Genomic DNA, 54,529 nt, shown 5'->3' with positions numbered 1-54,529 from the left:
CACTTTGGTTTGGTTTGGTTCACTATTTCAGCTTCAGCGGTGATGATGTCATGTTATTTGTGTGTTAACATGTTAAAAACTTGACCTAAAGTGGCCAAAAAAAATCAGTAATGGCTGTTTTAAAAGACAAACACTGAGTTTTAACATGTGTGTTTGTTTCACAGCAGCGTAGAAGCTGATGTGTGGTCTGACGTGTGGCGAGAGAAAACCCACAAACCTTTTTCAATTTCGTTTTTCTTAAAGCAAACATTAATTTGCATCCGAACGGGAGAGTTCACTGTGATGGGGGAAATTAGAGCTAATTTGCCAGGAGCACTTACTCTGGCATGAATATGAGGGAAGGTCATGCACTAACAAGTACAGCCAGGCACTGATTAGTGGGTAATGCACTTACTCCAGTAAGTGGAATAAAGCGCTCCGCTGTATAATTGGGATAGACTGGATTTGCCTCACTTGGTTGCTCTGCCAGCATGGCACAGTCTTAACAGTTACAGGAACACTTCGCCTACAGCTGCTCGTTTCATCAACCCGGGGCGTGAAGGAATCAGCGGAACAAAGGACTTCTGTTGAGGAAACCTGGACAGAGAGAGAGGGAGAGCAAATGAAACACCTTCACATGATTTTCTTTTTTATCAAGCGTGTGTGCATTTATCATATACTGTTGGACTGTGTGTTACGTTGGGAGATAATGAGACAGTAAACACGGCTTCCTCTAATGGATTTTGTTCTCCTGGCTCAGTCGATTTGGCCCCATTTTCTGTTTTGCTTTGGCCGCCCGTCAAACAGCGTTTGTAGACACTGAAACAGAGACTTCAAAACTCTGACGTCTCTGAAAACGGCGTGTCTGGAAATCAGTGGTGTCAGTATCTCAATTTCCGCTCGCACAGTGTTGCTGTGTGTGACGTGCACGCGCCTAAATGCGGCAGCAGCGGTCAGGCGTGAAACAAAGGTTCAGAAACAGGCTACAAATAACAATGAATGAATAACTAAATAGCTTCTATCGTTACTACCACCAAAGATAGATGAGCTCGATACACATGCTCAGAATGCATCAGTTGACTTGATCACCGCCGACTGGTCCGAGCGTTTGCAATCGTGCTTGTGTGTTTGAAGATATTTTGCAAAATGAAGGTCGTGTGGACAGGATTCCTTTTTCTTTTTTTTTCCTTTTTATAATGAGGACATTCACGAAAATATCTCTCTGTATCAGGGTGTCATCACCTTCAAACTTATTCTCATTTCTCGTGGGCTGATAGCTGCGGTTCAGCTGCTAATTCAAGGCCGGTGTGTCCGACTGTGCCTCAGTACAAAGGCAGAGCTCGGCTGAGGTGATCAGGCCTCGGACCGTCCTTCCCCTCCCTCTCCTGTGAGAAGGACGCTGACTGTTTACTTCAACATTTCTTGATAGTTGAGGAATTTGAGTGTCACCACGAGTACTGAGTGTTCCCTCTGATTTTAGTATTTAGGACTAAGCTTTAGATGTCACCTAAATGAAAAGTTCTGTGTCTGTGTCCCAAAACTGAGCAAGACTGTGTTTGCGTCCAAACTGAGGTAAGTCTGTCTCTCTAACGTGAGCGGACAAATCTGCCGTTGGCGGCTTTTCTTACACTCTGCAGACCAGCGGCGACGGACTAGTGAGGCTGCAGATGTTCACAGATTATAGGCTCGGGCAATAATCAGCTTGGTGGAGCTTGGTGTTCACTCTCTCATTACATGAGTCCCGGCGTGACAGACAAAGAGGCAGAAATAGGCGTCCTCCTTCTTCGGAAAGTGAGCAAGTGCAAGTTTGTCTTTTAAAAAAAAAAAAAGTGGAAAAAGTAAATAAATCAGGAGAAAAATGCGTGCAACTGTAAACGCACCGCTAAAAGCTGTCATACTGTAGCTACTGGGCTCATAGAATCACCAGAGACCAGCCAGTCACAAGTGAGAGCCACATGAATCATTCACCTACTCGATAGGAGGGAACCTTATTCTCGGAATAAGGACCCTGAAGGCCATCTCTGACGGCACATATTGGAGTAGTCCTCCCAGGAAGCGTCTGGTGCTCGGTGGGTGCTCAATAATTCAACTGGACACGACCTGTAAAAGCACTGCTGGGCCCGGCGGTGCAGGAGGAAGGCTAAAGGAGACGATCCGGTGCACCACAGAATAAAAACAACACCGCCTGCATGAAGACGAAGCTTCGCATGTGTTTTAAGAAAGACTAACATGTCACATGTTTGACCGACTTGACAGAGGCTGACCTTCACTCACAATGTCTCCTGTGATTGTATTATGCTGTAAAACAAACTGTTTTTGCACGCTAAAGGAACAGAACGTTTTCTTTCCGCTTTTTCCGTCAGGGTCGCGGGGATGTTACCGCTTTATCGCCCCTTTTTCAAGGTCGTTGCGGGGTTAATGAGGCCAAATCCAGTTACTTGATGGGCGAAGGAACAGTTCACCCGAAAATGAAAGTTCAGTCATTCAGTTATCTGCTCACCCTCGTTCGGATGGAACGTCAAGGTGATGTCTTAAAGTCCGCAGGTCATTTCTGGAGTTTCAAAGCAAAACTGTGTTACAGAATTCAAACTTTTAAGCCACCCTTAACTGTAGCTGCTGGGCTAAAAGTGTCAGCGCACATCCCGTCTGAGGCGGGAGCGTTTCGAGCGTGTAAATAACATCTTTTCAAGTCAACCAGGGGTCGTGGGGCTTCCAGAGACTTGGATTTTGACAGCAGGCTGCATGGAGCCGTTTTATGCTTCATTTTCGGTCACTTTATTTCACGTTTCAAAACAAGTCCCTATCATCTCCAGCTGTTTAGGAGAACACTGTCATGCTGTTTTGCCGCGAAGCTCATATTTAAACTGCGAAACTTCACCTGACTTTCCATCCTGATATGAAGCGAGGGGATAGTTTTCCTTTTTGGGGGTGCGTTGTTCCTTTAAAAAAGCAAGATGAATAAATGGAGCATTGATGACTAAACATTATGAAAAAAGCATGTGACGACCCAAACTTGCTGGAAGCATGTCTAAATATTTAATGCTATTCGCCTCCCTGAGCTATTAGTGGAGAGCAGGAAATGTGTGATTTTACAGAGAATGTTTGGACGTGACTTCTCTGAACACATATGTCACTTCTCTCATTCCAGCTTGTTGCATCTGGCCACAAACTCCCCAGCGGCGACGCGAGCGGGGTTCGTCTTTTAGAGGAAAGAGAAACTAATGTACGGCACATATTAAGTACATGTTGAGGCGGTGAGTTACGTGTTCTGAACTCGCATTAAAAGGCTCTGAACGAATAGCGAGGCGGACATCTTTAATGATACAGTCTATTTTAGACTCTCCCTCAGATCGCAGGAAGCACTTCTCTTTAATGGATGACTCATGCTGCGACTTGTTGACAAGAACACGGTCCGATGTTCCCACAGGAGTTGTACTGAAAAGCCTCCGACTCACATTACCCGCGTTAGGGTTCAGTCAAAGACCCGATAATCAAATGAGGCAAACGGCGAGCTTACCTTCCAGTGTTCTCGTCTTTTCTCCTCTGTTTTCAGTGGAAGGGGTTTTTCACAAAGCATTGCATTTAAACGCTGCTGTCTGAGAAAACGGCACAGTGGAAATATATAAGGATTGATTTGTGCTCTCGGAGCTAATCAGATTTTACGTGGAGGCATCACTCAGTGCCGCACTGATTTTCTAGGATAATTACATTTCCTGTGGCGTAAAGGCAGCCTGTGCTTAAAAGGGGCTGAAAAATGCAACGCTGTAAAGACAGAAACACTCAACCATAATGCACAGATTAGTGCGTGAAGTCAGTAACAATGAATTGATTATATCGAGATGCATTCCGAGCAGCTGAAAAAGAAGTCGCCGTTTTGTTTCAGTCTGAAACAACAAAGGGCGACTGTCCAGATTTAAAGTCCTCGGCTCCGTCCAGAGTCACACTCACTTATTTATGTAACCCCTTTATAATGAACAAGACTCAGAGAGATGGAAAGACAAATCTGGAAGAGTTGAGAGATTTCCCCCAAAAACAAAAATGTGGTTTTACTGTGATTAATAACGAGTCCGGAAGGCTTCAAAGATGCGATGTGTGAGTTTTAGTCTCGGCTGAATCTATTTCTTTGCAATAATAAGAGCAAAATCATCAAATGTCTGGTGAAATGTAACTGTCACATTGCATTGTGGGTAATGTCCACTGTTGGAGCATTGCACCCCTCTGACATCGTTGGACTCGTCATAGACAGATAACCAAAATCAATCGAGCAGAATCACAGATATCACCTTTCTTTATTCCACGCATTCTTCTTCCTTTTCAAAACCTGGCGCCTATATTACCCACAATGCATCCCGGCCACTGAGTGACATCACTGGAGGCATTTTATCCGACTACATGCAGCTTCTTCTGGAGCCACAAAAGGCATCATACTACTTTTTTTCCCAAACTCCCAAGCTGGTGGAGTTGCCCTTTAAGCTGCTCGGGGTAAAAGTACAGCCAGGGAAAAAAAATCAAACTTGTAAATAATGAAATGTGAATGCAAACACAGCGTATTATCGAATATTATTGAAGTGCACTCAGCGAGGTTGTCGAGTACGTTCTGGTGAGTAACGGTGACTGTGCTGTAAACAGGACTTTCTCAAGTGTTTGCATACACAGAGGAACATTGTCATTCATCTGGTGTTGCGTAAGTCTGTTGTTTGTGCTCCACTGAGCTCTGGTTCTGTCTTCACCTCCTCCTGAGGCAGATATCGGGCCCGTTAGCTGCTAAACGCTCATCTATCTCGACCGGCCAGTCGTTAACTTCGCCTGTCTGCCTCACCTGGAAAGGACACCGATGAGAGCGTTTGGAGTAAATCAGTTAAGGTTGCAAGACAGAAAACCGGAGCAAGCGGTCGTTCTCTGTGGGCTCATCACTTCGATCTTTAGGGAGTGAAAACATAACCCCTTTTGTATACAAGCTTCTGAAAAAGCTTCTGGCCGGGTTATGCTCAAAACACGTCTCGTCAGACGTCATCAGAGGTCAGAAGTGTTTATGTGAACGTAGTGGTTTGCAGAAACGTTGACTGCCAGCATTTTTTTCTGGCCACTGTGCTGGTTTTCCTCCATTTTCAGTCTTTGATGCTAAGCTAAGATAGCTAAACTAAACTAAAAGTTTTTGCCGCTTGCAATTTCTTAATGTGTATTTTCCTCAAGAATAAAACCCTTTTTATTTACCCTCAAACAGCTGTTATATTGCTGCCTTAAAAACCACCAAACTCCACTGACAAAAACAGTGATTTTACTTCTTGTTCATGACTGATCTGAGCGGGCACTCTTGAAGACGAGGTGAAAAGCCGGCCATCATTAATATTTTCCAGAAAGCATGTGGAGTGTTTTACTTGAGACGAAAAGGGACATTGTGTACAGTAAATTTTCTCTACTTCCTGCCTCTTTCATCTTCAGGCAACCATTGCCCCTATTTTTACAGACTAACCAAACATGAAGGCGACGTCAACGTGGACGTTCGGAAAGCCGTACGGTTCAAAGGTTTTATCGTGCTGACTGTTCTGCTGAGCTCAAATAACAGAGTCGAGAGAAGCTGTAATCATATTCTAATATTAGAAAGGAGTTTCTTAATGAGTTTGGCATCGAGAGGGTTGGACAGACAGGATGTCTGATTCTAAACAGGGACTGGAACCCTCTCACATACCCTCGACACACTTAATCAGATATGGTGCTTTCCCAAGAGACAACCCAATCACGGATATTAACATCGCTATGCGCCTCCGTAAGCACAAGATCCAAATGCGCTCGTGAACGACTGAGACGGCCTCAGTGTGCCTTCACGTGCTCCTCGGACAGTCCCAAGTTGGGAAGTCGCTCTTAGGACTCTGATGTGTTCTTAAATTGTCATTTAAAAACAATATGAATACGACAAATGTGCTGTATTTATCACGGTTAATAAAGCAAGTTCTTAAAAGTGTGTTTGATTAAATGTGCTTATTATACTTCTATGATTATACACCTATACAATATAATGCTTTCCAACAGAGTTCTGCTACACATTTACATACTTTGTAAAGCTTGAAATGACCAGTTTTGTTAATAAGTCAAAGTTATTGGTAGTGTCAATAATAATTATGTAGTGAAACATTTCTCATATAATATCTTATCGTAAATGTAGAAACTATGACCGAGCTGTAGAATTGTATTTGTTTATTGCATTAGATTCTACATATGTGCCTAATGAAGTGGCCATTGAGTGTTGATGGACTTTTTCTGACTACTAAACGGGGATTAAGACGTACAAAGGGTTTGTTTTGTCGCCCTGCGGCGGTCTCACAGGCCTAAACTCCTCCTGGGGAGGTGCGAGATCATGTCACGTTCAGACTGGGAGCGCCGGCTGCAGTATTTTTTATATCGCTTTCGTCAAGTGATAAAATGCCCCGGAGCGATGTTCATAAATGTCAGTCATGCCTCAGCAGAGGATATCGTGGCTGAATTAATATTACATGTCGAACAATGCCCGATCCAATTTTATGAGTCTATTTCGGTTGCACACACACGCCGAGCCTCCGGTCGTGTAGTCCTGTTCCGACCTGCATGGTGAAGCCAGACTTCCTAGTCGTTAAGATTAAGTCCAATTACTGTAGCAGCTAAGAAATGTTAATGATCAGCATGACTAGAGATGTAATTGTGTCCAAAGGGGAGCAGAATGATTCTGCAAACCTGAAAAAATCCTAGTTTTTCATTTTCATTTTCATTTTTTCATCAGCTCTGGGCAACTGTTCCTGTCACAGTTTGTCTAAAAACGTACCTGTTTTTGCCACTGACAGGCTCAGATTGTACTTCTAAGTGTCTCGCAACGTTATTGAAGGAATCCTGTTTTTTTGAAGAGTAAAACACTTTTTGTTTGTCCAGAAACAGCCGTGTTGTCGTCCTCTTGAAAACCACCAAACTCCACTGACAAAAAGGGCAATTTTACCTCACAGGAAACAGAAGTTGCTGGTCAACCCCTGCTTTGGTTGTGTTTATGTCACTGTTATTTTAAAGGGTTAGTTCTGATCTGAACTAATGTTTCATTTAGTCAACACAAAAAAAACATAAAAATGGGGTCCAGATTTAAAAAAAATACAGGAATTAAAGTAACCTTTAAAGTTTTGGGGGATGGTTAAGAGTGAGTGAGTGTTTGGCCATTCAACCTTCAAATAAGCACCTGCGCATATCAACAAGTCCTTGAAATGTTAATATATGTAAATAAAAAGCTAATATTTCATGCATTTATGCTTCTTCTGACAGCAAATGCTGTTGAAACAAACACACAAGTCAGTCTTGACATCTTCCATTGAGCGTAGCTTGTGTTTGTGTGCTGTGATGGACACTCTGTGGGGCCTCCCCGTTCCCAGCTTCTTCTTTTTTTTTTATGATGCCAGATGGTCGGCCTTATGCACAATGCAGTGCCCTCTCCATCATGTCCTGCACACTGGTACCTACGTAAGCCCGCTGTGGGAACTGGATGTGTAGTCCAGATGAAAGTATCAGGTCCTCGCTTGTTGTTTTAACTGCTCTCTAGAGTCCGGACCCCCCTCTCTCTTTCAGCGCTGCATTCAAAGCCTCGCTCCTTTTCTTCGGCTGGTCTTCCTTCTGCCATCTTCTCGAGGTGTTTTGATTCTCTAACCATCTGCTGTCAGAGCGAGAACAAGTGTACATTATCAGGCAAAGGGGGCTCTACCTTCTAGAAGCGATATAAAAACAGAGGACGTTACGGGGTTGACAGTTGGTAGAACATTATCTCAGACCTTGGACTCGAACCATATCGCTGCACTTGTTCCCACAAGCAGGAATTTAACAATACGTCTACCCACACACATTCCTTTTTCTTTATTTCCAGACACTCTCAGATCAAGCAGCAACTTGAAATCCTACCTGCCGTGTGTTCATCATGTTACAAGGACCGCATGTCAGGTTAAATTGGATTATTACACTTTTCATTATCAGATGCAAACGTGTGCTTTAATTAGATTGTGTGACTCGAAAGTCGATTAAAATCTGACTGTAAATATATAGATGGTGTTTAGGGACGGGCTGTTTCGTAGACTGTTGATTGTGTTGATCGTGTGCTCCGGAGAGATTTGCACATTCGCAATTTCTCTCTCTGCGTTTTTCCTCATTTTAAAGGAACAGTTCACTCAAAAGTTCAAACTCAGTCATTATCTTCTCACCGCCATGTCTTCCATGTTTTGCCGTGAAGCTCCAGAAATGTTATGTTCACTTTGAAACTTCACCTGACCTTCAGTCAGCAAGAGGGTAAGAAGATGATGACTGACTTTTCATTTTTTGGGGGAACTACACCGTTTTTTTTAAGCTATAAAACCTCCATGACGACGACCTGAGGTGATAAACGTCACAACAACAGAGATGTACAAGCGAAAAAGTCTCAATCAGTACAACTGTATTTTGCTATCAAGGGTCCCATTTTACAGGAGATGTAAGATGCTTTGATTTTGTTGCACATTATTACATCTCTCGCGTGGAGTAATCACAGAACTCAACTTGTTTATTTATGCAGGGAAGACGCGGAATAAGTCAAGGAGACTGGATCACGGCGTCCCTCCAACAATGTATCTTACTGTGTGACTGAAAATGTAACACTGGACCAGTGACATGGAAAGATGAGCATCTACCAGGAAATTCAATTTGCAGCGGGATCATACAGCCGCCTCATGTCATTTAAATTGACTCTCTGAAACCGCTTGCTGTGTGCCGATGACGAATTTAAAAGGCAGGTGGGAAATAGCTGGACAGTACTTTGGTGTCGGAGCGGGGAGAAGAACAGGACAGTCTGTGTTCAGTGCTGAGCGCTGAGGACATCCTGGGACTATCATGTGGCTGCGTTAATTAGGACTGATGATCTTACCTATGAGATATCACATGCAGCACATACCGTCCACGTTTTAACCTCCTGCTGCTGCTGCTGCTGACAACTTCATTCACATTGTTCCAGCATGGTCACGCTGCTTACACATGTCCCACGACTAACAAGCAATCGCAGAAAACAAATATAGCTTTCAAAGATATTTATAGACGAGATGAGAAATTAGCGTGCAGCCATTCTAGCAGCTCTACGGGGCTGTACTCAGCACTGTTTATCCAAATTCTGCACCTGGCTCACTTTTCACTGTGTACTTTCTTTGCCATTAGCTAGTTAGCTCCCTTAGCTGTGCAGCTAGAGGGCATAATCTGCCATGAGATTTAGCTGTGGTTTGCACCACATGATGTTGTAATGACACTTTTTGGCCACTCGGAACGATGGCTTCAAAGTAACCCAGTCAGCAGGATAAAATAGCTGTACGTTAATTTCTGTAGTGCCTGTTAAAAGTGAACGTTTCTTGACGTTGCAACTTTATGTTTGTTTGGGTTAAAATTTTAGGGGAGCGTGCCTATGTGCCCACATATCCTTAGGGTTAGGGTTAGGGTGTGGGCTAGCCTGACCCTAACCCTAACCCTTAAATGAAAATGTCCAAGAAATGTGGGAACATAGGGCCTAATTTTAAGAAAAATCTTAGAAATGTGGGACCACTGTGCTGCCCCCGAATTGGGTGTAGTGCTGTGCTTTTTGCTCTGGTTACGTCTACCAACTAAAAACACATCGTCAGGGTGAGGAAAAAAATCAAAGATTGACTCAAAATACTTTTATTTCAGATGCGCGCTGACTTGCCCTGAAAAACTGACATTTTTCGTCGCCGCAGAAACGGCTGGAAATACCCATTGGTGAACGCCTCTGAAGAAAAAACTGTTAATATCAAATAGTCATGACCGTGAGAGTTCATTGTGTCGGGCATTTTTTTTTTTATGGCAGCGAACAGATTACAACCCTGCCTTCGCTGGCCAGATAAATCCCTGCTGAACGGAGAAAATAGCAGTGGAAACTGATCTGGAGGCCAAGTCAACCATATGAAATTATCATCCGTTGTGGTTGTGTCACTGTATTATTAATGTCAAACGCGAAAAAAAGCTCATACTGGGACAAAACGTCTTTCCCATTCGCTGACTGATGTTATGACAGGGTAACACAGTGGGCTCGCTCTCCTCTGCCCTTTATCCAGCCAATCTCCGTGAATTATTTCCTGCCTCACAGGGAGAGCGTCGTGGCAAACACATCAAACACGATTACACTTATAGAGCAAGGGTATGTTTACTCCCCACTGGGACATATTTAATTTGCCTGTTGCCCTGGTAACATGAATCTCACAAAGAGTGGCTGTGGTGTTGCCTGTAATTATAGAACAGGCCTCTTCATCAGAGGCTTTAATCTGAAAAATGAATACACCCGGGCTGTCAGGCGAGGCCCTGCAGCGGCTCACACATGGCCTCGGACACCCTGAAATAGCAGCCATAGGGGGAAGGACTCATTATGTATGGCTCTTGATCCCGTGAACTTGTGGAATGAGCATTAAGTGTCATTTTGTAATAACGGGGGAGTGGGGCAATTGATGTCATTACTCTCCTGAAGTGTAATAGAAAAGCAAAACATATATTTTGACAAGAGAAAGAACACGGGTCGCTGAGAGGTCGCTGGGTTTACTGGTCAAGTGCTGGATGACTTAGCGAAGCAGCCGAATGCATTTGCATCACGTTGAGGAGTGTGTGTGTGTGTGTGGGGGGGGGGGGGGATAAATAATTCAGGCCAGGAGAGGCATTCGCTGTACAGGCACTTAGGAAAGCTACCACAAAGAAACTGTGAGGACTGAGCCTGAACTTAGAGACAAACATCTGAGAGTATCGTTATAAAAGTCTGTGAAATTAATAACCTAAACACGCTAAAAATTACGGAGAGAGTCTACAGCCATGCTAGTGAGTCTGTGAGGTGATGCTCATGGAACAGTAGTGCTGAGAGGTAAATTGTTTAAATTGACGTACTTGTACTTTACTTGAGTAGTTTCACTTGTACTTCCACTCATCTACATTTTTGAGGCAAATATCGTACTTTTGAATCCACCAAATGTATTTGATGTTTTGCGCTTTGAAGATGCTGCATCGGAGCAAAAGTAGCACATTTTTAAACAGATTTATTTGGTTGGCAATCGGATTAAAAAAACTGATTCAGGTAATCAATAAAAATGTTGAATATCAGATCCAATAATGAGCCAGGCGGGTAATCAGTGAAGACACAGTATACAGTACATACATATATGTAAATGTATATTTAGTTTACTATTATACATACCTTGGATACTTACGTTTATTTGATGATGGATGTCATTAGTGTTAATACACCAGAGTAACGGAGGATTCTGACCCGATGATGATGCTGCAAGTTGTGAAATGGCTTTTTTTTTCTCCAGTGTAGATGAAAAGTTAGGGATCATTAGAGTCGCTGCAGTTCATCCTGAGGGGAATATGAATGTGTTTACCAAATGTCATATCAATCTATCCAATAGTCAAGTCAGAACCTGCTGCTGGCACTGGAGGAAAAGTCAGTGAATCATCAAAATCCACCAGATACATGGAGCAAGAAGCTAAAGCAGTTTTAGCGAGCCATGAATGATAAGAACCACCCGTGAAATCTGTTAAAATCACTTTTTAAAAATATGGTTACATTGCCCCAAGTAAAGTTTTAAATGCTCGTTACCTTGCAGGTTATATTTCTACTGTGCATGCTCATAGTTTCACAACCCCAGCTCCTTTCTGGCTCGATCTAAAGTGTCATGACATGTCGCCAATGAGCTCATCTTACCAGAGCACTTAACCAAATGTGAGAGTTTAATGTCTTTTTTAGAATGTCTTTTTATGTGTTCCTGAATCCAATATTGGTTTGAACACTCGTGAACCTCAGCTGTACGCTCACATCAGTGCAGCAACATGTCTGGTAGATGTTTCCTGGGTTCATCTGTTTTAAAGCAGATGATTTGGCTTCTGTGGGTCAGTGGTGGGATGATAATTTGCCCTTCTCTTCTTATAACGCCTTTGACTCTGCGTCTGTACAAGGAGTAGATGCTGAGATATCTCCTGAGTAAGTGAAAACTTTGAATTGTCAGGGGTTCACCAGAGTCATCAGGATTCATCCTGTCAGCACCGTGGATATCTGTGGCGAATACTCAACCAGGAGAATTCATCCTCCGGAGACTGTGAGGAAATCCATATCCGCTCAGACCGAAGTGGCGGGCAGACAAACAGATCGAGCGTGGCCATCCCGAGAGTCACGCTGCGAGCACGGCTAAAATTGTAGGAGATGTAATAACAGAGACATAAAGCTGAAGAAGGGCTGGCATGACGGAGGAGTGTTCAGGTTCCACCCAGCAAGAATCGTGTCTCTCGTCTGCTGGAGTGGTTTCAAGCCCAAGTGCTCCAAATGAGAGGCCCCCGGAGCAAGGGTGCAATCTCTGCCTCGCGAAATCACTGGCCTGTGCTCATCAGCCATAAACATGTCAGTGCCAAACTAGGTCACCGTTCTCAGTGTGCGCGCACATCAAACGGGGGCCTCCAGTGCGCTGGTAGCTGCTGGCACCGCGACTCTCTGTGGCTGCACCTCTACATGATGTGGCCCATTTTTTTCCCCCCTCCTTTGTTTACGTGACATGTCACCGCCACTCGGCTCCTTCAGCACGCCGCGGAGAAGCGGGACACTAACAGGCGGCCCAGACAGGCAAGCGTTAACAAGGGAGGGGAGGCAAAAACCAGAGAGAGTGACAGAGAGAGAGAGAGAGAGAGAGGAAGTCCATGTGTATGAATATAAAAAGAGAAGTAACGTGGAACTGCAGCGGGAGGTCTGGAGGTCTTAAAGGTGTCTGTACCCACTGAAAAGTCATGTTTCTGCGCCTGAAAGACTTTTAGATGGTCGACATTAATCTGTAAACAGAAGGCGACCCTGCAGCTGAGGAAAGAAAGACAGGCCTAGAGAGGGAAACTATCTAAACATTCACTTCAGTTGACAGTTCAGGTTTGTATCTGTGTCAATGATTTCCCAGAAGTCTCCAGTGCAGCTTGCCAACATTATTCATTAATCACCTCTCAGTGCTTTGTGCCAAGACGTCTTGTTAATGCAAGGCAGAAGTTACCGGATTTTTAGAGCAGTGCTCAGCTGACATGTGCTGCATGCGAGCCCCCTGTTTGTCTTCGTTCTCCTCCCTGGTTTGCTTCTGTCAGCTTTTTGTTGATTCTTTGAGATAATATTGAACATTTTGGGAGTTATTTTCATCCTTTCCAATGATCGTGATCGATCTCACGTCATTTTAAATCTCGTAATTTTTGCATTTCATCAAAAATCAATCAAAAACAAGCACATTTTCCAAACGATGCACTTCTCCCTCAGGCTTGCTCACATTCAAATTGTCATACACAATAACACATTACTGCAACGCAATCATTATAGCACATTTACTGCGTGCTGAGCGAGGCTGTCGTGCAGTATTGTCTTCACATCCTCAGTGTAACATTATCATGTTCTTCATCCTGAGTGTCCCATTGCTCAGATCTTTCACCAGGTCAAAATAATGTGTTTCACACGTAGCCACAGAAAAGCCTGCTCCCGTCCACACATGCAGAAAAACACCAGCGGCTTTATGATTAAAAACAACAAGGCACAGAACATCAAATATAGGTACAGAGTTGATGTTTTGTAACGGAAATCATGCAGATTAATGAGTTTTAACTGGTTATGAAACAGTCTTAATGTTCTCTCTAATGACCTACATAAGTAAACCTGGCCTGTTATGTTATCCTTAATGCATGTCAGTGGGTCATAAACCCAACCTTTCCGGGTTGGATAACTGATAAGTCTATAAGTTTAAACTATTTTTATGGTGCAGTGCTGTGGATTAATTGATGAATTTCGCAGCCGGAGGAAAGAAGCTGCTCTGTCGCCTGGTGGTACGCCGCAAAAGTTTACTATGTTTCCCCATCGTCGCACAGAGCGGTGTAGCAACGATTGCTAGTTTTATTACAGAGTTTATTACATTGTTTTGTTGAGCAAGATAATCCTCACAGATGGATACCAGTTTTGTGATTTTTCAAAAAGTTAATTAAATCACGAGCAGTAAAAAGCTACACGTTACACACGTTTTCTGTAAATGGCTCGTCAGTTTTAAAGTTCAAGTTTCAATAGTTTCTCAGACGGACCAGTGAGCGGAGGAATCTTGATGTTTGCTGTGATGGCTTTTAATGTCCCGGACAACCTCTGTGGTCTCATTTAGCCACTTTTCCGCCAGTTTTCTAGACACAGAAGTGCTTTATAATTAAATTGTGGGACATTAAATGATGTATTTAAATGACGTTCCCTGTTGAGCAGAATGTGTAAATATATTAAGCCCGTGGTAACCACAGACATTATTTCAGACGTTTAACTGAAAACCAGTTAAAAATAACTCACAGCCGTTGAGACGAAGTTCCTCAAAGATATTTCGACTACAAATTGGTGCATGAAAAAAAAACAACCAGAATGCACTAAAGTTAAATCAATATCTCCTGCCCCGCTAAGTTTATTTCAGTCAGTTATGACTAGTTGATGAACATATTGGAGCATTTAGGTGCTAACGAGCCAGGTGATTTCCTCTGAGAGGAACTGAATCCTGTTGTTTATCATAAGCTGCATGTGTGATCGGCAAGTGTTTATTTATATTAACTTGAAAGGTTAGGTCACTTCAGTTTTGTGTTTCGCCCCGCCAAGAAAGACGTTTAAAATTGAGGAAATACAGATTTGCCAGTTAAGAATGCGCTATAAATATATACTACTTCCTACATATCATTAACACTTTATGTGTTTGTGTTAACCTCGGCAGCAGGCACATTATTTGAATAATCTAGTTCCTGATTCGCAGGAACATGCAGCTCCATAACCCTTCGCCACGCCTGTATGTTCCTCACAGCATACAGGCGCTCTTGAGCTTGTGGCGCATATTGAACATGAATGATTTATGGAGTAGTTCAGTGAAGAAGGTTATTGTTTGCTACGTCTGACAAGTTGATGGTTGGGAAGAGAGAAGTGCTCCTTCACATGCCAGAGGAATGTTGTTACTGACGAGCAAACAGGCAAGTATGTCCCTGCAGAGGATCCTCTGAATTGCAGGGTGTGAAATTAGCAGAAAATCATCAAAGAGAGAGACTTTGCACTAATGAAAACTCGTTCCAGACTGCGTGATTTACATTTTGCCAGAAAGGAGGGGCCGAGACCTCAGAGTGCCAGAAATGTTTTTAAGTTGGAATCATCCGTATAATTAACTTTCTTTTCTTCGCGAAGTTTGACGAGCAAAGAAAGTAGAGGAGTTTCATAACTGTGACACCGAAACCTATAAACATGTCAGCACTCTCTGTGGAGTTGATATCATGATGCATATGATAATTTGGCTGTAAAAGCCTGTGAGTGGTGCTGATTAAAGGAACCCGATGAATATTCAGGCCGCATCTACTCACTCTCATGCGGATGGAAAGTCGGGTGAAGTTTTGTAGTCCGCATTACATTTCTGGAGCTTCACAGCAAAACAGCGTTAAAGCGTTCTCCTAAACAACTGAAGCTGTTTTCATAAATTGGCTCCGATTTGGCAGAATCAAAGACCCAAATTGACTCGGAAAATTAATTCATTAGACACCTTCTGCTCCCGCCTCAGACGGGATGTGAGCTAATAAGCTTAGCAGCTACAGTGAAGAGTTCGTCTTTAAACAGGGTCTGAATAAGGACATTAAAGGTCATTTTTTTGCGTTTCAAAAAACATAATCCAAGCCTCAGAAAGCCCAGAGATCTCAATTTCTCTATAAAAGCAAGGAATCTCTGTCTGTGTGTGTGTGTGTGTGTGTGTGTGTGTGTGTGTGTATTCCTCAAATATCTCTGCGGATCAGGATCAGACTGACCTGAGAGTTTCAACATGGCTGCTGCGTGGTTCAAGGGTGTGCGACTTCGCATTTGTTTGGACTGCAATGATTCCGTTAATAAATTATTTCATAAATGCTTTACAAATTCCACAAGCATTGTCCACCGGAGCAACCACAATCACGTGCGCACCAGAGCCAATCACTGCAGAGCCCACTGCGACCCCCCACCTTAAGAAACAAGCAGATTGATACCTGCAGCGGTGCGAGCTGGACCGGGATTTTGCTGGCGGTTCGGTCCCGTTCTGTTCTGTTCATCTAAACTGACTGTTGTGGATTAATGAGACTAAACGAGTCCGGACCGAGTCTGTTCAGGTCTGAGGAGATCCGGAGACGCGCGGACAACAAAGTGGAATCGGAATCTGTGGATGTTCGTGTGTAGCTAGCTGCTAGCCGCTAGCCAACCTACACGGCCCACCTTCCGAGTCGACGGACCGGACACACCGGCACGTCCAAAACCGGACTTAGGGTAAATAATGTCCGCCACGCTTTTTCGCGAACATTGCCGTCACGTTTGCTTTGTGTCTGGTGCAGAAGAAACGGTAAAAATGGGCTTTTGTCACAAAAGTGTCCAAGCGGCAAGTTTGGTTGTTGAGGAACAGGAAGTTGTGGGAGGGACGGAGGCGGATGATTGACAGGCAACGACGGTCGGTGTACAGACAGCGATATTGAGAGTTGAGAGATTTGTGACATTTAGCGTGTTTGGAGTGTATAGTTAGTGTTTGGTGTAGTGTGTTTAGTGTGTAGTGGAGTCGGTTTTTTGTTTAATGAGTCAGAATAATGAGGAGAAGCTGAATGTGGAGCAGGCAGTGCAGCTCTTCATTCAGCTGGAAGGAGCTCAGGCAGACCTGAGCATTGCCTGCATTTAAATGTAAATAGTTACATATAACTTCGTACATTTTTAAAATGTATGCACATATTTAGCAAACAACAATTTATATTTGCATTATAAGTAATAAAAAATGTTTTTTTAAACATATTTGTGGTTTTCACAGTAAAAAAATCTAACTTTTTCCCACTCGGATTTTATGGTTTTTTTGATGATTTTAGGTCCATTGTGTTAATACAGTATGTCAAAATGAAAAAATAACTGTACAGTCAACTGTACAGTACAGTCATGTGAGGTTGTGCTGAAAATAATGACACCAAGTAAATAGTTTTTAGGGTGAAATATAATGGCAAAATCAAAAATAGTCAAAAACGGCCAATTATACCCTGGAATATTGGATTTCACAACAAACCTAAATATCCCTGACGTCCCACCTTCAAACACAGCCTCATTTGGCCATCCATGAAAAAGCTTCTTAACCTCCCACTTTTAGGAACACATATTTCCAACGGGCAATGCACTAGTTTATTAAAAAACACATAATTTACACCTGTTTTAAGCCAAAAACTTCACTGTAGCTGCTACACTAAAAGTGTAAGGGATGCACAAGCTCGACCACGCGCTGATGGTGTTGACCAAACAACAATAATACACATTTTTCAGTTGTTTTTTATGTTATATGTATGTAAAAAGTCTCCTACCAGCCTACGTCACAAGTTTAGAAGAATGCTACGACGCTGTTATGACTCCTTCAATCGCTACGAAAGTGAGTAGATAATCCCTGAGTTTCATTATTGGGTGAAGTGTCCCTTTAATGTCTTCATAGCACATGAACATAAAGACACGATCACTAATTATTATACATGATTCAGCCCGCTGGGTTGCGATGAGATGTCTGTTTTTCATGGTAATACCTAGATGGGATTGGGGATGTTTTCATTACACTCCTCTCAGTGCATAATGGGCACTTCAGAAATATAATGAAACGCTGAACGTGTAAATGTGCCAATGCAGCGGAAAGATGACTGGGTTCATAGTCTAAAGTGTTCCTGTGGTGACGGAGAAGCAAAGCATAAGGAGGAAGTATCGTTTCTTTTCCTTATTTTTCCTTTTTTCTCTTTTGGTTTGCTTTAAGTAAGCATCGGTGGGTGAAGCATTTCACAAGTTCATCTCATGTTGGAGAGCATTACAGGGGTTTACCCACGTGAGAATTCTCAGCTTGCTCACAAAAGTAAGAGAAGCAGTGAATAGAGGAGCGGGGAGGGAGGGATAAAACTCTAGGAGCCTGAGAGCCCTACACACTAAAGTTTGCCTTTATTAAAACCCTGAAAACACTGCATAGATTAATGGTTTAAGGGGCCCAATCCACGCAGAATGAATTCTTTAAAAGTGCAGGTCCCACTGCTACAACATGAAAGGAAGGCGCTGCCATGTACCTGCAGCTTTAATCCAGCGCCTGAGAGCCCAGACAACGCTCAGCTCCCCGCGGCAAAACCATTCTGACAGATTCAGGATGGGAGGGAGAGAAAAAAAAAAAAAAACCTGGTCGCATGTTTTTAACATGAGGGTGAATTCTCGTATTTCATTTTCCTGAGTCGCAGAGAAATGTACACACATACACATCATCTCGAGACGTCCTGCTCGCATTCAAATCCAGTGACATTTAGATTTTGCATATCGTACAGGACACCGTTTAGCCTTCGGGCTGCGCATGAAACACATTTGCAATATTATTCTGCGTCGTGTGGTTGACCTACTTCAGACTGTTTTGGAATGCTGTGGCCTCGTAGGTGGTCCGAGAGCGCTTCACACTTCACACTTTGGGAATTACCATGATAAAAGCTGAAGAGGTCTCACAGTGTGACGGACCGCGAGTACCCTTCAGCGAAATGCATGTCAACTTGAAAACTGCTTATCCAGAGAAATGTTCAACATGCTAAACCGGCTCAAGGATAGTTACTCAATCTGCAGTATGGATCTTTGTGAAAACAGGGTTCTTACAAATGACTGTTGAAGTTGTATATTCAGCAGCTAGTTAGTTAGCTTAGCACAATGACTGGAAACAGAGGGAAACGGTTAGCCAGACAGGACCTCAACATCTCACTTGTTAAACTGGCAATAGTCTTCAAGGCTTCAGCGTATCGCGATGACACAGACTCGGCTTTCTTAATAAGTTTGTGTTGATTGCACAACGTAATGGATACAGAGTGATGAAACCCTTCGCTGTCTGCGTTGGTTCCCTATAAATTTTGCTGTCGCTCTATAATTTGTCTGAGCCGCAGATCCTTTTTTCTATTATAGTTTAAATGGTTGAATAAACCAGTGTTTCGTCCTGTGTTGCTGCCATTTTGCGACAGAAACCATCCAGTCGTCTTTGCAACAGTGGCGCCAACGATAAGACCGCATGGAATCGCTAGGGAGGAAATTTTGTTGATATTGTATGTCATGAATGTCAAAAATATTCCTTTAAAAGTCAACTTTGCCAGAAAGTTGATTTCAGAGTTGAGTCTCATTCCTCTCAGAACAGGTCCCAGGACTAAAATGTTACGTGTGATCAGATGACGAGCCCCCAGAATGCTGATTTCAGGCATAATTTAACTGTAATTTCTATTCTGGAGAAGTTTCCTGATTGGACCTTAAATGACACAGTACAGCAGATGAGAGCCTTTAAATTGCAGGTTTTACTGGGAGCTCAAGCTAACATCAGAATTGAGCAGTTACAGTAGGAAGCTAGCTTAAGCACACGTTTCCTCTCAAAATGTGGGATGCTGAGGAGTAGAATGGAAATGTCACGACCACAAAATATTGTCAGCATGGAAACATCCAGTGTCCACTAACATATATTCAGAATGAGAAGGAGCAGTACGTCTAAATGCAAACTAAACTGGTATGGACACGGGTTGTATGCAAATCTTCTTAGCTATTTATAAAACATGCAAACAACTTCTTAGCTAGAACAGAATGCAAACAATGAGTCTGAGTGTTCTGATATGCACTGGACTACTGATTCAAAATAATTGAAATGGCGTTCTGTAAATGCCTAATGGGTCCGCAGCTGCAACCACAAAGCTGCCTCCAATTTAGACTCCGGGTTTCACCAGAACACGGGTGCTAAATTTACACCTGAAGTTACACTCAAACACATAATGAGTAACTCTCTGATTGAAGAATAACCTCCACTTTAAAACTTCACCAAGTAAAAAACACAACTTGCTTGCTTCAACAATGTTCTACCGTGGGAACGAGCAAGATAAACTTTACGTACAGTGTGATCCACTCTTGTTTTATGTCTCTCCGTGAAAATATGAACAAAGTCCAGTCCAATAAATGTTGAGTGTGTTAACAGGGGAGAGATCCTACCAGAGGTGTAGTTTGGGTATCTGCAGGGCAGCAGATGGGTCACCAGAGTCTGACTATTTAATCAGGGGGGCGAGGTGTGCTGCTGGGACACTCGGGGATTAAACGGTCTGGTGATTTGAATATTAATTTCCATCATCTACAGCAGAAACATAAACCCTGACTCTATTAGTAAGTGGGTTTTTTTTTCTAGATCTGAGGGTGGACACAGCTTGGTCTCCCATTTGAGAAGGAGAATAAATAGATCTTCTTCGTCACACACGTGGTTATGATTGCAAGAAACGCAGGCATGAGTAACTGTGAGGTCACAGCGCTGGAGGAAATCATGCAAAGTTTAGGGTTTATTTGGTAAAAATGATTAATGTGACTGACTCTGACGTTGGTTTAAGTTTCCCAATAAGCTGCAGCAGCAGTTTGAAGTTCCTACTATTAATTTCAACACAACCAATACTCCTGTTGTGAACACTGCTTCCTCTTTTCTCAGTGGTGATGGCCTGTGTGACTGCAGTGCACTCAAAGGGGCCTACCCTGCTACAAAGCTGCTTACGGCCTCTTTTTAGCAGAGCCGGGACAGTAGGGTTTATACTTGATAGGGGATTTTCTGCAAGCCAGCCCTCTTTCCTTACCATAATTAGGCCACCCACATTCACAGTCATGTGCTTTAGATGGTGACAGTAAGATATTTGGGACCTTCCATATAATGATTTATAAGGAAAAAAAAAAAACTACCTAGAACCGGGGTGGTGAACTCCTCTAATGTGTAATTTCCTGCTGTGTTCTGTAACAAATATTCTTTTATTTCATATAATTCCCTCCATCAGTTAAAGTTAATGCTATTAACTTAATAAAAACAAAACAATGAAGACTATTCCATAACAGTCTCTGCTCTCCAGATGTCCTCTGGAGCGTTTTTTTTCTGGTGCATCACACATAAAGTAGCGTGATATCTTCACATTGTCCTTATTACTTTGCATGATAATGCTGAGAAAATAATCCCCCTTCAAGTTCCTAAAAACAGATGTTAATAAAAACCGCAAGAATCCTGGATAACATTAGTTTTTGGCGTGCAGTCGTTATGTAATTTCCATAGGTGTTGCACGTTGCGTGCAAGAGTACAGGAAAGGGGTGGGGGGAGTGTCAGCCGCAAGCGTGTATCCGATTGGTCAGATCGAGCGATGTTGATGAGTGACAGCGATGCCGGCCAATCAGCGGCCGTGCTTTGTCTGGCCCCTTGCTGGCCGCAGAGGCGACGTCCAAGGGAGCGTTTGTTCTGGACGGGGAAGACGTGCCGTTATGTGGACGGGCTCGTAACAGTTTGTACAATTCGTGAAAGCGGATTTAAACCCAAGTAGAGGATTTTTTTGGTTTTATCCGTGCTCGTACGGGACATGTGCCGGGTTGCGTCTCGTTAACAATACCCCCGCAACTGTGAAGTTTAACGAAGTGGAAGCGTTTCGTGTGGGAGGAGGAGGACTCGTTGGATTCGCCTGTGGATCCATGCAGCAGACTCGGTATGTGACTGCTGCTGCTGCGGCGGCTACTCGCTCACTTCGCTGGCAAAACGTTAACGATTAAATCACTTTGTCAAGTCGTTATCATGTAAGAAGCTGCCTGTAAGACATCTAAAGTGTCCTGACTGTTAGTTAAGTTAAACTTTAATTACTTTTTAACCGTTGTGTTAACTTACGTTTCTTTTCTTTCTCGTCTATTCTGCTGTATCTTAACTCGACTGTTAGACGTTTTTATTCTACTTTACTCCTGGTTGTTTGTCTCTGTTAACAAAAAGCTAACTATTGAGTAAACTTAAACATAACTACGTCCAACATAGCTGGACGGCTCGTCAGTTGACGCTAGCTAACTAGCTAACTTAGCAAACTGTTAACCCTCCAGCTCCCCCGACATTTTTTCGCTCACTGTAACTGTACAGGGCTGGACTCTAAAACTTCACTGCAGCCGCTTGCAAGCATGCACACGCTTTTTTTTTAAATCGACATGTTAGCTGCAAACACTTATTTCCAAATGTTAACATACCGAAAAGGTGACTTTTAAAGTTGTATAAGTGAGACAGCGTTGTTAATGTAAAGCTGTCACGGACGATGCTAATGTTAGCAGCCATATGTTGGTCTGAACAGAGACAGAGGAACTGTGAAATGTTTATTAAAAAGCTGCTAATCGGGAAAATACTTCAGTCATTTTGAGCCCAGTTGATAAAAATAGGAGGAGCAATGGTAGTGCAATGGGACCACAAACTATCAAATGATAAAGATGAAGATAAATAATTAATAAAGGACTTGATGTAAAAGTTGATTTTAAAAAATGTGTCTCCTTCAGAGAAAATGTTTATGTGTCATAGCAGAGTAACAAAGGTGGTATGATGGGATAATATAATGCAAAATACATTTCTCAAAATAAGTTAGTGATATTTTAATGATTGTTTATTCTGTAACGTATGTGAATCTTGTGTTTTGTGAATATTTTTGTTCACCAAAATAATCTGTCACATTTCATTTGTGCACAAATCCCGATATTCGTAACTCATTTTGAGCAGTGTTTGTGTTTTAAATATTGAAAATGTTGAAAAAAATTCCCCATTATGTTTGTTTGCTGGAAATAACTTCAGTATTACATAGGATTGCATAAGATTTTCACTGTAAGATAACCATCTCAGAAAACGTCTCAGTTTCAGAGTCCCACCTAATTCGTATTATCAGTAGAGCACGACCGATATATTGGTTGGCTGATGTCATTAGCTGGTATTGGCCTTTCACAGATATATATCGATATCAACTTATATGTTGCTTTATTTGCCCTGGTATGAAATCTTCAAAGAATTGAAAGCAAATACTTGCAAAAATGCTCCTAAAGTAGATTTAATAAAGACATGAAATCTCATATGAACCAGATATATATGTATTTGTAATACACTAATGTAGTTGATTTCAATACTGTATGTAAGCAAACATACACAGTCTGATTTTCTGCAGACCTATCAGTGTACGCCCTTATTTTGCACATTTAGTCCACAGTATAGGCTGTTTTATGTGATATAAACTATACTGTAATCTTCTTATGCAATGTGTTGCAATTGGCCTCTCTGCTCATCTTACAGGTCTGGACCGCATTCTCAAGATCACAGCTGCAGGCCATTTATTGATGGGTGCATACTGTGAGGCAACACACCAAGAGAACTGGAAATCTTTCAGAAGAGACAGGAACTGTGAAAGAATGAAGACAGGCTAGATACTGGTGTCTCCAAAGAACTGTTTTACTGGAATTGTAAAACCTACAATCATTTGAACTTAGCAAATGTGTACCTGGACTGAACACATAATCAGAGAAGCCTGAAAAGTAACTTTCTTGGTTGCAGCTCAACTTCGAAAGAACACGCAAGTGATCAACATGAGTGCCGAAGGATATCAGTATAGAGCGCTTTATGACTACAAGAAAGAGAGGGAGGAGGACATTGATCTGCATGTGGGGGATATACTGTTGGTAAGCAAAGGAGCTCTGGTGGCTCTTGGGTACACTGATGGGCTGGAACAGAGGCCGGACGAGATCGGCTGGCTGCCAGGCTACAACGAAACCACTCAGGAAAAAGGGGACTTCCCCGGGACGTATGTCGAGTTCATCGGGAAGAAATGGATCTCTCCGCCCACACCCAAGCCAAGGCCCCTCAGACCTTTACCTGTAGCTCCAGGTGTCTACAAGGCGGAGACAGACTCTGACTCGGAGCAAGGTGAGTTTGACACAAGAATTGTGTAACAAGAAGTGATGTAACCAAGATTGTTTTCATTTACTATCAGTCTGACGATAACTTTCTTTATAACCGTTTGGTCAGCAAATTCCATCACGTTCCCATATCAACAATTTCAGTTGTCTGAACAATGGTTAAAAAAAAAGAAATATATTCAGTTCACGTTCACAGGCATGCAGGAAAAGCAGAAGATATCACCGTTTGAGAGGCTATCCAAACACTCATGTGACCAGTTTTTTACACCTACAAGTGAATATCTTCATAGGTATTAACGATGTACCCAACTTTTGTAAACTTGATCCATAATGAAACGGTTTTGATGCAGAAATTTAATCAATTACATGACTTCCGCAAGTAATTTTGCACAGAAAAAGCTATAGTTTCACATGTTTCGATATTGTGACAAATTCTTCATTGTTCAGCTCTGGCGCCAGTGAAAGCTACAGGATGTGAACTCGGCCATATTGTAGAAATCTTGTTTACATTTATCTGGTACCATGAATAGCTCGTAGCTGAATGAAGTCATACTGATTTGTAACTGTTTGGATTTCATTTTGATCCAGTTTGCTGGTTTGATAAAGATAACTCATTAACATGTACTTTTAAGTAGAACAAGTCTCAGTTTCTGACATTAGTGGGGATTTATGTTGCGGGCTTGCTCAGTTGTCATGGAGATAATTTGTTTTTTAATCGCATGACTTAAGAGATTTTGACCATGTGATAACAGTATGTAGGGGGAGTTTCTTTTGCTTCCTCCTTCTTTCTCCTGTCGCCCGCTGAGTCCCTGCTGATGAGTTGTTGGTTATCAAGCTAAAAAAAACTTGTGGATTATGAGTCAGCTTAGCAAAGTGTGAGAAAGATGCTGATTTTGCAGAGCAGTTGCTGTCTTTGGCAACAAGTGGCTCTGCCCTGTGAAGTACAGCTGCACTCAATGTGAAGCTCAGTCCCAGAGGACAATGGAGCTGGCTTGGATCCAGGCTATCTTACACCGCAACATCTTGTGCCAGCCATATGTTACCAGTGGGTATCATGTGTGTTTCTCCACAAAGCCACATCTTAGGGGAATATAATACCCTTATCAGTGTTGAGAAAGATGACTAGATCACTTTAAACTGATGAGTAAGCCACATTGCCCCCTTCCTCAGTGGGCCTGAGGAGCTTTTGTTCATGATAAGGTTACGACTTAGCAACAGGGAACGTTTCAAATGCATGTAGTGGTTCTTGGTAAAGAGGAACAGTTGCTCAAAAATTCCCTAACTTTGTCTTAATCGTTTCTATATGTTAAATCATTTACGCTTTTAAGTTTTTTTAAGACAAAGGTAGCGGTGTTGCCCCATTTTTGTGCAAAGCTAGGGCTAACACACATCTTCAAGACAGACTTAAAAAAAAAGCCTTACTGTAGTCATAGTTAAAACATTTAAGCATGTTTTTTGACTCCATTACATTGAAGTTCTGGGAAATTTTAGATGGTTGTGCATAAAAATCCCCCTTTGAAATCTGAATAAGTGTTACCGCTCAGGCCACAACTATGAGCTGCAGTTAAAACTCTTTTTTTAAAGACACTGTGGCCGGCGTGAATGTATACTTAAAGCTTCCTGCTCACCTAAAGAGCAGCTGCAGTTGCCAGGTTTCTACTTTCTGCCCTTTTGTGGTGCGATTGTGAAATTCTTTGCTGTGGTTTGCAGAGGGCGAGCGAGGAGCTGTATGAAGGGAGCATGTGTTGAATGGCTGTGTTGTGGTTGAGTGGCAGTGCTGAGCCCGGAGCGAGTGTGAATGTAGCACCAGGAGAAGAAAAGTCTCTGTGTCCTGGTGCTGTAGGAGACTCGGAGAGGAGTGGGAGGAGGGATGGGGCCCGGAGGTTGTGGGTTAGGGAGATTGCTAAAGGGTCGGTGTGCAAAAGGATCAGGACCGGAGCGGAGCTGGGGGTTTGGTGCTGGGGTACAGGGTGGGGGCCTTTGGGAGGGACTTGGCTTTGAAGAGCGCCTCTGTGATGGAGGCTGGGCTCTTGTTGCTCCCAGAGTGTTTGTGATTTATTGCCCACCACCACCACCAAGGGATCTCACTCCCTTCCTCCTACTCCTCAGCTTTTTTTTTCTTCTCCTCCCTTCCCTCATCCCCCCCGTTTTAATGTTTTGATAGTTCCTACAGTCAGCTCTGGTAGGGGGAAAAGAGGTGGAGAATAGAGGCTTTGGAAAGGGGGCCTCTCCTCTCTGAGCCACAGGGGTTTACATGAGTGCAGCAGATGTGGAGAGGGTAAAGAGAGAAAGAGAAGAGGGCTAGGCTGGGAAACTGTTCCGCCTCATTCCAGCGCTCAGCCGTTTTTCTTTCTTTTTTTTTTTTAAACATTAAAGTGTTGCTCCTTCTCTGGGCCTCTCAGTTGAGAGAATATACATGTGTCCGGGCCCGCCAAGGGAAAGGAACTTGGAGATTGAAACCCACAGAAAGAAGCCCTTCTATAGCTCCAGTTTCCCATTTAATTTCATGCAGCAGTGCAGAACTGATTGAAGAACTTTTTTAAAGGTTTCAAAGCAAACTTTTCATGCTTTTGTTTCATCTAAGTAACAAAGAAAGAAAAGATACATTTCAAAGTGTGTTTCATCTTCACAAACACATACTGCTCAACAAAGTAAATGCATACCATCAGTTCAGGCAGTGTGCTGACTTGGAACTGATTGACTGTATCACTCAGTGTAGCTGAAAGTACACAAAAATCATACTTAAAGTAAAGATATCACTTTGGAATATCATTTCACCCATACAAATGTATTTTAGTATCAAACGTAAGAGTAAATTACACTGATATTGTTACATACTGTATACGATGTCTCGACCATTTACCCATCTGGCTGATTATCAGATCCGGTGTTCAACATGCTCCTGATATTGTAATCAGTTTTTTATCTGATTTCCGACAATATAGATTAATTCATATAAGTGCTACTTTAGCTGTGATGCAGCACGAAAATCCTCAGAGCAATGAGTAACTTTGCATTGGTGTAAAAAGTACATGTTGAAAGGGAACGACTGTACTTTTACCCTACTTAATGTGATCATGTTAGTTACTAGTTACTTTGCAGATTACAGCACAGTACTTGACCAATTGTACCTGGAATATGAAACCATTTATAGTGGTATTGAAGTTCAGTGACTGTGTCAGATATTAACATTACTGAGGTGATGGCATTACATGGTTAAATGTTCTCTGTTTTTGTGTGTATATGTTCTTTCTCTCCCAACAGCCAATCTGAGTGAACATTCCTCCAAATGTTCGAGATAAAGGTGTGAATAACCGGTTGTTACTCTATGTGCTCTCACACAGTTCAGCCTACGTGCTCAGTCTTGTTTCGGAAAATATTTGATGCCAGCGGGCATCTTGTCCTGCACATCTGAGGCTTATCCAAGGTTTTGTACAAAGTCTTGAAAGTTTAGATAACGCTTACTGTCAACTGTTATGTTTTTGGAAAGTGCTTTAAATTAGGTATACTTTAGAGTAGTTTGTAAGTCATGCACCCTAATCAACCTTTTCTGGTTCTGATGAATCAAAGCCATTTAATGTCACATGAACATCACAGCTTCTGACATCTATAGTAGCTGGGCAGGAGACGGAGATAACATCTCCATGAAGAAAGCTAAAGCAACAGTTTAAAAACCAAGGGCACAAGACAAAACATATCCGCTATCTAACCCCAACAACAACAAAAACAATAAAATGTTATGTTTTAGGAATATGCTTGAAAAGGGCTTGATTTTTCAACATAATCTGGCGTTTTATCTAGAGTGGATCTTTTGACTAGTAATGGACCTATCATACAGTATATTTGCACAGTAAACTTTAGTAGGTGGAACTTTTGGGTTTTGTAGAAATAGAAGTTTTGTAAAGGGGTTACTGAAAGAAGGAGAGCAGGCCGTAGAGAGGAGACGCTTGCAGGCAGAGTGCTGTGCATAGCTGCAGATTGAGATAATGTTGCTCTCCTTCTCTGGGCCTCTTTCGTACTCAGGCTGACATCTGCTGTATTGAACACTGTCAGTACTGTCATTTTTTTCTCTGCCAAGAATTCACTTCTCTCTTATGTTGTGCATGCAGCAACTTCAGTTTTGGTTTCAGATTGGTAGATATATTTCCCCTTTTTCCCCAGAAAGGACAGCGACAGATCAGTAAGTCCTCTGAGTCGGTTGCAGAAGTTGGTATACTGTGATAGTTTGCCCTGATGGGTTCCTCTGTGGGGCTAAAGGCAGCTGAGGCCAGGAATGTGTTGGCGCTTCTTTGGTGGAGGGCTGCACAGACTGCATGGTAGACTGATTTGTAGCTTTGTGATGAATCAGTATTGTGCTAAGTGCTGATTGCAGTAACTTGGTGCACAATGCAACTGGACAATAAATGGTAGCACGCTGAATAGGACCCCGGCGATTGCTGTTTTACACTGTCATTGTTATCAGCGTACATGCTGCTGGCGTGAGGCTTTAAATTTAGGTTTTTCTTTTACTTTTGAATGCAAATATTCCTACGTCTAGTGTCAGTTTTGTTTATTTTGAGCCGCTTAATATCAGTCTGTAATGTTGTCTACATTAATCGGGGTTGAGGAGAGTGCCAACTGCAAATCCTCTGCCTGCAAACGTCAGACTCAAGCTGGATTTAGATATATTTTTGGCTTGTCATAGTTTCCAACATCAGAGTGTGTCACAGAGGAGCTACTAAATGTCAACTTTACGTTATGCCAAGGCATGTTTCACTTGATAATGACGGGATTTGCTTATTTGTCTTTCACTGTAAGCGACGTCGCTAATACGACAACACAGACTCATCCACCCTTTATAATCCAAGCAAGTGTATGTTTAAAGTTTTTTTTACCTTGATTGGAGATGTTGAGGTTATGTTGTTCAGCCAAGTGCAAAGTGCTTATGATTATTACATCTGCAGAGAGGGTTAGGTTTTTCCTTATCCAACCAGTTCTCTGTAAAAACTAATCAAGGAAAAACTAAATTTAATCCGAATATAGACTGAAACCACATTGTGACCTGGGTTCAAACTCAACCAACCCACACTAAGCCAGTTTGAGTGAATATATCTCTTAGGCCCTCTTGTGTAAAATAGCAAACTCGTGAAAAAGTGACAGATCCTCTGCTATAATTAAAAATATGTTGCTCTTCAGTAATATGAAAAAGGAAAAAGAGAGGTAATGTAATTTCAGAGCTCAATAAAATCAACTCTGTAATTAGATTTTTTTCTCCAGACTGCATTAGTGTATGAGTCCAGTGAGACTCGTTTGGGAACTGTGTGCATGAAAGCGTGTATAACTGTGTCATTACTTGATTGTGTGCAGAGACTGAGAAGTCTGAATGGGCAAATCTTCTTTACTAGAGTCAGAGCATGTCTGCTAGCAGGATTAAAAAGGAGAGAGAGAGAGAGAGAGAGAATAAGACAGAGAGAGACAGACTGATAGACTTGAACGTAATAAGACAGAGGTGAGATTAGAGAGAAACACTAAGTCAAGGGGAACAGAGGAGGTATTTCAGATATGTGATGTATGTGACGGGGAGGGAGGCGAGGTGGACCAGCGAGTGTAACGGGGCACTGTGCAGGCCTCGTGCTGAGGAGGTGTGGCGTTACATAACACTTTGAACAAGACGCATCACAGGCTCCTCAGTTACATTCACCCTTAAACTTATTTTCCAAGTTTGGGTTAAAATGGTGGTCAGTTTTATTAAGAATAGAGGCAATTACTTCACTAAAGAACCTCTAAATGGGATACGCCACGGAAAGCTAAAGAGCAGTCGCAGCACACCCTTTAATCCAAAAGCTTACATTGAAGTTACACAGTCACTCCGATTAGTGTTTCTCAAAGCCTGAGGTGGTGTCTTCAAATGTCTGGTTTTGTTTAAATCTGTTAATTGTGGCAAGCGCTGTGTCATTTCCGGTAAGGCCATTCTGCTTTGTCACAAAAGGCAGGAAAAAGATTGCAAGCTTAAAATGGTTGAATCATCTTTACGTTCTGCAGTCAGTACTCACAACTCGAGCAACATTTCTGGCATTAATTTAAACAGGAGTGGTGCTTTGCAAATGTAAGAAAAATGCAAAAAATGTCTTCAGGTAGTAATTACTGAGTGTATGTGGCCTGCTGTAGGTCTGATTCAGACTTTCTTGCACGGCAGGAAAGACTTTTTTTTGGTGTGATTCATTGACAGTCTGCCCTTTTTTAGGGTTAATTGTCAGCCTGTAGCAACAGGCCCCTCATTGGCTGTTGCTCAGCTAGTGCACTGCGCCTTCCACCCTGCAGGAGGAGACATTGCCTGCCCTTTTTTTTTTTTTACTGACTTCAGCTCAAATCTGTATGCTCCATTGACTTAAAGTACAAGCATTTCACAGCATGTTAGAGCTTCACTCGGAAATGTTATGGGAAAAGAGCTCTGCTTTTGTTGTATTTTTCATTTTGTTAAAGCCCTGAGTAAGGCTTCAGCAGCACCCTTCATACAATCCACCCTTTATACCTTAGTATTATAAGCTATAATGTATTTTGTGTTATACTGCACTTATTGCTCTATTATGTGCTTTCACGTGTGCTGTGGTGTGATGCATTTTCCGAGTGTTATTAATTTTTACTGCCATGCCTCAGCTAGACCCTTTTGAGACAAGAAGAAATGGTTCAACCTGAAAATGCTGGTTACTTGAGTAGGCCCCTCTAAATTTATCCAAGGAGTGTGCTATCTTTAGTGTGTCCGTGTTGCCCCAGCCCTGTCCTGCCCACAGTCTGCAGTTTGTCGGGTTCAGACATACCGTTTAAGCCAGGGGAGATTGTCCCCCCCCACACCGCAGCAGAACAAGTGGCAGCTGCGACGATTTCCTCCACCTGCGGTCGACTAACTGCGTTCTGACTGGCTGGGATATCATGAGAAGGTCTGCCAAACATGCAGGCCTGCACAGACATGTCCAAGGGGCCCCTGTCTCCATACTCTCCTTCCCCAAGTTGCCACAGAAACCAGCTTCTATAGAAAGTATGAACAGGGACTCGTGCTTGTGCAGCCCCCTCAGCTGTTCTAAACAGAGCAAACAGCAACGATGCTTTGTGTTCATACTGTAGTAACACTGCAGTAATACAAAGGGGATTATTTGGTGTTTTTCTTGCACTGATTAGACTGACTGGTATTACGATTTAGCTACTATTGCACGAGTTTCTGAATGTTTACGGCTCCCCAGAGTCAACCGAAGTCCAAACTGCACGTTGGTACTCTAATGAGGTGTGCAGAAAAAACACATTTATCCCACGTGCCATTTACAAAGATTCATAAAAGATGTAGGATAAAACAGCTATGCCTGTTTTCTCAACATTGGTAAAAGATGACTAGCCATTGCCACTATTAATATATCATTGCTTAAATGAACATGTAATTAATAATATTGTCAAAAATGGGGATTGACCGATCGAGACCGACTGTTGGTAATCAAGTGGACTGTTTAGTGATAAATGGAACCGATATACATTTGCATTTAAGGTAAAAAATGTGTTACTGGGTGTAATAGTAAATGATGTGCTGGTGGGTCTAGCATGAAAAGTGTATTTCCATTTTCACCAACATTTATCTTATAACTTAAGTTTCTTTTTTAAATTAAAGTTCAAAGTTACTTTGTGGATTCAGATTACGCAGTGTTGGGTGGCTATTACTTGTGTAACCAATCAGATAGTGTGGTGGGCGGGACATTGAGTGAGATTACAGAGTTGGAGTGAGATAGCTGGAAAGGTCCAAATGTTTTAATTTTTCAAATCTTTTATTTTGCCGACCATTGGACACAAAAAACACATAACGATAATCAGAATATCGTCCCAGATAGCGTACAACTTGCTTCTTGATTCTACGCTCTTTTCCCAGTTTTTTCTCGGTAGCATCGAACATCGATATTTTTCTATGTTTTGTATTGACGTCAGAGATTCCAGCATTTTGACAACACTAGTAATGACTGAATTATGTGTGTATTTATATGTGTCTCCGTGGTTATAAGTGGCGGCCAGCAGGGCAGGTTGCTGGTTTGTTCTCATGCCAAGGCATCTCAGAAATCATCACTGATGGCTCCAAACATTTCTGCCATATTTCGTCTGCCACTTGATACACTTCCATCGGTGCTGAAACTATCACATCGTTGACAGTACCAAGAAGCAACTCTATCTACAGCCTGTCTGGTGTCACTCATAGGCTGGCTCGCAGAGCGAGTAAATAAACACAAGCGTTTGGATCATTCTGAAGAGTCTTCCTGTTTTAGCTCTTATCACCAAGCTACTGGAATTGCTAAAATGCATTGTTGACCATTGGCTCTTTTGACCCAAAAAAAAAAATTCTACCTTTTAAACACCCTATAAATTGTTAATGAAACTAGCCCCACCCTATTTGGTTACAGTTGGAAGATTTCATAGAAAATTTTGGGTGGGTGGGTGTCTTAAATTTAACTCCAGGTTGTGAGCCGAGTTTCTCAGAAAAAGGTTGGCTGGAGACTGACAGCCGTGTTAGATATCTTGTCTGAGAGAGTAGTTACATGTCCAAGGTGTGCTATGGCAGCGCTGCGTGTCTTGATCTCTATTTAGGGAAACTCTGGTGTTCCATCTTAGAGTTTCACTGCTTCTGAGAAAACCCCCCTCCCACTCTGCAGTTCCAATAATGTCTTCCAGATGACCAGTTGTCCTACATGGAGTTTTGTGTGCTCTGTGGTTAGAAGGACTCGGGTAAGCCAGCTCCTTCACACGCAACATGCCAGCCTGTGTGCTGCGCTAGCCAAAGAGGATGTGGATTTGGATGAAGTGGTTCATTATTTGCCTGATTGAACGCTCTTTTGGTGGAAGAGGGCAGTTCTTTGGTAATGACTAGCGTGCATGCATGAATGGGACCAAAGCGTGCCCGCTTTAATGCCTGATTCAAAAAAATTTGTAATAATTTTGAAGCTAGAAAGAAAGAAATATACTGTTACTAGAAAGGCTTCCATTCATGGTTTCTCTGCATTTTGAATCTGCAGACTTGGAGTTGAACAGTCGAGCCTTTCAGAAAAGCGGCTTTTCAAAATATGCCTTTGCAAATCCAAATAAATTCCTTGCCAAGCCCTTCGTCCTTTCATGTCCACACCTGGATGCAAAGATCTAAAGGAAAAATGAGGAAAAAACTCAGACCTGGCTTACCTCATATCACAGGGTATTTGCTTAGTTCCTCAGTCCACCAAACCCCAAACTTTACTGGTCCGCACCTCCTGTTCTTGAATCAGTCTGCTGTAAATACTCACCTTTTACCTCTGAAGGCAGTGCTTTGGTCTGCTACCTTTGAAGTTCTGAGAAGTTGGTTTTGTCACGCGCCAGATCGACCTTTGCTGGTTCAGATGAATCGCAGCAATTTAATGTCACATGAGAATCACAGCTTCTGATGACAAGAAGACCATTTGATTTCTTTAAAGGACATATTTATAGGGTCGGTTCAAAGCTGTGGAAATTTGGAAAGTGCATAGTTTTATATATTTTCAAGCTTTGCATGGGTCAACTCAGTGTTTATAAAATCAACCTAGAGGGCATCAAAACTAACTAAATAGCCATTTCAGAATGTAATGAAAGTAGTTAGTTCCAAGCAGTCTAAAAAACATATACATTTTCTTGGGACAACCCCCAAACCTACCACCAAATAAATGCACCCCAGTCTTCCACAAAACTTGAGACAACACAGACTTAAGATTAATTATAGTAATTGGAAAAATGCTTTATATCCAACATAATCTGCAGTAATTTTGTTTCGGTCCTTGAAAAGCGCTTGAATTTTACTTTTTCAAACCCTGAATTTACTTTCTGTTGAATCTGCTGATATGACTTGGAACTCCACTCATTGTCACCACTTACATCAGAAAGAAATAGACCAAGTGCGATCCCCCGAGAGCTGTTGTGTTGACTCTACAGCCAGAGGGATGAGAAAATATGATGAGAAATAGGATGAGAAATCTTAGTCATGATTATGTTGCAGTTCAGACAAAGCACTCCTGTACTTCCTCATGGTGGAAGATTCTTATGTTGGCATGTGTGAGAAAAATGTTCCTGAGGCTCGGAGACAGGAACAGTATTTCCTCTTGCATCTGAAGCACTGCAATTGGAATTGAGAGTGGAGTTGTTCTCTTATCATTATTCTTCCTACAGTGGAAATCCCCCAGCTTGTATTGGATACTACAAGAACATCGGCAGTCATTTTGATCATCATAATAATGATCTGTTGTTTTCTCCTCCAGGCTTCTGTCTGCTGGACCTGACGGAGCAGTTCGCCCTTCCAGAGACTTCTCCGCCTATGCTGGCCAGAATACTGGAAGCTATTGAGAAGAAAGGTGAGCTTTGACCGAGGGAACTTCAAGTCACTCACCTTGACATGAAACTTGAGTTTCAACTTTTCCTGTTAACACTGACTGTTTGCTAACCACATTTGAATGAGCTCATGTGAGGTGTTCCACATGAACACACCCATTGCAAGAAGTGAAATATGAGCAAGATTTAAAATATCTTAAATTGAAGCGCTTTACACCTTTATTTTGACAAGACATTTCCTCCTACCAGGCAGTTATAATGTCAGATCATTTCACATGTTCAGTCTATTTGATCCTTGATTATCTCAATAAGATACTCGAACTTGTAACTGAGATTTTTTTTAACAGGTTCTGAGTAACTTAATAAACTCTATGAAGGTGTCTTCTCAACACTGACAACCCCAAACTGTTTGGGCTTTCTCAGAATTTCTTATTTCAAGTAACTTATCTTTGTCATCTCTTTACAAATTAGGAACAGACCTGTATCTGAGAACTCTTCTGAATTATTTAGGTTAGTCAATACATCTTATGATTGTGTCTTCTATTCTGCAGGCCTGGATAACCCAACTTTATATCGGACATTTACTGCTGGTGGTGGACTCGAAGTCAGACAATATTTTGATAGTGGTAAGTAGCTTCTTTTTAGAACCCTGTACTTTAATTATCACCCTGAATGTTAAACAGAGGCACGGAAACTTCATAAAGACAAAAAAAGTGACTGACGTTAGCAGTAGTGATAAACAGCGGTAAATGTGTGAAGGGCCTTTAATGAGACTTGCATGTGTGCACGTACAGTGTTTTAAGTAGAGCAGAGAGGAGGGTGATTTGTTGCATGAAATTGTTTTGCAGATTGTACATGAGATAAGGTAGAAGTGTATTAATCCTGAGAAGAACAAAACAATAGAATAATAAACATCCAGTGCAAAATGAGCAATTGATCATTTTAGAACATGTAGTATACTTTCTGCAAGGGTTCTGAGAGAGATACAGAAATTCTGCAATAATTAAACTGCAGACAGTCATCTAATAATATGTCATGATACCTGTCTAACTTGAGGGCAAAAAAAGTTGTTAGTTGCAGATATGTTGTTTTGTTCTGCTCTTTTTATGTGTATGTCTTCTTAATGTTCGGTCTGTCAAAAAAAAAAATTTAGATAAAGGAAAAGATAATTGTATTAAAAGAGGAAGCATATATTGCCATATCCTTATTTTGGCCCACCCTTAATAAAAAATTGTATTGGACATGATATTATGCAGTCATTGTACACGATACTGAAAAAAAAAAATATCAAGATGTTGATATTATTGCTATCAGTGTCAGAAATTAAACACTATGATCCTGTAATTAAAGATGCCTCTGTGCAGGAAGGAGTCTCAGTATTGAAGTGTGTGTCTGTGTTCTGCACTTCAGATCCTCCCTCTGCAGACCTGGATCAGTTGGAGCTTCCCATCCTGTGTGATGGTCTGCGCAGGTACCTGCAGGATCTCCCCCAGCCCGTCATCCCCACTGCAGTACACGCTCAGATGGTCCACACTTCCAAAGGTTAGAGCGCTCAGTGACAAACGGCACACTTTCAGAGATCATTTGCATAGTGCACATTTTGTCTAAAGCACAGTGTTGACGTAATGTACCCCTGACACGCTTTTGAACATTCAGTACTCTGAACACTAAACCACAAGAAGTCGTCAGTGTCCTTTGGCCCTAAAAGAACACTTTTATATTTTGAGGCCTCTGTTTTTGAGACTTCATGTGCCTTTTTCTTACTCTGCCCATGAAGTCTATAATTACTGTATGTAGTCACTTTCTCTCAACTGTCTGTGCTCCTCTTTGTGCTGCAAGCACAGGCATATTTCTCACACCACAAGCTGTTCTATAGCGCTGCAAGCTCTTGCTGTCACAGGGCCAGAAACAGGATATATGTGGTTAATAGGAACTAAAACAAGCCTGAAAGTTTATCTCTAGCATCTCTGAACAGCCAATCACCTGCTAGTGTACCTTACGCTCATTGTCAACCACACATTTCTCTGTGGTTTCGAGACCTAACTGCACATGACGCTTTTTTTCCACTTCTCTCACTCTCATTGTTTAAAGAAACGTCTTTCATTTTATGCTGCTCTTCGACCGAGGACGGATCAGTTTTCCACCTCGCTGACCTCTTGCTTCGTTTCTGTTTCAACAGAGGTGCCGAATCCTGAGGAATGTGCCCCGCTGCTGCGTCGCATCGCCAGCACCCCGAGCCTGCCCCCACAATACTGGCTGACTCTCCAATGTCTGCTCAGGCATTTCGCTAGAGTGTGCCAAAACAGCTCCAAGAACCTGCTCAGCGCCAGAGCCCTGGGCGAGATCTTCAGCCCTGTGTTCTTCAGACAACAGACCACCAGGTGGGTGTCACTCAGAGCAGCCGGGTCGTGCCCCACTGCAGCATACCCTGTCAAAGATAGACAAGTGTGCAGGCTCAGTCATGCAACATGGAGGCACACAGACTCTCAGACATGCACACTTGCAGACACACACACAGAGGCACTGTACACGGATATAGGCTGGAGCTTTTCTACTTAGCAGCTGTGCAATTAAAGTAGCTAAGCCTGAATTACCATCAGATTGAAACCAGCACAGAGCAGCACAGAATGTCACCTGGGCTGTAAAACTTTTTTTTAAACTTCTTTATTTCTCCTCCTCCACAGTTGTGAACCCAGCTCAGATGCTCACATCAAGATCATTGAGGTTCTGGTGACCAGTGAATGGAGTGACACTCCAGCAGCTCCAGGTAGTTAACCACCTCATTTTTGACTTTTTGACTTCACATGCGAGACTGTTTGGCCGTGCATTGCTGCTGTTTGTGTTGCGTTGCTAACTGAATGCAGAGCCTGGATGTATGTTCTGCAGAATGTGAAAAGATCCCCCTCAGACCTGAACTTTTTATAGCGTGAAGAAAGGTGTTGAGACTTGTAACTGCAGCAGTTGTAGAGGGCCACAGGGTACACACACACAGTGGAGGTAAATACTGTCATGGCTGGAGCAGGTTACAGCTGTTTAATCATGTACTGGTCAAGTGTTTGAACTGTCACACATTTCCTGATGATCTTTGTTATGTAACAGTGAAGCAGGCACAAGTTGAAAGGACGCCAGGTACCTTCTTAGAGATAAATGCCACACTCACTCTGTTTATACAGTTTATTGAATGGTACAATCTGTACAAGTTGTCCTTCAGAGCTTGTTGTACGAAATATTGTTGTTATAGCTGTGTTGTGTTGATTTTTGATTCAGCGAGAAGATGTTTTTTGTTATGTTTTTTAAACTAAATGTGATGAAAGTGATTACTGGCGAATATCAGTCTAACTAATGACTGTAGGAGTAAAGCAGAGCTGCAACCTTAAGTTGATAAATCAAATTAACGTCCTCTTTTTTATGTATCAAGATGGCCAAAAAAATATTGCAATATTAATTTCAGAACATATCTTCCAGCCCTAGTTAAAATACTGAAGGAATTTGTTGTGATAGAGCACAACTAAGTGTTACATTATGTGTTTCCCAAACAGAAGACAACGTTAATGTCTTGTTCTGTCCACAACCCAAAGACTTAAAGCTAACTGTCACACCTAGAAAGCTGGAATCAGATAAGTTTGACTTTTCTCAGAAAATTGCTCAAACGGATGATTCGATTACCGGAATAGTTGGCTAATTTCATAGCTTACAACTAATCAGTTAATCATGGCAGCTCTAGTCATTTGCAGGCCTGGTCCAGCAGAGCAGTTCAGTGTTAGGATAACTGTGACAGTGTTGATTCTTGTGTCTGTATGGTGTGAACTGAGCGTGATTAAACATAATTGCTGGTGAATTTCCATTTTTATGAAGAGAGAAACTTTATGAAAGGTCTCTGGTTTTCCTCTCCGGACACATTTCCTTTTTCACGGCTGATGTTATGAGTTGGTTCTATATCAAACACGGTGCTGCACAAAGCCGGTACAGTGGTGGTCTGCACAGTGTGCTGCTGCTGCTGCTGTGTGACTGCAGTGCGTTGCGTGGCACAGTTATGTTTTTACAGTGCTAGTTAAAAGTCGTTGGCTGGCCCAGAGGGCCAGGCCTGACTGTGGCTGTTTAAACATTTTATTACCTGTTAGGGCTATTTATAATGTTCCTGTGCATGGGCCACTCTCAGCTGTCAGTAATTTGCACCTGCGGGAGCACTTTGGCAGCGGGGTGGACGGACGGATTGAAGGGCAGCCAGGCAGGCGAGCGAGAGTCAGGCCATGAAGCGCTTTTAAGTGCCTTTGTTTAGACGTAAAGAGAGTAAAATACACGGGAAAAGTTCAGGTATGGAGTCACCTGTCTCAAGAAGAGTGATGAAGAATAGGCTACACACATGCACAGAATGTACATGTGTGTCTCAGAATGACCCGTGTGTGCGTGCCTCCTCCCAGTTACTGCATGCCTATTTTAAGTACGCGACAAAAGGCCCACTTAGATTTGGTTGGCTGGAAAGTCGGCCTGCTCCACAGAGCACTTCTTGTTAACGGAGGGCTGCTTCTAGTTTCTAGGGCCACTCTTCCCCCTCCTCCTCCCTCTGTCCGCTCTCGCTCTCTCTCCGCCTGGATCTCCACATGTCCTCCCTGCCTCAAACTGCCCAGCTCAGCAAATATTTGAAACTTTGCAAGTTAATCATAAGACTGAGCACCTCCTGCCTCCTCCTTTACAAACAGAGAGAGGGAGGAGAGAGAGGGAGTGACCCAAGAGTCGGAGAGAGACACGCACACACACGCTGCTGGCACGAGTGGCTGCTCTCAGAACAGGCAGCACCGACACCGGAGCAGCTAATCATTAACTACCTGCTGCCTCCACACGAGCAGGTCTCAGAGAGGGAGAGAGAGAGAAAGAAGGGGGGAGAGAGAGGGGGAGACTTTACCTCCCTCACAGCAGGAACTGAGTCAGTTAGACAGTCGCATGTTGCACCTGCCTCACGTCGAGCGGATTACCTGGATTTCATTGAGAAGCACATAAAGCCGAGGCCTTTATTCATTTTTTCTTTTTGAGAATTAGAAAAATTCACCGGCCTAAAACTATGAAATGGAGCTTTACTGGAGGACTTGAACTTAACTCACTAACTGGATTTATTTTACCTTTTGGGAATACAAGAGAAGCTATAAAGAAGAGTTTGTTGACTCGCCAAACCATGCACAACTTGCAACGTAAGTTTGATGATCTGAAGCTTTCTTTTTAGCTGTTTTTAAAAAAGTGGGACAGTGTGTTTCTGCCTCTGCTGCCTGCAGGCTGAAACAAAAAGGGTCACTTGGGTAAAATAAGACACGAGTAAGAACATGAGAAGAAGAAGAATAGTTTTTTTGTTTTCTTAACACTTCCAGTCGTAGCTGTGAGTAAATGCTGTTTTGCCTACTGCTGCTGCTTTCGCTCTATAGTTATGAATTATTCCCACTTTCAGTGAAGATTTCAGTTTGGACTTTAACATTCCCAACAGGAAGTTTCTATCAAACCAAGTATTTTAAACCCTACAGAAAGGATTTTATTATAAACTGTCCCTACAATTTTTTAATTCATTTAGATCACAGACTCTCAGTTTTTAACTTCTCCAGAGTTCTTTAGTTGAACCTACAAGAACATCCACTGTGTTCCACTTGAATCCCTCTACCTTACCGAGAAACAGGTCTATTTCAGTTTCACTCAGGAAATCAAGGGAGCTATCCCTGTCATGCCGAGTGTCACGCTGTGGGATTACAGGCGTATTTTGGAGCTCTGGGTGCCGCTGACCGGAGCTAGGCATTATAATTTAGCTGCGTACGTGCTGCTGCAGCAGAGCTGGCTTTGTCTGAGTGCCAGAAGTGGGCCGGACTAAAGCTCCGCACGACACACGCAGAGAGGGGAGGGGCCGAGCAACCTGCAGGAGAACAAGCAGCCGAGCTCGACACACAGAGAGAGGGAGAGGATGACAGAGGAAGTGCATGGAAACAGGCTGCAGCTCCTTTTTTCTGGCAGAGATGCTGCACATTTCATTTTAAGATGGATGCATGCTCAGATGTAGAATTATGAGTTCTTTCAGTTTAGCCGAAGCGCTGTGAAGAATTGAAAAAAGGTAATGGGCTTTCAGAATGACCTCATCGCTCTCAGGAAATGAAAGATGCAGGAGCGGTTGGTGACAGACCCCCCGTGTGATTGGCTGTGGTAAGTGATGTAACACGTTACTGAGCAGGCTGCCCCTTAATGGATTTTTCAAATGGATGTTCAGGTGGTTGTAATAAAGAGAAAAATCGGCTTATTGTGCCTGTTTGGAGAGCATAATCAAATACTGTGAGCTGTGTTTGTGTAGAAATGAGACTGGAGCGAATGCTAAGCTGTTAAGACTGGATTGTCCACATGAGCAGTAATAAGAATTAGAATTTTCTGGTAATCTGAAGAGGAAATGTGATCAGATTGGAAGGCAGCTGTGTAGCAGGAAACCATGTGCTGTGGTTTAGCTGCCAGGCAGCATTTTTGCACAAATTGGAAGCTTCTGCATTTTCTGCCATGTCACAACTCTAGGTGTCTGGCAGCAGTGAACAGCGTTGGTGATGGTTGCGTTCTGAATGAGCCTGCAAGGTCCATTGTAGCAGAAAGGGTGTTAATGCGGAGGGAGTGAACAAAGGCAGTGCAGATTTGTGGGTTAAAAATAGCTCTGCTACTTTTGCTCGGCTACAGCTAGTGTCAGCTCAGGAGCAGCCACTGCAGATTTAAGATTCAAGATCATTTTGGCTCCACAGCAGCAGCTACAATGCAGTGATGAGTCCATGAAAATCACCACAGACGCAACACAAACCTGCCTCTCAGTGCTCAGGGGAAAATGAGATTTATTGGTTTTCAGTTATCTGGTTACAGCTGATCTCTTGCTGCAAAATCTTGAATGGGAATCAATGAGCAGCTGTGTGTTTGCATTAGGTTTCACAGCCTGTGTGCTTCATATGTAACCTTTTCTGATCCCGCTCTATTTGAAAGAATCCACAATCCTGATGGTGTAAGCCTTTATCACAGGCGGCATTTTTTCTGCTGTTTTTGCAGCGAGGAATATTAATAGATATTCTTGAATGAAATTCATTCCCCCTGACTCATGCCTCATTTCCCCCTCCCACTGCCTCGCTGTTGCCGCCTCTCTGATGGAGAGCGGCAGCGCTGTTTAATCAATGAAAAAAAAAAAAGAAAAGATGAGCGAGTCACAGAGCGTGTGTGTGAATCCCAGCGTCTGATTATGATTAAACAAATTCAAGCAGTGGCGAGGAGAGTCAAATTTATCCAGTTGTATTTTCTTCAAGAAGAAAATCAGCTGTTTGATTCGACACAGTCACATCGCAGTGGATTTTATTTACATACCGTCCTCTTCTTCTCTCACAGCTCTACCTCCAAAGCCACCCAAGCCCACATCTGTGACTAACAACGGTATGAACAACAACATGGCTCTACAGGACGCTGAATGGTACTGGGGCGACATCTCCAGGGAGGAGGTCAATGAGAAACTGAGGGACACTGCGGACGGTACGTTTTTGGTGCGAGACGCCTCCACAAAGATGCATGGAGACTACACTCTGACTCTGAGGTGAGCTTCCTCCTTTCAGATTCCTCTGATCGGGCAGCATTTAATTATTTTTAGCAAATAGTTTAACCGGTTTCTTTGCTTCTTCATCTACAGGAAAGGAGGAAACAACAAACTCATTAAGATATTCCACCGGGACGGGAAGTACGGCTTCTCGGACCCTCTGACCTTCAGCTCCGTCGTCGAGCTCATCAACCACTATCGCAACGAGTCACTGGCGCAGTACAACCCCAAGCTCGACGTCAAGCTGCTGTATCCAGTCTCCAAACACCAGCAGGTGAGACGGCAGCTCAGACGAAAAGGCGCACATTTGCTTTTTACTTCGTTTTGGGCAGTTCAGCTAACTTTTCTGTCTCAAATCTTTTCTCAGGATCAGGTGGTGAAAGAAGACAACATCGAAGCTGTGGGGAGGAAGCTCTGTGAGTTCCACCAGCAGTACCAGGAGAAGAACAAAGAGTACGACCGTCTGTACGAAGAATACACCAGAACGTCACAAGTGAGTCCAACGTAGATTGAACCCCAAGAATTCTCCTGCAGTATTTTGGAAGACTGGCACTAAAACTTCTATGCTTCTTCTTCCAGGAAATCCAAATGAAAAGGACGGCCATCGAGGCGTTTAACGAAACTATAAAGATATTCGAGGAGCAATGTCAAACACAAGAGCGGTACAGCAAGGAATATATTGAGAAGTTCAGGAGAGAAGGCAACGACAAGGAGATCCAGAGGTGAGAATACAGCACGATTTACCAAGTTGCTTAGAAAATAACAGTAGAAGTTAAATCGTTAATCTTTAATGCAGAAACAGCAGAAAATGCTGTTTTAAGTCTCTTAAACCAAAACGATTAATCGATTAATCTAGAAAATAACACAGTGCACAAAGAACACCAACACACTCATTAGTTGCAGCTTGGGCAGAAAATAAAAGGCCTTCCTTGTTTCTTTCAGGATCATGGGGAACTACGAGAAGTTGAAGTCCCGGATTAGTGAAATTGTCGACAGCAAGCGGCGACTGGAGGAAGATCTGAAGAAACAGGCGGCCGACTACAGAGAGATCGACAAGAGAATGAACAGCATAAAGCCAGACCTCATCCAGCTCCGCAAGACCAGAGACCAGTATCTCATGTGAGTACCGTGTTCAAACTTAAAGCTTCCCTCTGGAGAGAAAATCAAAATGGGTCTGACCTGGTTTCTAACGTCCTCGTCTTTCTTGTTAGGTGGTTGACCCAGAAGGGAGTCAGACAGAAGAAACTCAACGAGTGGCTCGGAATCAAGAACGAGAACACAGAAGAGTGAGTGTCCATTTTCATTTCAACAAATAACCCAACAAGAGATAAATTTTACCCCACAGCTTACATTTACATACTTTTGTCTTTAGTCAATACTCGATGGTGGACGACGACGAGGACCTTCCTCATCATGACGAGCGCTCCTGGAAACTGGGGAACATCAACCGACTAGAGGCAGAAGCTCTGCTCCAGAGCAAGAGAGACGGAACATTCCTGGTTCGAGACAGCAGCAAAGCAGGATGCTACGCCTGCAGTGTTGTGTACGTATCAGCTCGGTTCACAACCTTTCAATTGTGTCTGTATATATTTTAAAATAGTGAGCAGCTTTTGTCTATACAGATTGTGACCTATTGTCCTCCTCTTCCTCTCTGCAGCGTGGACAGCGAGGTGAAGCACTGCGTCATCAACAAGACCCCCTCAGGTTTCGGCTTCGCCGAGCCGTACAACCTGTACAGCTCACTAAAAGAACTCGTACTTCACTACCAGCACACGTCTTTGGTCCAGCACAATGACTCTCTGAATGTGACGCTAGCGTACCCGGTCTATGCCCAGCAGAGGCGGTGAGGACCCACTCAGATGTATTCTCACGGACGCAAGAAAAAGGCCTCATGGGAGTTGGTGATAAACGTCCTCGGACTCTTTAAGAAAAGAGGCTCTGTTTGCCTGACTCTGACTTCGGACGAAAAGACGCAATAAAGCCTGAAACATTTCAGTGACTTTTCCTGACCACGAGCCCGAGGCGAGTCTGAATGTAGATTTCTCTCTTTTTGCTTTTTGTGGGAGCACAGTATCAAGCGGAAACTGCTGAACTGTCCCCCAGCAGCAGCAGCAGAGGACATCTGAGGCCTTTTTCTAATGGTGCTTGTTCTTTCTAAAGCTTTACCAGCCGGGAATGTCTAATCGCAGCAGATAAACTCTTCAAATGGAACTGTACCCGCCGGCCACAACTTTGTTTTTCCACTTTTATTTTTTCCTTTCACTTCATCTTTGTGAGTGTGTGTGTGTGTGTGTGTGTGTGTGTTCCTGCACAAGTGTTTTTGTGACTGAGCGTGTGTGTGTGATTGTCCATGTGACCAAAACTCATAGAATCAGGAAACTGTGTGACGTTGTGGAGGGGATGTGTAACACATTTGCTTGTGTTAACTGTTCAGTAGCAGACCGAGGGTCAGCTGATAAATGTAGCAAAATGGCACTTTTTAAACAAAGTTTAATTTTTTTTTCTTTTATTTTGAAAAGACTCCTATGGACTTCTACGAGAAGAGAAACTCACCTTCTCAGTGTCGAGCATTATCGCACAGAAGTAAACTTGATCTTTACTGTGGGCAGGTGAAACTATGAATGGACTCACTATTTCATGTACATATGTGAAAATGTGCAAAGTCATGAATCAAAGTGCACCATACCAAAAAGGATCAGTTCCTGTTTAGTTATATTCTGATCTGCTATGCAATTCTTTCTCCATTATTTCTTCAGAATTGTGTTTTTATTCTGTTGCAACCCACAATATAAGCTTGTTTTATTGCTTGAAAAGTATCTTTTCCTGTGTAAATATCCACGAGGATATTTTGTGTCAAAATGCCAAGATACAGTAAAGAAAACTGCTTATGATTTTTAAAGATAATAATAGCAACATACACTTTATTATAAATTACTTTAACAGCTGGTATAAAGATGGAAAAGATGAGTATTTTATTAGTCTTTTTGTTTTATTCTCGCTTCAAACTAATGTTCTTCTCAGGCAGAGCCTTTTGAGTATTTGAGCTGCTTCAGTACTATTTCTCACAGAGTTGAGCCTACATGCAGTTCTTTGTCGAGACGGACAAAGACGGTTCGAGCACTCAGAGAACGAGATGATGGGATTGTACGACCCCTTTATCATCCATCACCACGGAAACAACAGTATAGATTTATTTTGTTATAAAATATATATGTTCCCACATGAGAATATATCAGAGCAGGATGGTGTTTTTCAGCCCATGGATATTGTTATTAAAGATCGACGTACATTGTCCACTTAGTATTTTTCTGTATCAGAAAATCACTGTGTTTACATAGGTGGATCAGCTCATTTCAGATCTGTCTGTAATTTCATATTTCAGAGGACGACGTATGCCAGTTGAATCCTTGACAGAAATATTCAGCCACAGCTCAAATACATTATCTCTCCTCATCTTTTATCTCTTGGCTTTTTTACAAGTGATCGGTACACGTTTAAACCCAAACTCTTCATTGTGTCAGGCCACCAGAACTATAAAAAAAAAAATGGCGCCCTCATTAAGTCTGATTTCTAAATTAGATCACTCAAAATGACAAATATATGTATGTTACAATCTTAGATCTACCTGCCATTAAATAATTGAAATGTGGTACTTTTAATCCCCGCCCCCCCCAAAAAATGTACTTGTGTTCAGCACGGCTTTCAATTTAACTGTTTAATGTATCTTTGTGTAACAGATTAGATATAAAAACTTTAACCTAATGACATTTTGGTTATTGCTGCCATTTTCAAACAGGTCAAATTTGACTTTGGCACAGATTCTGTTTTAATGTGTCGATTCCTGTCTAAAGGATAAACATTTGTTATCTGTTTTGAGAGAAACGGTGTGTGAAAAGACGATCACAGACGAAACCTCTCAGCAAAGAAACTACAACTAAGTATAATTATGAGTTTCTTGCAGCCCCATCGTGGCAGAGCTGTACAGAAGCTACTGCAGACACAACCCAAAATGTAAAATGTGTTTTTAGGTGTATTTGATGATCCGATTTAAATTTTTTAGCATGATAGTTAACTGTCATTTATCCTAGTTTTATTGGTTCTCTTTCGAAGCCGTTAACAGATGTCATGGATATTAGATCTGTCATATCTGTCATTTATTTTACTAGAAGATTTTTATTTACCTCCCCAACAAGCTGCTGGCATGAACGTTTTGTTTATTATTGTCGAAAATGGTTTTTTTTTTTGTTGTTTTTTTTATAGTTCTTGGACAACATGCACCATTATTTTCTTTGCCCCAGTTCTGGGTTGTATGATTATTTTAGGTGTCTTTTTTTAATTTTTATTTGAAGCTCATCTTTTTGTGGGTGTCCCCAGACATGATGATTGGATTGAGATTTACCAGTGTTCCCCAGTTTTGCTTCAAATCTGTATTGGGCTTTGTTAAAAAGAAAATAAAAACACTTCTTTTTAAGAAAAAAATGTCTTGTTTTAGTGTCATTATTATATCCATGTTGTTCAAACATGACTGATGTTCTAATACTTTTTAAAGTCAGCAATGCAGTTCAGCATCAGCTTTTCATCAGCAGGCATTCACAACTGGGATTTCTTCTATAGCTTCTATAATTGTTATCACACAGCCACATGCTTTTGTTACAAATCATGAATAATTTTCTTTACCTTAAGTTAAGGTGATAGGATTCAGCCTTGTCATCAAGATGTCATTAAATGTTTTATGGCCAGTCTGATGAAATGGAACAAGTACAAAGGTGATATACTTGTTTTACCTGTTTCTAAAGTAAGCTAAGTGCTAGCTGCTGCTACTTGTAGCTAGCTGTTGTTAGTTAGCTGGATTAGCTATTCCTATTTGTGAAAAATCCACCTTAGGTTGTCAGCCAGACCTACGGAAGAGTATTAGCGTCAGGGATGAGAAAAAAATATCAGGGGGAAGTTTTGTTATTTTTATTATGCACTTTAAGAAAAAACTTGAAATGTTGAGTATAAAGTTTACCTTTCAAGATTAAAGTCGACCTTTTGTGACAACATCAAACTGCATATGACTGCCTCAACAAAAGGCCTTTTGTAGATGAACTGGTGAAACTGTACTTCAGAATCGGCTTTCGTAACTGTTAGCTCATAAACACAGTGTAGTTGTCAGTATAAAGAGATTGTGCTGAAAACTTCATCTGTTCAGAAGGAAAAACCACATATGCATGGAAGAGATGGCCGCATTCGTGCCAGCTGAAATTTGTTTCGTTTGCATGGGTAGCAGGGAAGAGCAAGCCCCCGTCAATGTAGATATAATGTGTGCCTTCCTATGTAAGTGTGAAGAAAGGTGCTGAGAGGGATTGGTGGAGGACTTTAACCCGGGTCTCCGTCGCGGGTCCCGGGTCACGGGTCACGGGTCCCGGGTCTATGTCGCTTGGTAACAGGGGCTCGATGATATTGACACCCTAACCCTATCCTCAAAACTAACCCTAACCCGACTCTAAGGGTATAAAACGAGGCGGGGAAGCTCATTTCTGCTTTGATATATACGTGTAAAAATACTTAAATATATTTCATTTCATAGATACTTACCACACATATTGAAAAACTAGATAAACAGGACTAGATAAAATAAATACACTGCCGTACACTGTTTTCGGCCGCGGGCTCAGTTCCCCTACCCTAACCGGCTGGTGCCTCCCCTGCGGTCGCCTTGATACTTCGGTCCTGAATCTCGGACATTCGTTGCAGTGGTACACCAAAATAATCAGCGACCTGCCCCTAGATTTGACTACTCACGGACTGGAAGATCCAACCTGGTCAGACAGCAACCAGCTGACCCAGAGTTTTGGCAGCTGGTGCGAAAGATGCATTCAGTCATCAAAATAGTCCGCCGCCTCCAAAATGTTGCCCCAAAGCCGGGCAAACCAGAACCATGTATGATCTCTTGGATGGTGAATGTCCTTTCCTCAATGATTAAGCCAGCATCCTCTACGGCACACACCGTAGATCTCATCAGGGGAAATGCTAACAATTGGGGATATAACACTTTGCTGATCTTGTAGGAATTTTCCAAATTACAAGACAGAACTGGACAAGGTTTTGGAAGACCTTTCTAAATTAATGGTCCACAATTGGGCACCAGCCTTCCAGGTGGCTACTAGGTGGGCTTGGAGAAATTTGCCCCATGTTGCCCAGGATGTCATAGAGCATGCAGAGGCACTCATTGCATCCAGGGGAGACACACTCAGGGGCATAGACATCCCACAACAGTCAGTTGCACAGGACAGACAAACACTTCCGACACAAACTCCACAACGTATACGTAACACACAACAGGGGATACAAGCACCAGAAAACATTGTCGAACAGCCTTTGCAGGCTTCGCGGGTTTCGTTGCTCCAGGAGCACAGACAGGCAAACAGACAGGGGGAAACAAAAGGTTGTGTCATTACGAAGGACAGCTGTCTTCTGAACATTGAAGAGGGGGACCAACAGGTCCAGAGAGGTCCCAGACAGGATGCAACTGGGAGTTCGTTGTTATTTGACATTGACATTTCAGGGGAGGAAGAGCTAGAGGGGTCAGCAACTTTGACACCCATTCCCGTCCCTGCAGTCCCTATGAAGGGGGTCCAACTAGTCCAACAAGACATAGGTCAGATCCATCGGGATGGAGATTCTCTAGTGGATAGGTCCCTGCAGGACACGCTAGTTAACCAAACTTCCACTCTCATACCACCGTGCTCCAGGGTAATTAGACACATTAATTTGTGGACCACAAAATGATTGATTGGAGTTTGAGTGTGGGGAAGAAATGCCTCACTGTGGATGACTCCAATCTATCAAGGCTCCCGGGTTATGCTATCCTGGATCTGCAGGTTGATAGCTACCCTGGAGTCAACTTCCGACATGCTCAGGCACTGATGGCAAAGGCATCAAGCCACGTCACTGTGGAGAAAGTGGTGTTGTCATTAGGGTACGATACTATCACGATATTTTGCCCACGATAACGATAATATCACGATACAGCGATTCTGTGATATTTCACAGGAATTACAAATCATTGTCAATCAATTTCACATGAATGACAGCCAAGTAAACAAAGAGTATATTGCACAGTATCTCTTCTTAACACACACACTGACTACAACTATCATTAAATATCTATATGTGTGGGTTTCAGAGCTACTTAAAGCATTTTTTATATTTTATTTGGTTGTATACCTATGTTTGAATAAAGATAAAGCTGTCCTCCGAAGAGGGGTGGTGGTGGTGGGCCAAAAAAAAAAAAAAATAAAATAAAGGGTTTTATTTTTTTTTTACATTTTTAAATATCGATATTTGGCACCAGTGTATCGATAACGTACCTCAAGACGAAATATCTCGATATATCGTAGTATCGATATTTTGGCACACCCCTAGTTGTCATTTGGACTGCAGGGGACAGAAACCCAGGGAGACATCTGTCAAACAACTGCAAGGTGCTGTTAGGGATGCGAGGAGAAAGTTTCCCTTCGCGTAAATTTGGGTACCACAGATAGATTTTTCGTCTTTGCAGAGTAGTCTGAACATACTCAATAATCACATTACCAGGAACATGCCATTTATCCCTGCCCTGAAGGACTGTGATTTCTCCACAGAAAATGATAACACCCATTGGACTAGGGAAACGGCTAGAGTTATGCTGAATCATTGGGTTGCTTGTTTAAACTTGACTGACAATAAGCCTGACACAGGAGCGGGTCAAGGGATTACAATCCTCTGTGGCTCAAAATGTTATTGTATTAGCTAAAAACTTTAGCCTTTCACAACCACAATGCGATCTTCTCAACTGACATTCGTTCCTACCCTGGATATTGACAAAAACCAAAAAGGACTAAAAAGCTTATATTGGACATACAAAATTATCATATACGAATTAAATTGGCTACATACTTTAAAGATGCAGAAAGACATGAGGTACCACCTTTCATGGCACCACCACCACAAAAATTATCTTGGGATAGAAAGAGGTATCAATCTCTTTAATGAACATTACAAATCTTATAAAGAAAAAATAATTTGTCAGCAGATGAGGTAAAAGCCCTCAGGGAACTTACACATAGTAAACATATAATAAAGCCCACAGATAAAGAAAATATGGTTGTAATTTTGAGTAGAGAACAATATGTACATGAAGCTGAACGACAATGGAATGACCCAATTATTATAGTAAATCAACTGAACCAATTTATAAACAAACTATTCCTTTGGTGCTGGAGAGTCTGGATAGCTTAAAAAAAGAAGAAATTCATTAATGCCAAACAGAGACAATATCAAAGGGGAAGCTTACAACCTAGAGGACGAAGGTTTTACATTTTACCCAAAGTCCAAAAAGAACCAGTTAAATGGACAGTGCCTATTGAAGTGCCCCCCGGGAGATCCATAGTTTCAGAGTGACAGTGCAACATATCGCACAGCAGAGTATCTGGATTTCTATTTGAATCCATTGTCAATAAGTCATTAAGCTTATGTCAGGGATACTTACCATTTCACTGATGTTGTTAAAAATCCCGCCAAATTCATTTTTTTTTTCTGTGGGTGTAGATAGCCTATATACAAATACTGACATTCAAGCGGGTTTAGGTTCAATTCGGAAAATATTCCAAAGGTATCCTGACCCCAAGAGGCCATAACGAAGAATTGTTGCAGTTATTGGATATTAATTCATGTAGAAATGACTTTGTCTTCAATGACAAATATTATTTACAAAGCAATGGGCAAAAAAATCGCTCCAGGCTATGCAAACATATTTATGGCCAACTGGGAAGTAGAAATTTTGGCAAAATGCCAAAAGAAACCCATTAATTATTTGAGATATTTGGACGACATTTGGGGACTTCAGACCGGGTCAAAAGAAGAATTTGAGGAATTTGTTGGTATTTTGAACTCCCATGATCCTTCGATTAAGCTGAAGTATGAAATAAATCAAGACTCAACTGATTTTCTAGACACAACTGTTTATAAAGGACCAGGATTTGAACATAGCCAAAAATTAGACATCAAAGTACATTTAAAAAAACAAAAAACAAAAACAGATACACATGCTTTGTTATTTAAAACAAGTTTTCATCCCAAATATACCTTTAGAGGTATTGTGAAGTCAGAATTACTACGATTTCATCAGATTTGCACCTGGGAAGAAGATATTAATGGAAGCTGTAAAACTCCTATTTGATACATTACGAGAGAGGATATTCAAGATCCTTTTTCTAAAAACATTTCATATTCGGAGGGACAGAGACAAGAAGAAGAACCCTAACCCTAATCCCAACCCATTTTATTCAAATGTGACTCAAATTTATTAATAGCAGGCTTAGAAACTAGAGCGGGTTGGTCAGACACACAGGGACTGGCAACAGAAAGACATTTATCAACAGACTGAAAACTCTGTCGCCCTGCGATCTAAATGAAGACTGATAGGGACAGCAATGCCCGAAAGATTCAATTTTGTCTAAGGGTTAAGGAAAACTGCTTTTTTTAGAGGTCCTGCTGTAAAGGATCATTTTGCCTGAAGGGGTAGCTCTACCTGGAGGGGGCTTGGTCAAGAGATGGTAGGTTTGCCTTGAGGCCGTTCTGTCATCAGGTGGCACATACAGGGAGGTTTTAAACTATTTATAGTCTTTGGCCAAAACTTTTTAAACTTCTCATTTTAAAACCTAACCCTAACCACCTTCCTTCACACTTACATAGGAACATACACACACACACACCCACACACACACTTTATCTACGTTGACGGAGGCTGGCTCCTCCCTACTGCCCGTGCAAACGAACCTCCAAAGGTGAGCCTACAACATAAAATTCTATTTTGACTTTCTAAATTCTCGACATTTTGACTTTTTTCTTGAAGTGCATAATGGTGAAAAACTACTCCTCTCATTTTGCTCCTCATCCCTGGTCCTGATACTCTTCTGTACAGACCGGACAAAAAATCAATCTTTGTGCTTTAATCTTTAAACTGAGCTCTGAAAATCTGCAAGTATTTTCTTTGACTAGTTGTTAATTTATTAAATGTAAAAATTGGTGAAGAAATGCCCATCGCAGCTTCCCAGAGACCCATGTGACATTTCCAATTTGACTTGCTTAGTCTTTTTTAGCACTGCTTGCCAATAAACTGCGATGAATGCATTTTTGTAATCCGACTACACAAAAACCAAATGTTCTTCCAGCTTCTTAGTAACGTATCGAGTTCAACTTCTCCTGCCAGCAGACTGAAGTATTTCAGATAAGCTCAACCTGGTGCACGAACCAGTTTTTTGAATGACAGCCTTTAAGGAAGCCTTCATCTCGCGTTGTGAAACATCTTTGATGTCTGCAAGGTACAAACTTGGTCGACGTGACTGACATACCAGTCATGCATCAAAACTAGAACGCGATGTCAGCGGAAAATTTTCACCAGATTCAATCCACGACTGTCTCTTCCTGTTTCCCAAGAAACCTCCTCTTGTCTTCTGCAACATCTATTTATATCAACTTGTTATAATTTGTTTTGTATGTAATGTGTTGTAGACTGAACTTTTATTTTCCAGCATTAATGTATAACAGTATAAGAATGCTTAAGGATTATTATATACTACAAGGCTTTTACAACGTCCAAGACTCTTAAAGCAGCAGCTCAGCTTCACAGAAAAACTGCACTGCAGCGTTCTCACAAACTACTGAAGTTGATTTTAAAATGCAGGAAACAACTAGGGAAAAAAAAGAATGTTCTTCTAAGCTACAAGCATCGTTCCAGGTCTCCATGGTGGAGAGGAGGTCACGCAGTTCGTGTAGCACTATGGTGAGGCATTGGTCTGCTCGGATCCAAATTTTTCACACGTAATTTTGTATTGTATCAGAAGTTTAGTCACTGAAATCTTTGAAATTTTGCACAGCTGAAAGAGTTTTTCTCACTCGAATCGTGGATCCAAGGAAAGACGATGTTGTTGTGATTATTGACCATTTAAATAAAACTGACTTGACTTGATCTTGACCAACTACAACAGTAAAAGCAGTGATAGGCAATCTCGATTCCAGTTCTACTTTGATTCGATTTCGATGTGGCTGATTGGATTCGGAATCAATTTTCGATTCTTGACTTAAAAAAACGTGTAATTGAATGGATAGAAAAGGAGGCGCTATATTTAGTTTTTTGCTCTAGTTTTATGTTTTCAAGACGTTACGATGTAATGTAGAGACGGCAGTAACAAACTGCTTCATGCTCGTCTTGCGGAGGTAATCGTCCAGTCATTAAACAAAAGAAGCGCTTGCCTTGTTTGAGGATGACTTTCAACGTATACGTGCTGTATATTGTCACTGCGCTATTCTCGTAGTTTAGTTCCATCTTATGCGTTCCGTCAACATCGCACCACAAATGAACTTTAGATTTTTTTACATTTGTGCATAGATTCTGAATTGTGAACTGAGTTTTTCACCAGTAGGCAGGTAAGCAGTGCATCATTCTCTGCATCACTTTCCAATAAATGAAGCAATAGGAGTTGGGCAAAGGTCAAAAGGAGCTCAGCGTCACTACTAAACCACATCTGCTCTGGTTTCTGGTGAACAGTGACACACATTGCAGCTAAAAGAAGACAAATGTAGCACAGCCAACTATGTGAATGCTTCAAATGTGGAGCATGATCGTGACGTGCCTTTTTGTTCGCGGCCTGTCATCTCAGGCCTGCGTCGGTAGATGGTGGGTGATGATGTTAATGGAGCTCCTGCACTTGTGATCGCTGGCCGTAATCTGCGCGGATTTACAACTGCGAGGGAGTTAATGGCGTTTACATGAGGACAGATGCATTAAAAAATAAAGCAGTTTGTCCGCTTATATACAGTGAAGATCTGCTTTCCCGTATTCCCACAGCGCCGACTTTACTTTTTGTCCCTGGTCCTTTAAGAAAAGCAATTCTCTCCCTTATAGGTCAGATGATCGGACTGTAATGTAGCCACACCGGTTTCCAGAGCTATAAAGGATGAGGTTTAAAGATAAGGCAACGGGTTCAGACGGCTTATCTTAGAAAACCCTGATAGAGGGAGCAGAGGCTCTGGCATTGCACTGCACTCTGTTAATGGTTAACAGATATATCTGCAGCATTGATGAGAAGCTCTCAGAAAGAGATCTCAGGGAAGTCACTTTCTGACCAAAGTCCACCAACCCTTCAATCAACGCTCTGCAAAGTGACCACGCCGAAATCAAGGGCGTATATTTAATAACTAATTCAAAATACAGATTGATTCTTATCTCGTTTCAACAGTCGGCTACAGTTCCAGTGAGAAAAGGTCACCATGCTTTGTTTCTGTTAAGTGGGTTTGAACTAGTTTCTCAGGTCTCTGTCAGTGAAATCTGAGTTATCTCCCTCTCCTTCTCCATCACCTCGCCTTGATGAGGGCGATTCATGATATCAAAAAAGTTCCATTGTCGATCCTCTGATCTGGTCTTGGGAAATTGACGTGTTCCAGGAAGCACGTTCACAGAGTTATCTTGATTCCTACGATGAGTCACGAAGCAAGAACCACCTAAACTCTGGAACACGTTCTGGGTTTCACTCAGCAGAGAGAATTCTGGAAACATGCTACCAGGAATAGAGCCAGGTAACCTTTACGTGAAGACTTTAGCTTCGACTGAAGGCAATTACATCTGTCCAAAAATACTTTTAAGGCAGACTCAGACACACTCTGTCCAACATGTGGTCACAGAGGGAAGCCTCCAGGTGTGCAGCTGAGAGAAACAGTGATCAGTCACAGTGTAAACTGCGTCCACACTTAGAGGATGTCTCAAACGGAGGAAGACGACTTCAGCAGCTGGTCACATGCTTCTGAGTGCGTTGCACCTTGCGGCTGCCCTGCAGAAGTGTGCACACAGTAAATACGCAGACTGT

The 54,529-nt window shown here is 42.2% G+C and overlaps 1 protein-coding gene across 3 annotated transcripts; it reads left to right on the top strand.

The window, feature by feature from the left end:
• Window positions 1-21,248: 21,248 nt before the first annotated feature.
• On the top strand, window positions 21,249-46,121 carry pik3r1 (phosphoinositide-3-kinase, regulatory subunit 1 (alpha)). 3 transcript variants are annotated; one of them, XM_030435533.1, is made up of 15 exons: window positions 21,249-21,516; window positions 23,115-23,741; window positions 33,997-34,089; window positions 34,618-34,692; window positions 35,477-35,608; window positions 36,246-36,447; window positions 36,751-36,833; window positions 41,441-41,642; window positions 41,736-41,916; window positions 42,010-42,135; window positions 42,222-42,364; window positions 42,585-42,761; window positions 42,854-42,928; window positions 43,015-43,185; window positions 43,300-46,121. In XM_030435533.1, exons 2-15 carry the CDS (start codon window positions 23,405-23,407, stop codon window positions 43,487-43,489), a joined length of 2,187 nt encoding a protein of 728 aa, XP_030291393.1. In that variant the 5' UTR covers window positions 21,249-21,516; window positions 23,115-23,404; the 3' UTR covers window positions 43,490-46,121. The 3 variants fall into 3 exon arrangements, with proteins under 3 accessions (XP_030291393.1, XP_030291395.1, XP_030291396.1); XM_030435535.1 differs by lacking the exons at window positions 21,249-21,516; window positions 23,115-23,741; window positions 33,997-34,089; ... (2 more) ...; window positions 36,246-36,447; window positions 36,751-36,833 and adding an exon at window positions 38,855-39,252; XM_030435536.1 differs by lacking the exons at window positions 21,249-21,516; window positions 23,115-23,741; window positions 33,997-34,089; ... (2 more) ...; window positions 36,246-36,447; window positions 36,751-36,833 and adding an exon at window positions 39,967-40,240.
• The last annotated feature ends 8,408 nt before the right edge of the window (window positions 46,122-54,529 follow it).

This window comes from Sparus aurata, chromosome 12 (genome assembly GCF_900880675.1).
Source record: "Sparus aurata chromosome 12, fSpaAur1.1, whole genome shotgun sequence".
In the NCBI taxonomy this organism is placed as follows: domain Eukaryota; kingdom Metazoa; phylum Chordata; class Actinopteri; order Spariformes; family Sparidae; genus Sparus; species Sparus aurata.
Note: the sequence above shows the minus strand (reverse complement) of the source record. Positions and strands in the feature narration are given on the sequence as shown.

Coding starts and splice junctions, on each gene's coding strand:
- pik3r1 (XM_030435533.1), top strand. CDS start 23,405: ATGAGTGCCGAAGGATATCAGTATAGAGCGCTTTATGACTACAAGAAA. Junction 36,834..41,440: donor TGACACTCCAGCAGCTCCAG/GTAGTTAACCAC, acceptor CTTCTCTCACAG/CTCTACCTCCAAAGCCACCC. Junction 42,762..42,853: donor ACCAGAGACCAGTATCTCAT/GTGAGTACCGTG, acceptor CTTTCTTGTTAG/GTGGTTGACCCAGAAGGGAG.